A 72,089-nucleotide genomic window follows, 5' to 3' on the forward strand; every position below is an offset into this window, starting at 1 on the left:
GACTAGGATGGAGTTGTTAGGAGGTCCCGTAAACCCCCCCCCCCCCCCCCCCACCGAAGTCAGAAATCTAGTCTGCTCACTAACTATGAAGCAGGCTAGAATGGAGTTGTTAGGAGGTGGTTCTCCTGTTCTTGATATTAAATTCTTTACATTCTCAAGGAAACTTTTTTAGAACAATGATTCCAAGAGGAGGAACTCTTTCTAAAAACGCTACAGCTTATACTACTGGCTTCTGACCTCTACAGCTTATATTACTGATAATAGAGGAGGACCTCCTAACACAGGCATCCTCCCACTGCGGCCCTCCAGCTGTTGCAAAACTACAACTCCCAGCATGCCCGAACAGCCTACAGGTATCAGCCTATAGCAGGGCATTATGGGAGGTGTAGTTTTACAACAGCTGGAGGGCCGCAGTTGGAGGATGCCTGTTCTAACACCTCTACAGCTTATATTACTGATAATAGAGGAGGACCTCCTTCTAACACCTCTGCAGCTTCTAGCAATGATAATAGAGGAGCACCTCCTTCTAACAACTCCATTCTAGCTGATTCTATAGTGAACAGGCTAGATTACTGACTCCAGGAGGAGGACCTCCTTCTAACACCTCTACAGCTTACACTCACCTAAAGAATTATTAGGAACACCATACTAATACGGTGTTGGACCCCCTTTTGCCTTCAGAACTGCCTTAATTCTACGTGGCATTGATTCAACTAGCTGCTGATAGCATTCTTTAGAAATGTTGGCCCATATTGATAGGATAGCATCTTGCAGTTGATGGAGATTTGAGGGATGCACATCCAGGGCACGAAGCTCCCGTTCCACCACATCCCAAAGTTGCTCTATTGGGTTGAGATCTGGTGACTGGTGGGGCCATTTTAGTACAGTGAACTCATTGTCATGTTCAAAAAACCAATTTGAAATGATTGTGAAAAGCTTTGTGACTTGGTGCATTATCCTGCTGGAAGTAGCCATCAGAGGATGGGTACATGTGGTCATGAAGGGATGGACATGGTCAGAAACAATGCTCAGGTAGCCCGTGGCATTTAAGCGATGGCCAATTGGCACTAAGGGGCCTAAAGTGTGCCCAGAAAACATCACCCACACCATTACACCACCACCACAAGCCTGCACAGTGGTAACAAGGCATGATGGATACATGTTCTCATTCTGTTTACGCCAAATTCGGATTCTACCATTTGAATGTCTCAACAGAAATCGAGACTCATCAGACCAGGCAACATTTTTCCAGTCTTCAACAGTCCAATTTTGGTGAGCTCGTGCAAATTGTAGCCTCTTTTTCCTATTTGTAGTGGAGATGAGTGGTACCCGGTGGGGTCTTCTGCTGTTGTAGCCCATCCGCCTCAAGGTTGTGCGTGTTGTGGCTTCACAAATACGTTGCTGCATACCTCGGTTGTAACGAGTGGTTATTTCAGTCAATGTTGCTCTTCTATCAGCTTGAATCAGTCGGCCCATTCTCCTCTGACCTCTAGCATCAACAAGGCATTTTCGCCCACAGGACTGCCGCATACTGGATGTTTTTCCCTTTTCACACCATTCTTTGTAAACCCTAGAAATGGTTGTGCGTGAAAATCCCAGTAACTGAGCAGATTGTGAAATACTCAGACCGGCCTGTCTGGCACCAACAACCATGCCACGCTCAAAATCGCATAAATCCCCTTTCTTTCCCATTCTGACATTCAGTTTGGAGTTCAGGAGATTGTCTTGACCAGGACCACAACCCTACATGCATTGAAGCAACTGCCATGTGATTGGCTGACTAGATAATCGCATTAATGAGAAATAGAACAGGTGTTCCTAATAATTCTTTAGGTGAGTGTATATTACTGATAATAGAGGAGGACCTCCTTCTAACAACTCCATTCTAGCTGATTCTATAGTCAACGGGCTAGATTACTGACTCCAGGAGGAGGACCTCCTTCTAACACCTCTCCAGCTTATATTACTGATAATAGAGGAGGACCTCCTTCTAACACCTCTCCAGCTTATATTAATGATAGTAGAGGAGGATCTCCTTCTAACACCTCTGCAGCTTCTAGCAATAATAATAGAGGAGGACCTCCTTCTAACAACTCCATTCTAGCTGATTCTATAGTGAACAGGCTAGATTACTGACTCCAGGAGGAGGACTTCCTAAATAACAACTCTACAGCTTATATTACTGATAATAGAGAAGGACCTCCTGCTAACAACTCCATTCTTATATATTACTGACTACAAAGTGTGGACCTCCTCCTAACAACTGCATGTTAGGGACCATGCACACAGACATGTGCCTTTTGAGACATAGCGTTCATGAGCAGGCCATATGTCCCAGAGCGGCATCAATCATGTCCCGTGATAATACGAGTCTGGGACGGTAGTCCCGTGGGTGGCCCGACGTGCACTGCATTATAGTAAACTATGAAGCTATGCGCTCTGGGACATATGCCCTGCTCACGGACTGTATATCTCAGATGGCATATGTTTATGTGCATGGAACCTTATTAGAATAGTGGGAGAAATAAGGTCCTCCTTCTGGAGCCAGTAATATGGTAGAATAGGAATGTTAGGAGGAGGTCCTCCTGGAGCCAGTAGGATATGCTTTAGAGGTGTTAGAAGGAGGTCCTCCTCCTGGAGTCAGTAATCTAGCCTGTTCACTATAGAATCAGCTAGAATGGAGTTGTTAGAAGGAGGTGCTCCTCTATTATCATTGCTAGAAGCTGCAGAGGTGTTAGAAGGAGGTCCTCCTCTATTATCAGTAATATAAGCTGCAGAGTTGTTAGAAGGAGGTCCTCCTCTATTATCAGTAATATAAGCTGTAGAGGTGTTAGAAGGAGGTCCTCCTCCTGGAGTCAGTAATCTAGCCCGTTCACTATAGAATCAACTAGAATGGAGTTGTTAGAAGGAGGTGCTCCTCTATTATCATTGCTAGAAGCTGCAGAGGTGTTAGAAGGAGGTCCTCCTCTATTATCAATAATATAAGCTGCAGAGTTGTTAGGAGGTCCTCCTCTATTATCAGTAATATAAGCTGTAGAGGTGTTAGAAGGAGGTCCTCCTCCTGGAGTCAGTAATCTAGCCCGTTCACTATAGAATCAGCTAGAATGGAGTTGTTAGAAGGAGGTGCTCCTCTATTATCATTGCTAGAAGCTGCAGAGGTGTTAGAAGGAGGTCCTCCTCTATTATCAATAATATAAGCTGCAGAGTTGTTAGGAGGTCCTCCTCTATTATCAGTAATATAAGCTGTAGAGGTGTTAGAAGGAGGTCCTCCTCCTGGAGTCAGTAATCTAGCCCGTTCACTATAGAATCAGCTAGAATGGAGTTGTTAGAAGGAGGTGCTCCTCTATTATCATTGCTAGAAGCTGCAGAGGTGTTAGAAGGAGGTCCTCCTCTATTATCAATAATATAAGCTTCAGAGTTGTTAGGAGGTCCTCCTCTATTATCAGTAATATAAGCTGTAGAGGTGTTAGAAGGAGGTCCTCCTCTATTATCAGTAATATAAGCTGTAGAGGTGTTAGAAGGAGGTCCTCCTCCTGGAGTCAGTAATCTAGCCCGTTCACTATAGAATCAACTAGAATGGAGTTGTTAGAAGGAGGTGCTCCTCTATTATCATTGCTAGAAGCTGCAGAGGTGTTAGAAGGAGGTCCTCCTCTATTATCAATAATATAAGCTGCAGAGTTGTTAGGAGGTCCTCCTCTATTATCAGTAATATAAGCTGTAGAGGTGTTAGAAGGAGGTCCTCCTCCTGGAGTCAGTAATCTAGCCCGTTCACTATAGAATCAGCTAGAATGGAGTTGTTAGAAGGAGGTCCTCCTCTATTATCATTGCTAGAAGCTGCAGAGGTGTTAGAAGGAGGTCCTCCTCTATTATCAATAATATAAGCTGCAGAGTTGTTAGGAGGTCCTCCTCTATTATCAGTAATATAAGCTGTAGAGATATTAGAAGAAGGTCCTCCTCCTGGAGTCAGTAACCTAGTCTTTTCTATACAGAGCAGGCTAGAATGGAGTGGGCTGAAGGAGGTCCTCCTGTATTTGCTGTGGCTTATTGAGTTAATATTGGTCCTCTCTGAGAAGTCCTTAATCTATTCGGCTGTGGCAGATAAAACTGTGAAATTAAAATACATGAAGGGTGTGCTCAAGCGGTCGGCGTGGTTTTAGAAGTGGCATTTTGATTGACACTTGTGTGTTTTATTGGCAAAACCACAGCCATTAATGAGAGTTTAAACAGAAAATGGCCGCGCTGTGTGAACACAACTGTAAAACTCTGAATTTGATCATGTCGGCTTAGAATTACATCATTGGTGTAGGAAATGATAAATGAGCCGGGCCACCCCTTCCCCGCCATTCCTCCTTATTTAGAACTGGTGTAAGTGACTTGGAAGGGGAAGAAGTCTTAGATTTTGCCGCAAATCACCTTTGCGAAAAAATCTGCACCAAAAAAACACCAAAAGGTCGTATATATTTGAAAATAAATGACCCCTTAGTTCTATTTTTATGTATTTGTGAAAACAAGCAGAATGGAATTTTTTCTATTGCATCGATAAAAATATATATGAAAAAATGATGTAGGAAATTCATAAATCTAGTAAAACAGTTTCCAGAATTAAGAATGCAAAGAATTTAATAAGTAACATGAAGAACAGGAGGACCTCCTCCTAACAACTCCATTCTAGCCTGCTCTACACTGAACAGGCTAGATTACTGACTCCAGGGGGGGGACCTCATTGTAACAACTCCATTCTAGTCTCAACCTTAATAGGACTCCTCATAGGCCGCTGAACGGTAACACAGGTACAAACGTCCTGAACCATCCCAGGCCACACACCAATAACACACTAACAAGCGTGCTTTACGTAACCCTCCTGTTATCGCGCCGTGCCCTTCACAGCAGAGCCTGACGCACGTCGAACAGACTTCTGGGACTTGAAGTTTTTCTTGTAGTCTCCTGTACGCTGATTGCAGCTGCAGCAAGACGTCAACTACTACATTTCCCGGCGTTCCCAGCGTGATGACTTCGGCTGCCAGGAAGCTTCGGGAAGGTTACCGAGCGCTTACATCAGAGTATCACTGCCTGCGCAGTGTGTTCAGAGTGCTGGAGTTTCTTGGAGCTGGTGGGTAAGTTTTGCGGTTATACCTGATTATATATTTTGTTAAATAAGTTCATTCCTATATTAATATATGTATATCTTTACACGTTCGTACGTGTGTGTGTATATAATATATATTTGTGTGCATAGTATATTGAGTGTATGTGTGAATATACCTTTGTCATATAGATGCTTATTTATATTTGTATCATTTCTGGTTATAAATACAAATGATTATAATGTATTTTCACTATATTAGAAGAAACCATACCCGCAGCACAGGCTATATTCTGTTATGTTGTGATGTACATTACATAGATTAGTTACGTGCTATGCGTTGGTTAGTATAACACTACTCCCTAGTCCTGTGCTGGCTGTAAAGCAGTCAGAAAACCAGTGACGGTGCATTATGTTGCGCTCAATCTGCGTGAGTTTCATGTGGATTTTGCTGCGTTATAAAGGGCGAAATGCGATACCTGTCAATTTGGGAATGACCACAGCTCAATCACGTTGGATCTGAAATTTATTAGTAGTGCATTGTTTTATCAGTGTTAATGGCCACAGTTTTATAGTTGCCATTTACATTAAAGAATGTGTCCGCACCTCGATGCGGAGTGCATACGGCCAGTGCTAGTGTTTTGCAGACCTATGGTCTGCAACAAGCTCACGGCGGCACCGCGGTCGTGTGAATGGGGCCTTATCCACACATTTTTTTTCAAACGTGAGTGTTATTACAGTGTGTCACCTCTCCTTCTTTCTATTTTATCTTTTTAGAAGTATTTAGTACTGCTAAAAACGTATGTTAGTAAGTAGTCTTAGTAAATTTGTTGTAAATATGTGTCGTTTTCAGGTTTATCTTCTAAGGCCTCTGCACATAAAGTGACACAAGATGTTTGCTGTAAGGCTAGCATGCCTCAAAAGCGTTCCCACGCTCATCCGCCCAACGCTGATTCAGCCGGCACCAACTTTAAGGAACACCACTCTGAAGACAAACCAATGGCTCTTGCAGCCGAACCAGGTAAAAGTCAATGCCTTGAAAAAGCTCTTCTCCGTGGCTGTTAATGGTGCCTGTATAGGCGCCAGATTCCAGTTTTTGAGAAGACTAGAAGATCTTTATATATTTAGGGGTTTTGCTTTGATTTCATCCTAATTTATTTTAATGTTTCAGTGAGGGGGGAAAAAAGCACTTTAATGGAAACCACAGTATAAACTGAATCCTGTGATCGACTATTTTTCATAGAAGCATCAACTTGCCAAATTGTTACTCACGTAAGCCAGGCAACGCAACCCTCAGTGTAGGCTATATGAGATCATTAAGAATTAGGAATTTTGATCAAATGCAAAACGGTGTTAAATCTAAAATAATTGAGTGGAGGGCACTCGGTTATCTGGTGTTGTACAGAATTATCCACTTGGATTAATATATAGATTGTTTATTACCTAAGGATTATAGCTGGATACATGTAGATTAAAAGTTCATAAAAATACATAATGTATGTAATTATGTATTTTTATGAACTTTTAATCTACATGTACCCAGCTATAATCGTTTGGTCATAAAAACAAAACAAAAAATTGCGTGATGTTAAAGGGCAGCAAGTGCTCAACCCCATATGCAGTTGTGCACCCTATACCCAGGGGGGCAGATCCCACACTTGTGGCCCGTTGCTAATGGCGATCCCCAGCAAAAATGCATACAGTGGAGGATGCCCGCAGCGGACCACAAGTACCACAAAAAGACATCCTACATAAGATAGAAAAATGTGTGGATGTAAATAGCTGTATGAAATAAACATTAGTAAGAAAGGTGCACTACTGTGGATGCAAACAACCAAATCTGACTAAACCCTCAAACTGGTGTTAGAATTGAGAGGTTAGACCAATATATCCTCATATAAGGACCTATTGAGCCTGAGCACCGCGCCAAGGTATCTCAAGTAGCTCGGGACTTAACGCTAACCTACCTGTGCCGTATGGGCAATACCAGGAGCCAGTGGGCAAATTACAGGAGTGTAAGGCTACGTTGACACTTGCGTTTGGTGCGGATCCATTATGGATCTGCACAGACGAATCCACACCGATAATACAACCGCATGCATTTAACATTGCCAAAATGGATCCGTCTTGAACACTATTAAAAATCAATGGGGGGCGGATCAGTTTTCCTTTGTGCAAAATTGTGTCAGCCGTCCCCATTGACTTACATTGTGTATCAGGATGGATCCGTTTGCCTCTGCATTGTCAGGCGGACACCAAAAAGCTGAAAGCAGTGTTTTGGTGTCCTCCTCCAGAGCGGAATGTAGACGGAACTGAGGCAAACATGCATTCTGAGCGGATCCTTATCCATTCAGAATGCATTAGGGCAAAACTGATCGGCTTTGGACCGCTTGTAAGAGCCCTGAACGGATCTCACAAACAGAATGCCAAAATGCCAGTGTGAAAGTAGCCTAAGGTCCAACTCACAGCAAACTCCCAATTAGCTCCAGCATGCAGCCATGCTTGCAATGGGAGGAGCCTGTGAGTCCCACCCAAGACTGATAAGACCCAGGCCTCAAAGCTGCACCTAAATGTGCCTTATTTTGGTAATAAACACACTTTTTATGTTGATCCAAGTGGATAATTCTGTACAACACCAGATAACCGAGTGCCCTCCACTCAATTATTTTCAATTCTACTGTTCAAATAGACAGTGGGTGTGTCGAGGAGTGAGCACTGATACCATAGTTCATAGTCAGTAGAGCCTCTATAAACTTATTGATTTTCAGGTGTTAACGCTATCAACGCTCCAGCGCCAATATACTGGCCCACCCTGCAGGGCTTTCTATACATAGCTGCAGTGGTAATGTGCCTATATACACCACATGACCTCTGCAGCCAGTTACTGGACTCGGAGGTCTTGTGAAGTATACTTTTGAGGCCAATGATGTGGGTCTTTGGGGAGAACCAGAGCAGCTGGGAATGAAACGTGTATAGCGTCTTCTGTTATCATATTACATCATAATTCTTTGCTTACAGGACATTCTTTATCTCAGGAAACTCCTTTTAAAGGAGTTGGACCAAGATTGAAACTTAGCAGCTATCCGTATCCAATCATTGGGGGTTTAATCTCTGACACCCCCACAATAAAGAGAACAAGGATCCCATGTGCCCTATCTGAATGGAGCAGCAGTTGAGCTTGTGCAATGCCGCTCCTTTCAAGGTCTCTGGGACTGTCAAAGATAGCAGAGTACAGCCCTGACATTTGCACAGAATTTAAAGGGGGTTGTCTCACTTCAGCAAATAGCATTTATCATGTAGAAAAGTTAATACAAGGCATTTACTAACGTATTGTGATTGTCCATATTGCCTCTTTTGCTGGCTGGATTCCTTTTTCCATCACATACACTGCTTGTTTCCGTGGCTACGACCACCGTGCAATCCAGCAGTGGTGGTTGTGCTTGCACACTATAGAAAAGCACCACTCTGTGAGCTCCCATGGTCCCGGCCACCAGAGAGGTTGTCACTTTTGCCTATAGTGTACAACCACGACCACCATGAATGAATCCAGCCAGCAAAGGAAGCAATATGGACGACCACAATACATTAGGAAGTGCCTTGTAATAACATTCTCTACATGGAAAAATGCTATTTCCTGCAGTGAGACAACCCCTTTATAATGTAGTGGCAGAGTGCATGCTGCAGTCCTCCGTTCAAAGCTGGGAACACAATGCAAGTGATTACCTATCATGTGATTATTTATACACATTGAAAAGAAGGTTACCCTGAGTTGTTCCGTCTCACCATTTCGGCAGTGATATTGGGACGAAGTGCAGACCTCAGGTGGCTGGCCTTACGGAAACTGCTTTGTGCAGATTTTGCATGAGCTGAATGTTGAGTAGAAACCTGTGACTTTTTGACATTTTCCACCACTCGCATCACTTTTTTATAATTGGGCTGGGTTTAGTAGAAGGGTCGCAGCTTCTTCGGCTAACACATTATAATTCACTGCCTTAAATTATAGCTTAATATAGTTTCTAGTGAACAGATAGCTGAAAATATGCCATCTAGGATTGTTGTGGGTATCGACATTTCGATACCCAATCGATACTTTTGTCCGGGTATCGATACTGGGCTGCTGTCGGCGCGCTCGTGTTCCCTCAGCAGCACAGAGGAGAAGGAAGCTGTCTCTCCCTCCCCCTGTTCCGCTGCTGCTGCCACCAATGGGGAGAGAGAGGCGGAGGAGGAGAGGGTGCCCTACGCCACCAATGATAGGACTTTTCATGACCCCGGAAGTAGCAGGCTACATAGAGCGGTGCCCAGAGATGTCCCAGCACTTAATATTATTCCTGAGCGCCGCTCCGTTCGCCCGCTGTGCCCCATTACTGTCTCCTGCTCCACATGCTAATTACTATCGGAGCGATGGGGAGGAGACATCAGCTTCTCTAGTGGGCGTTCCTTCTCCCTGGCTGTAGCGCTGTCCAATCGCAGTGCAGAATGTCACAGCCAGGGAGAAGGAAAGCCCAGGAGAGAAGTTGATGTCTCCTCCCCATTGCTCCGATAGTAGTTATTAGCATACGGAGCAGGAGAAGATAACGGGGGCACAGCGGCTAACGGAGCGGCGTCCAGGAATAATAGTAAGATGGTAAGTGCAGGGAGATCCCTGGGCGCCGCTCTATGTAGCCTGCTACTTGACAAAGTCCGAACCCATAGAAGGTCGTCTTAAAATTTTTAATACAGGAGGCGGGTGCTGGCAGCAGAATCGCATTGCCGACATCCTGCCTCTGACAGGGAGCTGTGATCAGCGGCAGTTAACGCACCTGAGGGGTTAACTGCCACTAATCTGCTGCCAATATCCGCCTCCTGTATTAAAGGTTAATTAGCATTGGTGGCAGTGCGCCCACCCCCCTCCCCCAGTATTATAATCATTGGTGGCAGTGGCCACAGGGTCCCCTCCCCTCCTCATTGATGCTGCAGTGGCAGCTTCTGATCGGAGCCCCAGCTATGTAATTCTGGGGCTCCGATCGGTTACCATGGCAGCCAGGACGCTACTGAAGCCCTGGCTGCCAGAACAGAAAAAAAAACTGCGCGATTTGCCATTTTTTAAAATGTGAAATGCACATGGCTTTTTTGTTTTTTTGCGTGGTATCTAGTATCGCAATACTTTTTTATGGTATGGAAATCTAATAAAAAATTTGGTATTGCTACAACTCTAATGCCATCAGGCTTTTGATTTAAGAATGGCCTATGAAACGGCAATCTTAATACATTTTTATAGTGAGTGTGTTCAATGTATGAGAACCATAAACCAGCTTCACCTACACTACAGGATGCCGGCAGCACGGACCCCACTCCAGTCCAGCCACATAAATCTAGTGCCAGGAGTAAAACGTACATGCTTTATTGATCCATGTTCACAAACGGTACATTTGCACTGCACTACATCTTGTGTTTCAGACGTGATAGGCATCCCTATTCATAGCTATGAGTAAGAATGTAAATTGCGTCCAAAACACGTGAGTGGTAGTGCAGTGCAACAGGTACTGTTTGTGAGCATTTTAACATGGATCAATAAAGCATGAAAGATTTATTTGGTATACACCAGGAAATTTTCTTAGCATGTAAACCCACGTAGTCATGTGTGATCTAGCCTTAAAGGGGTGCTCATCACATGAAAATGAGAAGTTACCAACCTTGATCATTTCCCCTCTACCATCTCCATATTTCCTTATAGAACATTTGGTCAGGCTCTCCCTAGAGCAGTTTTTTTAGAATTCACTTTTCAGTGACCACAACATTGACCTTTGCTGTGGTTGTACATATTTAATCTTCTAGATTCTTACTTATATTCATTTTCATACTACAATTGACCATATTGAATCATTTTATCTGGCTATGTAACCTGATTCTTAAAACTTCTCATGCAGTGTATTTTATTAAAACAGGGTTATTCCACTAAAGCTAAATTTGGTATGCGTCGTGCAAAGACCGCACGTGAAGAAGTCAAAGAAGCAGCATTGGAGTCATCAGTGGGAACAGCAGCACATTGTAAGTATGAGTTGACTAGGATTTCTACAGTTTCTAGATAATTTTGACCTCTGATGCATATATTTTGTAGTAACTAATACAAATACTAGACTTAAAGGGGTTGTCCAGGAATAATTACTTTTTATGTAATGCCCACAGCCCTTCTTCCCCTTGATACTGAAAATGGATACTTACCTGCTCCCTGCTGCTCCGGTCCTTTGCGTTGTCTCTGCTGTGTCCATGTTACGGTCCCCGGAATGCTTACAAATTCACATGCTCTGCTGCAGCCATTGACTAGATTCAATGGTGACGTGGCCACAAGTAGCACATCACCGGTAAAGCTAGTCATTAAATAAAAAGTAATTATTCCCAGTAAACCCCTTTAATGCCCTGACTCTCCAACTACCGTAACACAGTAGCTTGTGTGTGGACAGGAAGTAAGTTTCTCCATTCATTCCTATGGGAGCCTCAATGGCAGTCTCAGAGGAATGAATAGAGAAATGGATTTCCTGTCCACACAACTGTTGGAGAGTCATTTTCAGTCACATGACACAGCTGAGGACCAGAAGGGAGTGGATAACTCGCATCTACAGCCACCTGTAAAAATATAACCTTCACAACAGTTTACATCCTGAATATAAACTGTGTGCAGCAGGGCCCTCACGGTCATGTAGTAATCCGTGTTCACACCTGATTCGTTGATGTTGGTCTACTAAATTAAGGTTCTGATGTGGAACTAGGCATCCATAATGTTTGTTCTAAATAACAACTAAATCCAACATGCAGTCAAACTATTTTGTAGAGCCGGAGCGCTTCTCGTCACATTGGATGTTCTTGCTTGAACTCCCATTTGTTCAGAAATCAACCTCATCTCTGAGACATTGGGGTCAGGACTTGTTCCCGCTGCAGTGTCCTCATTCTCCTAGTGGCACCACTTGCACTCTGATCAACTCAGACTCCGTCTGCACTGAAGTTCCCTATGCAAAGAGACCATGAGATTCCAAAAGACAACAGGATCCCTCTGCTTCAAGTCAACGCAGTTAGGGATGTAGTTTGAGTAGCTCGGAGTGCAAGCTGTGCCGCTAGGAGAATGACACTGCAGCTGGCAACAAGTTTCGAACTCCAGATGTTGGTTTCTGAACAAGTGGGAGTTCAACCAAGAACATCTGATGTGCTGGGGAGCGCTCTTGCTTCTCCCATTTGAACATAAACATTTACTTTGTGCTTTTATAAATGCATATAAATATTAATGATTTTTCTTTGCTCCAGTTGATGCAACAGGGAGACTGATTGTTGCTGGAAGTGCTGTGATTGGTCTTGGGGCGCTTTGTTATTATGGATTGGGAATGTCTAATGAAATTGGTGCCATTGAGAAGGCTGTGTAAGTTCCTTTCAATTATTTATTCTTCTCAGAAATGTGCACATGGATACCTGTTCAGTTTTGACCACCCCTTCCCAAAGCAGAGTCCAGGAGTGTATAGTATGTTTTCCTAAAAGGAGCTGTGTGCTTCAGGATGAGTCGGTCAGCAGCTCTCCTCCAGTCAGATCAGAAACGAGTGCTCGGTAACACTGAAGGAGAGCGAATATCGAGGGCTTTCCTGAGGCATACCTGCACAGTCTTTGTGGAAAGGATGTTCAGCACTAGCAAATTACTGCTGGAGACCACCCATTCTTATGACGTTACTATAAGGCCCCTTTCACACGGGTGAGTATTCCGCGCGGATGCGATGCGTGAGTTGAACGCATTGCACCTGCACTGAATCCCGACCCATTCATTACTATGGGGCTGTTCACATGAGCAGTGATTTTCACGCATCACTTATGCGTTGCGTGAAAATCGCAGCATGCTCTATTTTGTGCGTTTTTCACGTAACGCAGGCCCCATTGAAATGAATGGGGTTGCGTGAAAATCGCAAGCAAGTGCGGATGCGGTGCGATTTTTCACGCACTGTTGCTAGGAGACAATCGGGATGTAGATTGTATTATTTTCCCTTATAACATGGTTAGAAGGGAAAATAATAGCATTCTGAATACAGAATGCATAGTAAAATAGCACTGGAGGGGTTAAAAAAATAAAACATTTTTAACTCATCTTAGTCCACTGGATCGCAAAGCCGGCATCTCCTTCTGTCTTCATCTTAGCTGTGTGGAGGAACAGGACCTGTGGTGACGTCACTCCGGTCATCACATGATCCATCACCATGGTAAAAGATCATGTGATGACCGGAGTGACGTCACCACAGGTCCTGTTCCTTACACAGCTAAGATGAAGACAGGAGATGCCGGGGTTAATTATTTTTTTTTTTAACCCCTTCAGGGCTATTGCACTATGCACTCAGTATTCAGAATGCTATTATTTTCCCTTCTAACCATGTTATAAGGGAAAATAATACAATCTACAGAACACTGATCCCAAGCCCGAACGGGTTTGGGTACCAAACATGCGCGATTTTTCTCACGCGAGTGCAAAACGCATTACAATGTTTTGCACTGGCGTGGAAAATCGTGCGTGTTCCCGCAACGCACCCGCACATTTTCCCGCAACGCCCGTCTGAAAGAGGCCTAAGTGTCACTGTCTCACGAGAGTGGTGCTTTGCAGAGGTTTCCAGTGAAGCAAAATGATGCTTACTTAGGCTTAAAGGGAACCTGTCACCGGGATTTTGTGTATAGAGCTGAGGACATGGGTTGCTTTTATTGTTTAATAACCCAGTCCCCATAGCTCTGTGTGCTTTTATTGTTTAAAAAAACTGATTTGATACATATGCAAATTAACCTGACATGAGTCCTGTCACTGACTCGTCTCAGGGACAGGACTCCTCTCAGGTTAATTTGCATATGTATCAAATCGTTATGTGCTAGCGGCCATTTAGCAACTCATGTCCTCAGCTCTATACACAAAATCCTGGTGACAGGTTCCCTTTAACCACTTCAGCCCCGCTAGGTGAAACCCCCTTCATGACCAGGCCACTTTTTACACTTCGGCACTACACTCCTTTCACCGTTTATCGCTCGGTCATGCAACTTACCACCCAAATGAATTTTACCTCCTTTTCTTCTCACTAATGGAGCTTTCATTTGGTGGTATTTTATTGCTGCTGACATTTTTACTTTTTTTGTTATTAATCAAAATGTAACGATTTTTTTGCAAAAAAATGACATTTTTCACTTTCAGCTGTGAAATTTTGCAAAAAAAACGACATCCATATATAAATTTTTCGCTAAATTTATAGTTCTACATGTCTTTGATAAAAAAAAAATGTTTGGGCAAAAAAAAAAAATGGTTTGGGTAAAAGTTATAGCATTTACAAACTATGGTACAAAAATGTGAATTTCCGCTTTTTGAAACGGCTCTGATTTTCTGAGCACCTGTCATGTTTCCTGAGGTTCTACAATGCCCAAACAGTAGAAAAACCCCACAAATGACCCCATTTCGGAAAGTAGACACCCTAAGGTATTCGCTGATGGGCATAGTGAGTTCATAGAACTTTTTATTTTTTGTCACAAGTTAGCGGAAAATGATGATGATTTTTATTTTTTTATTTTTTTCTTACAAAGTCTCATATTCCACTAACTTGCGACAAAAAATAAAAAATTCTAGGAACTCACCATGCCCCTCACAGAATACCTTGGGGTGTCTTCTTTCCAAAATGGGGTCACTTGTGGGGTAGTTATACTGCCCTGGCAATTTAGGGGCCCAAATGTGTGAGAAGAACTTTGCAATCAAAATGTGTAAGAAATGACCGGTGAAATCCGAAAGGTGCACTTTGGAATATGTGCCCCTTTGCCCACCTTGGCAGCAAAAAAGTGTCACACATGTGGTATCGCCGTACTCAGGAGAAGTTGGGGAATGTGTTTTGGGGTGTCATTTTACATATAACCATGCTGGGTGAGAGAAATATCTTGGCAAAAGACAACTTTTCCCATTTTTTTATACAAAGTTGGCATTTGACCAAGATATTTTTCTCACCCAGCATGGGTATATGTAAAATGACACCCCAAAACACATTCCCCAACTTCTCCTGAGTACGGCGATACCAGATGTGTCACACTTTTTTGCTGCCAAGGTGGGCAAAGGGGCACATATTCCAAAGTGCACCTTTCGGATTTTGCAGGGCATTTTTTACACATTTTGATTGCAAGGTACTTCTCACACATTTGGGCCCCTAAATTGCCAGGGCAGTATAACTACGCCACAAGTGACCCCATTTTGGAAAGAAGACACCCTAAGGTATTCCGTGAGGGGCACTGCGAGTTCCTAGAATTTTTTATTTTTTGTCACAAGTTAGCGGAAAATGATGATTTATTTTTTTTTTCTCTTTTTTCCTTACAAAGTCTCATATTCCACTAACTTGCGACAAAAAAAAAAAATTCTAGGAACTCGCCATGCCCCTCACGGAATACCTTGGGGTGTCTTCTTTCCAAAATGGGGTCACTTGTGGCGTAGTTATACTGCCCTGGCAATTTAGGGGCCCAAATGTGTGAGAAGTACTTTGCAATCAAAATCTGTAAAAAATGACCGGTGAAATCCGAAAGGTGCACTTTGGAATATGTGCCCCTTTGCCCACCTTGGCATCAAAAAAGTGTCACACATGTGGTATCGCCGTACTCAGGAGAAGTTGGGGAATGTGTTTTGGGGTGTCATTTTACATATAACCATGCTGGGTGAGAGAAATATCTTGGCAAAAGACAACTTTTCCCATTTTTTTATACAAAGTTGGCATTTGACCAAGATATTTTTCTCACCCAGCATGGGTATATGTAAAATGACACCCCAAAACACATTGCCCAACTTCTCCTGAGTACGGCGATACCAGATGTGTCACACTTTTTTGCTGCCAAGGTGGGCAAAGGGGCACATATTCCAAAGTGCACCTTTCGGATTTTGCAGGGCATTTTTTACACATTTTGATTGCAAAGTTCTTCTCACACATTTGGGCCCCTAAATTGCCAGGGCAGTATAACTACGCCACAAGTGACCCCATTTTGGAAAGAAGACACCCCAAGGTATTCCGTGAGGGGCATGGCGAGTTCCTAGAATTTTTTATTTTTTGTCGCAAGTTAGTGGAATATGAGACTTTGTAAGGAAAAAAGAAAAAAAAAGAAAAATCATCATTTTCCGCTAAATTGTGACAAAAAATAAAAAATTCTAGGAACTCGCCGTGCCCCCCACGGAATACCTTGGGGTGTCTTCTTTCCAAAATGGGGTCACTTGTGGCGTAGTTATACTGCCCTGGCAATTTAGGGGCCCAAATGTGTAAGAAGTACCTTGAAATCAAAATGTGTAAAAAATGGCCTGCGAAATCCGAAAGGTGCCCCTTTGCCCACCTTGGCTGCAAAAAAGTGTGACACATCTGGTATCGCCGTACTCAGGAGAAGTTGGGCAATGTGTTTTGGGGGGTCATTTTACATATACCCATGCTGGGTGAGAGAAATATCTTGGCAAAAGACAACTTTTCCCATTTTTTTATACAAAGTTGGCATTTGACCAAGATATTTTTCTCACCCAGCATGGGTATATGTAAAATGACACCCCAAAACACATTCCCCAACTTCTCCTGAGTACGGCGATACCAGATGTGTGACACTTTTTTGCAGCCTAGATGCGCAAAGGGGCCCAAATTCCTTTTAGGAGGGCATTTTTAGACATTTGGATCCCAGACTTCTTCTCACACTTTCGGGCCCCTAAAAAGCCAGGGCAGTATAAATACCCCACATGTGACCCCACTTTGGAAAGAAGACACCCCAAGGTATTCAATGAGGGGCATGGCGAGTTCCTAGAATTTTTTTTTTTTTGCATAAGTTAGCGGATATTGATTTTTTTTTTTGTTTTTTTTCTCACAAAGTCTCACTTTCCGCTAACTTAGGACAAAAATTTCAATCTTTCATGGACTCAATATGCCCCTCACGGAATACCTTGGGGTGTCTTCTTTCCGAAATGGGGTCACATGTGGGGTATTTATACTGCCCTGGCTTTTTAGGGGCCCTAAAGCGTGAGAAGAAGTCTGGAATATAAATGTCTAAAAATGTTTACGCATTTGGATTCCGTGAGGGGTATGGTGCGTCCATGTGAGATTTTATTTTTTGGCACAAGTTAGTGGAATATGAGACTTAGTAAGAAAAAACAAAAACAAACAAAAAATGTCCGCTAACTTGTGCCCAAAAAAATGGCTGAATGGAGCCTTACCAGGGGGGGAGTGATCAATGACAGGGGGGTGATCAATGACAGGGGGGTGATCACCCATATAGACTCCCTGATCACCCCCCTGTCATTGATCACCCCCCCTGTAAGGCTCCATTCAGACATCCGCATGATTTTTTACGGATCCATGGATACATGGATCGGATCCACAGAACGCATGCGGACGTCTGAATGGAGCCTTACAGGGGGGTTATCAATGACCGGGGGTGATCAGGGTAATCAGGGTGATCACCCCCCTGTCACTGATCACCCCCCCTGTAAGGCTCCATTCAGACATCCGCATGATTTTTTACGGATCCATGGATCCATGGATCGGATCCACAGAACGCATGCGGACGTCTGAATGGAGCCTTACAGGTTGGTTATCAATGACAGGGGGTGATCAGGGTAATCAGGGTGATCACCCCCCTGTCACTGATCACCCCCCCTGTAAGGCTCCATTCAGACATCCGCATGATTTTTTACGGATCCATGGATCGGATCCACAGAACGCATGCGGACGTCTGAATGGAGCCTTACAGGGGGGTTATCAATGACAGGGGGTGATCAGGGTAATCAGGGTGATCACCCCCCCTGTCACTGATCACCCCCCTGTAAGGCTCCATTCAGACATCCGCATGATTTTTTACGGATCCATGGATACATGGATCGGATCCACAGAACGCATGCGGACGTCTGAATGGAGCCTTACAGGGGGGTTATCAATGACAGGGGGTGATCAGGGTAATCAGGGTGATCACCCCCCTGTCACTGATCACCCCCCCTGTAAGGCTCCATTCAGACGTCCGCATGATTTTTACGGATCCATGGATACATGGATCGGATCCGTAAAAATCATGCGGACGTCTGAATGGAGCCTGACAGGGGGGTGATCAATGACAGGGGGGTGATCAATGACAGGGGGGTGATCAATGACAGGGGGTGATCAGGGAGTGTATATGGGTGATCACCCGCCTGTCATTGATCACCCCCCTGTAAGGCTCCATTCAGACGTCCGCATGATTTTTACGGATCCATGGATACATGGATCGGATCCGTAAAAATCATGCGGACGTCTGAACGGAGCCTGACAGGGGGGTGATCAATGACAGGGGGGTGATCAATGACAGGGGGGTGATCAATGACAGGGGGGTGATCAATGACAGGGGGGTGATCAATGACAGGGGGGTGATCAATGACAGGGGGGTGATCAATGACAGGGGGGTGATCAATGACAGGGGGGTGATCAGGGAGTTTATATGGGGTGATCAGGGGTTTATAAGGGGTTAATAAGTGACGGGGGAGGGGGGGGGGTGTAGTGTAGTGTAGTGTGGTGTTTGGTGGGACTGTACTGACCTACCTGAGTCCTCTGGTGGTCGATCCTAACAAAAGGGACCACCAGAGGACCAGGTAGGAGGTATATTAGACGCTGTTATGAAAACAGCGTCTAATATACCTGTTAGGGGTTAAAAAATTCGGATCTCCAGCCTGCCAGCGAGCGATCGCCGCTGGCAGGCTGGAGATCCACTCGCTTACCTTCCGTTCCTGTGAGCGCGCGCGCCTGTGTGCGCGCGTTCACAGGAAATCTCGCGTCTCGCGAGATGACGCGCCGATGCGTCCAGGAGGAGAAAAGCAACCACCTTCCGGACGCATCGGCGCGTTAGGCGGTCCGGAGGTGGTTAAAGAGGACCTTTCACTAGTATACAAACTAAAAACTAACTATACCTGTGGGCAGAGCGGCGCCCAGGGGTCCCCCTGCACTTACTAGTATGCCTGGGCACCGCTCCGTTCGCCCGCTATAGGCTCCGGTGTCTCAGCTCCATCTGTTGTACTGGACTGTTTTTTTTTTTTTTTTTTTTTTTTTTTTTTTATATAGGAGGCGTGTCCCTTGCTGCAGCACTGGCCAATCGCAGCGCACAGCTCATAGCGCACAGCTCATAGCCTGGCTGCGATTGGCCAGCACTGCAGCAAGGGACACGCCTCCTACAAAAAAATCAGTCCAGTACAACAGACGGAGCTGAGACACCGGAGCCTATACCGGGCGAACGGAGCGGTGCCCAGGCATACTAGTAAGTGCAGGGGGACCCCTGGGCACCGCTCTGCCCACAGGTATAGTTCGTTTTTAGTTTGTATACTAGTGAAAGGTCCACTTTAAGTATACTCCAATGTTCCACTGCCACTTCTGCTCTGAGCCTGACTGGCACTCTGTCATTTGCGCTCCAGATCAGCTCTGTATGGGAGTGGCATAAAAAAAGACACAATCACTTTTTTTTTTTTTTTGTCACCTTGCCTCCTAAAAATAATTGAATTAACCCCTTCCCAACATTTGCCATACATGTCTTTAAAGATGGCACCCATTCCGGATCAAGCACCTTGGCCGCCGGGTACAGTTAACCCCTCAGATGCGACCACGCTTCTGAGAGGGCTAAAACCCAGAAGCGTGTGCTTTCTAGGCAAGAAAGATTTGCCCCGGCGGAGATCAGAGAAGGCGTTCTCATTACATGTATATTACGGTTTAGGCCAGCAGGTGGCAGCACTAAACTGTAATATACCTATTTCTATATATAATAATGGAGCAAATTCCATTATATTATACAAATTGCTATCTGATTATTGCAAGATGGAGTCCACTTGGGGACATAAAAGAAAAAAAGATTTTGAAAAATAGAAACCTATAAAAATAAAATAAACATTTAAAAAAATAACATAATGGGCATCGCCGCATGTGAATATGCCTGTACTATTAAAATATAAATCAACTTATCCCATACGGGGAATGGCATAATGTGGCAAAAAATAAAATGTAGTTTTCTCGCCCATTTTCCTTGGGGGACACAGACCTTGGGTATAGCTCAGCTCCCTAGGAGGCGTGACACTAAGTAAAACTGTTAAGCCCCTCCTCCATCAGCTATACCCTCAGCCGGGAGATAGAGGCTACCAGTTTTAGCTTAGTGTCCAAGGAGGCAAGACACTCCCTGCTACTGCAGGGCTGTTTTCTCCTTGTTATTTTTACTTTTTCTTCTAATTTTGTTATTTTATTTTTTCCTAGGGATACCAGAGACGCATTTGACCTCTCTGCTCTCCCGGGGTTGAGCTGCGCCAGTGCCAACTTATCTGCACTGCTGCCTCCCCCACAGAAGCAATAGGAGGATCTGGGCAGCAATGGCTCCCCTACATCCCGCCAGCTAGGGGGTCGCCCGCACGCCAAGCCCCTCTTCCAGCTTCCTGCCACTGCGGTGCCAGTGGCTGAAGGGGCGACCCTGCTGGAAAGGACTGAGGGTGAAGACGTCGCACGGTGAGATGGCTATTCCAGCCCATACCCCGTCCCTATCTGCAGCATCTACCCCTCTGGGTAAGGGGGGCACCCGTGGTCGCTCATTCTGAGCGCTCATCTGCAGGACAATGCAGCACAGCAGCATCCTCAGCACCCCCACGCTTTTCCCCCCCACGCTGCTATCTTTCTCCCCCCCCCTCCCCCTCATCGGGGCTGACTCCATTTTTCTCTTCTCTCTCTCCCCCTTCCCGCCGAGAACGGGGGGCGGGGCTTAGCGGTCCCGGTAGGGGGCGGGGCTTCCGCGCGTCATTTTGGGGGCGGAGCTACGTTCTCCTTCACAGGAGACATTTCAAGCGCTGGAGGGGGCGGAGCTTGTTCCCCGCGCTTTCTGCTGAGGTTTCCCGCGCTTCCTCACTCCTGACAGGAAGCTGGGACACGGTGGGGGACTCTAACCTCCTGTGTACATCGCTCGGCTTCTGTGGGCGCTCTCTGCTGCTCACTGCTGTTCACTGCTTCTCTGCTGCTGCTGATCTGGGCCATCTCCTGACGTTCTTCTGAGGCACTGGTAGGACAGTTAACCCTCTCCTAACCCTCCTGGTCATAGCTGCTATAACCCTTTGTGGTCTCTATATTAGAGTACAACCACACTTCAGCATGTCAGATCCCACAGGTGCCCCCAAACCCTGGTACCATGCCTGTACCGCCTGTAAGGAACTTTTTCCGCGTGGGCAATCTGAGCCGCATTGCCTTGCATGTCAGGCCCCGGTGCAGGGCCCGCTTCCCGCTGCGCCCCCCCGGTGCCTCTGAACCCCCTGCCTGGGCTAGGTCTCTGTCTCAGGCGGTGGAAAGCCTTACACACGTAGTGGGCCATCTCGTGGATAGACCGCCTCTCCCGCAGGCTGCCACAATCCCTGTCGCACCCGCTGGGACTACCGTTTCTGCCGCCCCCACTGGTTCCCTGCCTCCCAGCGAATCTTCCAGGGCCCGGCATACTCAGAAACGTTCAAGGGTTGAGCGCACATCTTCTCCAGATGCTTCGCTCTCTCCGCCATGCGTGCAAGCTCAGTCAAGTCTATCCTCTCAAAGGGATACGCTTTCTGAGGGAGAACTGGCGGATTCGGACGTGGACATGGACTCAGAGCTTCCGTCCAAATTGGCGTCCGCGGTGGGGCATCTTGTCACTAGCATCCGTGATACCTTTCAGCTACACGATGACCCCCCCAGCTCTGAACAGGCCGGCGTGTCCTTTCTCCGCCCCAAACAGGCCTCCAAGGTTTTTCCCATACACGCTGATTTTTCTTCTGTGGTATCCAAGGCTTGGACTCGGCCTAACGTCCGCTTTATTACACCCAAAAAGCTGGACATTTGTTATCCCTTTCCAGCGGATTCTGTGACCACGTGGACATCCCCGCCTAAGGTTGATCCTCCCGTGGCTCGCCTGTCCAAAAGCACTACTATTCCTGTACAGGACGGATCTTCCCTCCAGTCTGTTGAGGACCGTCGTACGGAATCCCTCTCCAAGGCCATATTTACTGCCTCTGGTTCGGCCCTTAGACCGGTCTTTGCCTCCGCCTGGGTTGGCAAAGCGGTCTCTGAATGGGGTTTGCAACTGGAACGGGAGTTAGGGTCGGACGTCCCTGTTCAGGACCTCCGTTCCTTAGCCCAACTAATTGTTCAGGCCGGAAAATTCGTCTGTGAGGCCTCCCTTGATGCGGGTGCCCTCATTGCCCGTTCCTCTGCCCTGGCAGTTTCTGTCAGGAGGGAACTCTGGCTGAAGGTTTGGGCGGCGGACGCCGCTTCCAAACGCTCTTTGGCCGGCCTACCATTCACGGGTTCCCGCCTGTTCGGAACCCGTCTGGATGAACTTATATCAGAGGCCACGGGTGGGAAGAGTACTCACCTCCCCCAGTCCAGGCCAATGGGCGCCCCCCGTGGTCGCGCTGGTTCGTCCCATTTTCGGTCCTTTCGCAAGCCCACCGGGTCTAGACCCGCGGCCAGTTCTTCTTCCTCTGGCCCAGCCCAGGATAGACGCAAGAAGCCGTTTTTTCGGACGCAACCTACCTGGCGCAAGTCCCAGCCTGCACGGGCTCCCACAGGCCAGCAGCCCTCTGCCTGAAGGTGCGCCCCCACCCACCCGGGTGGGGGGCCGCCTTCTCCTATTCAGGAACGTATGGCGGGCCCACATCTCAGACGCATGGGCGCTCGAGATTGTATCTTGCGGATACAAAATCGAATTTGCGTCCATTCCGCCAGACCGTTTCTTCCGATCCCGTCCTCCGCGAGATCCCGTACGAGTGGCCGCCTTCTTCGCGGCCATTCACTCTCTAATGGACAAGGGTGTCGTCGCCCCCGTGCCTCCGACGGAAAGGTTCAGGGGGTTCTACTCGAACCTCTTTGTGGTTCCCAAGAAGGAAGGCTCAGTGCGTCCGATCTTGGACCTAAAACGCCTGAACCGTTTTCTCCGACTGCAGAGATTCCGGATGGAGTCTCTCAGGTCCGCAGTGGCCTCCCTGGAAAGAGGGGATTTCATGGCCTCAATCGACATTCAGGATGCATACCTCCACGTTCCGGTTGCTCCATGTCATCACCGCTTCCTGCGCTTTGCGGTGGGGGACGATCACTTCCAATTCGTCGCCCTTCCCTTTGGTCTGGCGACTGCTCCTCGAGTGTTCACCAAGGTCCTGGCCCCTGTCTTGGCCCTTCTACGTTCAAGAAGTGTTTTTCTTCTCCCATACTTGGACGACATCCTGGTCAAGGCACCCTCCTTCTCTCAGACATCCCGCAGTGTGGAACTCACTCTGGAGACCCTGACGCGGTTCGGTTGGATTATCAACCACCCCAAATCTTCCCTTACCCCCTCCAGACGGCTGATCTTCCTGGGGATGCTCCTGGATACAGAGTTGGCGGAGGTCCGCCTTCCGTCGGACAAGCGTCTGGCCCTTCGCGGGTCGGTTCGCAGTCTCCTCCGTCATCACCGCCCTTCCCTCAGATCCAGCATGCGGTTGTTGGGAAAGATGGTTGCCTGTTTCGAAGCGGTGCCGTTCGCACAATTCCGATCCCGCTCCTTTCAGAGGGCAATTCTGTCGGCCTGGGACAAATCACTGAGGAGTCTGGACAGGACCTTTCTTCTGCCTCCCCTGGCTCGAGCTTCCCTCGGCTGGTGGTTGCATATCCCTCTAAGGGGGAAGTCCTTCCTTCCACTGAACTGGCTGGTGATTACCACAGATGCCAGCTTACGGGGGTGGGGGGGGGGTTTTCCCTCCCCGGTCCGTCCAGGGCGTTTGGTCTCTATCGGAGTCCAGACTTCCAATCAATATTCTGGAACTGAGGGCGATTCTTCTGTCCCTCAGACACTGGACCCATCTGCTGAGGGCCACCCTGTTCGGATCCAATCGGACAATGCCACGGCTGTGGCATACATAAACCATCAGGGAGGCACTCGCAGCGATGCAAGAGGTGACCCTCATTCTCCTCTGGGCGGAGACGCACGTGCCGGCCTTATCTGCGATTTACATCCCGGGGGTGGACAACTGGGCGGCGGATTTCCTCAGCCGGTCCACCATCGACCCGGGAGAATGGTCCCTGCACCCAGAGGTGTTCGAAGCCCTTTGTCTTCGCTGGGGTCGCCCCGACGTGGACCTCATGGCCTCCAAATTCAACCACAAGGTCCCCCTATACCTTGCCAGGGCACGGGACCCGAAGGCATACGGCGCCGACGCGCTCGTCCTTCCGTGGCGCGAATTCTCCCTTCTGTACGTCTTTCCTCCTTTTCCCCTCCTGCCACGGGTTCTTCGGAGGATCGCGGCAGAGGGCGTCCCCGCGATTCTAATCGCCCCGGATTGGCCCCGCCGGTCTTGGTACGCCGACCTAATGTTGCTGTTGGCAGACGCACCGTGGCCACTGCCCTCCAGGGAAGACCTTCTCTCTCAGGGACCGATCTTCCACGAGCATTTAGGCTCGCTACGTTTGACGGCGTGGCTATTGAGACCGCCGTCTTAACGCGACGGGGTTTCTCCGCGGACGTAGTCCGCACCATGATCCGGGCTCGTAAGCCCGTATCCTCTAGGATCTACTATCGGGTTTGGAGGTCCTATCTGGGGTTCTGTGAGTCCCGGAGCATCCCACCTCTCCGGTTTTCTCTTCCCACAATCCTGTCCTTCCTCCAGTCGGGTCTGGACCTGGGGCTGTGCCTCAGTTCTCTGAAGGGTCAGATTTCGGCGCTGTCTATTCTTCTCCAGCGTCCCCTGGCCCCTCTAGGGCCAATTAAGACCTTTTTACAAGGGGTGGCTCACTCTGTTCCGCCGTACCGCCCTCCAGTTCCTTCCTGGGACCTGAATGTGGTGCTCTCGGCGCTCCAATCAGCCCCCTTCGAGCCTTTACGGGAGGTCTCCCTTCGCCTTCTGTCCTGCAAGGTCATCTTTCTTGTGGCCGTCACGTCTCTCCGACGGGTGTCGGAGTTAGCGGCTCTTTCTTGCTCCGAACCTTTCCTGATCTTCCACCAGGATAAGGTTGTGCTTCGGCCTGTCCCGACTTTCCTGCCAAAGGTGGTCTCCGCCTTTCACATCAATGAGGACATCGTCCTTCCGTCGCTCTGTCCCTCTCCTTCCCACCCCAGAGAACGGGAACTGCACCGTCTGGATGTGGTCAGGGCGTTGAGGATTTACTTGGAGGTCACCGGGTCCTTTCGGCGCACGGACTCCCTGTTTGTGGTTCCGGAGGGTTCGCGCAAAGGGTTGGCGGTCACCAAGGTGGCTATTGCCCGTTTCATTAAACTGGCGGTGTCTGAGGCTTATCGAGCCAAGGGCAGACCTCCGCCTTTTGGCGTCACTGCTCATTCCACCAGAGCAGTCGGAGCTTCCTGGGCGCAGAGGCATCGGGCCTCGGCTGAACAGTTGTGCAAAGCAGCCACTTGGTCCTCTCTGCACACTTTCACAAAGTTCTATAGGGTGCATACGCATGCATCAGCGGATGCTGCGTTGGGCCGCCTGGTTTTGCAGGCAGCGGTTTCCTGATGCTCTGGTGGTGTTCCGCCTTGGGTTTGTGGTCCCTCCCTTCTTGGACTGCTCTTGAACGTCCCAAGGTCTGTGTCCCCCAAGGAAAATGGGCGAGAAAAGGAGATTTTTGTATAACTTACCAGTTAAATCTCTTTCTCGCTCTTCCTTGGGGGACACAGCACCCACCCTTCTGTGTTTGGTTACAGGGTTATGGTCTGGCGCCCCGTTGGGTTGCTGGCTGGTTGTTTCCGTTATTGGTTGTTATCCTTTCACTACTTGGACACGCAACTGGTAGCCTCTATCTCCAGGCTGAGGGTATAGCTGATGGAGGAGGGGCTTAACAGTTTTACTTAGTGTCACGCCTCCTAGGGAGCTGAGCTATACCCAAGGTCTGTGTCCCCCAAGGAAGAGCGAGAAAGAGATTTAACTGGTAAGTTATACAAAAATCTCCTTTTTTCATTACTTTACTTCCCCAAAGAATTATAAAACTATAGATCGTCCCAAAAAATAAGCACTCATACAGCTATGTGAACAGAAGATCGCTGTGTCATGAAGGGGTTTAGCAAATGGCATTTATCATGTAGAGAAAGTTTATTCAAGGAACTTACTAATATATTGTGATTGTCCATTTTGCCTCCTTTGCTGGCTCGTATCCATAAGTTAAGACCATTGCTGCAGTGCAGATACGAGGTGGCTGGAATGGGAGCTGCTGTGCATGCGGGCTATGCGAGCGCTCATTATCCCGACCACCAGAGAGGCAGGTGCCTTTTCCTATAGCGTGCAAGCATGACCACCACTGCTGGATTATAGGGTGGTCATAACCCCTGGGAATAAGCAGTGTTTAATTAGATGGAAAAATAAATTAGGCCAGCAAAGGAGGCAATATGGACAATCGTAATACATTAGTAAGTGCCTTGAGTTAAGTTTGTCTACATGATAAATGCCATTTCCTGATGTGAGACAACCCCTTTAACATGTAATTTAAACAGCACAGTGAACACAGTTGAAACAAAACCCTAAAAACAGTGGTGGAGTTATGTTCACACTGTCACACTAAAAGCATTTATAAAAAACATTTTTAACTCCACCATTTTTGTAAATACAACTCAAACCGCATAAAACAGGTCCTCATATGGTCTTGTCAACAGAAAAATAGTTGCAGCTTTTGAATTGCAGAGGTGACAAACTAAAAAAAAGTGCCCAAGCTGGTCTACTCTGGATAGATGATCTACAGTACCGTACACAGTATAGCGGGCGTGCTTGGTATCGCAGCTCAGCCCCATTCAATTCAATGGGGCTGAGCTGCGCCTAGGCCACGTGATCCTTGAACTTGTCGTCACTCGGCCTAGGGAAAGCTGCAAGAAGACCGCGGCGCTACGGCAAGTGACACTGCCTTCTGAAACAGCTGATTGATGGTGGTCCCAGGTGTCAGTCCCCCACCAGTCAGATACTGATGACCTATGCAGAGGATAGGTCATCCGTATTTAAGTCTCGGAACTGCATTGAAGCGAAAACTTTAGAGAAAAACCTAGTGAAACAAAGACCAATTGCAAAAATTATTTGTAGCCTGAAATAATTAGAATTCATTGATAAAAATAATGCCCTCCAAAGGTGACCACAGTTTTTAAGCTGTTGAATTGTGTTTAGAAGTAAACCATCTCTGAGTAAAGAATATGTATTGTGTAATTTGTGTGTGATTTGTCTTGCAGTGTTTGGCCTCAGTATGTGAAGGACAGAATAAGATCCACATATATGTACTTTGCTGGCAGCATTGGCTTTACAGCCCTCTCTGCTGTTGCTGTCAGTAGGTCTCCTGCTCTTATGAGTCTTATGATGAGAGGATCCTGGCTGGTGAGTGCATACATATGAGTCAACAGAGATCAATAGTAAAATTCCTGCCCTTTAAGTGTGTGTGTGTGTGTGTGTATGTATGTGTATATATATATATATATATATATATATATATATATATATATATATATATATATATATATATATATATATATATATATATATATTGCAGAATTATTAGGCAAGTTGTATTTTTGAGGATTAATTTTATTATTGAACAACCATGTTCTCAATGAACCCAAAAAACTCAATATCAAAGCTGAATATTTTTGGAAGTAGTTTTTAGTTTGTTTTTAGTTTTAGCTATTTTAGGGGGATATCTGTGTGTGCAGGTGACTATTACTGTACATAATTATTAGGCAACTTAACAAAAAACAAAAATATACCCATTTCAATTATTTATTTTTACCAGTGAAACCAATATAACATCTCAACATTCACAAATATACATTTCTGACATTCAAAAACAAAACAAATCAGTGACCAATATAGCCACCTTTCTTTGCAAGGACACTCAAAAGTCTGCCATCCATGGATTCTGTCAGTGTTTTGATCTGTTCACCATCAACATTGCGTGCAGCAGCAACCACAGCCTCCCAGACATTGTTCAGAGAGGTGTACTGTTTTCCCTCCTTGTAAATCTCACATTTGATGATGGACCACAGGTTCTCAATGGGGTTCAGATCAGGTGAACAAGGAGGCCATGTCATTAGATTTTCTTCTTTTATACCCTTTCTTGCCAGCCACGCTGTGGAGTACTTGGGCGCGTGTGATGGAGCATTGTCCTGCATGAAAATCATGTTTTTCTTGAAGGATGCAGACTTCTTCCTGTACCACTGCTTGAAGAAGGTGTCTTCCAGAAACTGGCAGTAGGACTGGGAGTTGAGCTTGACTCCATCCTCAACCTGAAAAGGCCCCACAAGCTCATCTTTGATACCAGCCCAAACCAGTACTCCACCTCCACCTTGCTGGCGTCTGAGTCGGACTGGAGCTCTCTGCCCTTTACCAATCCAGCCACGGGCCCATCCATCTGGCCCATCAAGACTCACTCTCATTTCATCAGTCCATAAAACCTTAGAAAAATCAGTCTTGAGAAATTTCTTGGCCCAGTCTTGACGTTTCAGCTTGTGTGTCTTGTTCAGTGGTGGTCGTCTTTCAGCCTTTCTTACCTTGGCCATGTCTCTGAGTATTGCACACCTCGTGCTTTTGGGCACTCCAGTGATGTTGCAGCTCTGAAATATGGCCAAACTGGTGGCAAGTGGCATCTTGGCAGCTGCACGCTTGACTTTTCTCAGTTCATGGGCAGTTATTTTGCGCCTTGGTTTTTCCACACGCTTCTTGCGACCCTGTTGACTATTTTGAATGAAACGCTTGATTGTTCGATGATCACGCTTCAGAAGCTTTGCAATTTTAAGAGTGCTGCATCCCTCTGCAAGATATCTCACTATTTTTGACTTTTCTGAGCCTGTCAAGTCCTTCTTTTGACCCATTTTGCCAAAGGAAAGGAAGTTGCCTAATAATTATGCATACCTGATATAGGGTGTTGATGTCATTAGACCACACCCCTTCTCATTACAGAGATGCACATCACCTAATATGCTTAATTGGTAGTAGGCTTTCGAGCCTATACAGCTTGGAGTAAGACAACATGCATAAAGAGGATGATGTGGTCAAAATACTCATTTGCCTAATAATTCTGCACGTAGTGTATACGCACACAATAATAGCAGGTGCAAAATACTATCAGGGGCCTGCGACCAAGGTCCCAAATGCATATACAGGTCCTTCTAAAAAAAATTAGCATATTGTGATAAAGTTCATTATTTTCTGTAATGTACTGATAAACATTAGACTTTCATATATTTTAGATTCATTACACACCAACTGAAGTAGTTCAAGCCTTTTATTGTTTTAATATTGATGATTTTGACATACAGCTCATGAAAACCCAAATTTCCTATCTAAAAAAAATTAGCATATTTCATCCGACCAATAAAAGAAAATTGTTTTTAATACAAAAAAAGTCAACCTTCAAATAATTATGTTCAGTTATGCACTCAATACTTGGTCGGGAATCCTTTTGCAGAAATGACTGCTTCAATGCGGCGTGGCTTGGAGGCAATTGGCCTGTGGCACTGCTGAGGTGTTATGGAGGCCCAGGATGCTTCGATAGCGGCCTTAAGCTCATCCAGAGTGTTGGGTCTTGCGTCTTTTCTCTTCCCAATATCCCACAGATTCTCTATGGGGTTCAGGTCAGGAGAGTTGGCAGGCCAATTGAGCACAGTAATACCATGGTCAGTAAACCATTTACCAGTGGTTTTGGCACTGTGAGCAGGTGCCAGGTCGTGCTGAAAAATGAAATCTTCATCTCCATAAAGCTTTTCAGCAGATGGAAGCATGAAGTGCTCCAAAATCTCCTGATAGCTAGCTGCATTGACCCTGCCCTTGATAAAAGTGGACCAACAGTGGACCAACACCAGCAGCTGACATGGCACCCCAGACCATCACTGACTGTGGATACTTGATGCTGGACTTCAGGCATTTTGGGATTTCCCTCTCCCCAGTCTTCCTCCAAACTCTGGCACCTTGATTTCCAAATGACATGCAAAATTTGCTTTCATCCGAAAAAAGTACTTTGGACCACTGAGCAGTCCAGTGCTGCTTCTCTGTAGCCCAGGTCAGGTGCTTCTGCCGCTGTTTCTGGTTCAAAAGTGGCTTGACCTGGGGAATGTTGCTCTGGATGTTTCTACTCCAGACTCAGTCCACTGCTTCCGCAGGTCCCCCAAGGTCTGGAATCGGTCCTTCTCCACAATCTTCCTCAGGGTCCGGTCACCTCTTCTCGTTGTGCAACGTTTTCTGCCACACCTTTTCCTTCCCACAGACTTCCCACTGAGGTGCCTTGATACAGCACTCTGGGAACAGCCTATTCGTTCAGAAATTTATTTCTGTCTCTTACCCTCTTGCTTGAGGGTGTCAATGATGGCCTTCTGGACAGCAGTCAGGTTGGCAGTCTTACTCATGATTGCGGTTTTGAGTAATGAACCAGGCTGGGAGTTTTTAAAAGCCTCAGGAATCTTTTTCAGGTGTTAAGCGTTAATTAGTTGATTCAGATGATTAGGTTAATAGCTCGTTTAGAGAACAGTTTCATAATATGCTAATTTTTTTAGATAGGAATTTTGGGTTTTCATGAGCTGTATGCCAAAATCATCAATATTAAAACAATAAAAGGCTTGAACTACTTCAGTTGGTGTGTAATGAATCTAAAATATATGAAAGTCTAATGTTTATCAGTACATTACAGAAAATAACGAACGTTATCACAATATGCTAATTGTTTTAGAAGGACCTGTATAGAAGAAAAATGGCAGCACTCCAGAAATAGTGATGAAAAACGTGGATGGTTTATTAACCCATATAGCAGCAACGTTTCAGCTCTCTCTATGGAGCCTTTGTCCTGCGTAGGACCGTGCTGCTTCACTCTCCATCAAGGGGTATCCTCTCACAATGGGATTCTTCCACACTTTCTGAATGCACTTCAATCTGAAGAACCTAAATCACCTGTTCATTTACAAAAAATTCTAAATGGAATCAATCAAATTGGCAGTAAATCTTCTCTTTCAGGATTATTACATGGTAACAGTCGATCTGGCGCATGCCTATTATCATGTTCCCATTCACAGCAAGAGTCAAATATCTCAGTTTTGCTGTCTACATAACTGGAGAGCTCTGTTATTTTCGATACCGGGCTTTACCTTTCGACCTCTACAGTGCACCACGTCTGTTCATGAAGATTATGGCAGATGTAGTGGACTAAATTCATCTAAAACTAATAATGTTGGTCCCCTATCTGGACAACCTTCCAATCACTGCAGATTCCTATTCTCGTCTTCTGGACCATCTCAGAATTGTGAAAGAAACCCTGGCTTCCTTAGGGTGGGTTATCAACCAGGAGAAGTCAAGACTAATTCCAAGTCAACAGAGATTATTTCTAGGTGTACTTCTGAACACCCACCATCTTCTTCTCTTGTGGTAAAAAGAAAGATAGATCAACCTTGTAGCTCGGGTAAGACTCTTCTGTTCCAGAAAGACAGCTTCGATAGGAGACATCATGCGCTTGCTGGGACTTTAACATCGACAATATCCTCTGTGAATTGGGCTCAGGTCTACAGGATCCAGGATCCTGCAGTCTTTCTTCCTGTCATCTTGGGACAAGACACAGAGTACCCTAGAAAAAAAAATTCCATACTAAGTAAAAAAAATAAAATCCCTGAGATGGTGGAGAAACATCTACAAACGGGTCCAGTGGCGGCGAAAGAATCAGATTACAGTAACAACCGATGCAAGCAGCAAAGGTTGGGGAGCACATGCTCTGTAGGAAATAGTGCAAGGAACATGGAGTCTTTAGCGTCTTCAAATCTAAGAGAATTTACAGCTGTCTTCCAAGCTTTCCTAAGTTTGAGACCAACTATCCAACACCACCACGTCAAGGTATTCTCGGACAATGCAACGACTGTGGCATACCTAAACCGTCAAGGAGGGACGAGAAGCAAATCCTTGATGGCTGTCTCAAGAAGAATATTCAGGTGGGGAGAGGAGAATCTAAAGTCCATTTCAGCGGTTCGCTTAAAAGGAAAAAAATATTTTTGTGGATTTTCTCAGCAGACAGTCGCTCAGAGAAGGAGAATGGTGGTTAAATCAGAAGATCTTCAGTCAGATCAGACAGGTGGGGGCTTCCGGTGTTGGATCTGTTCGCAACAAGACAGAACAGAAAGGTAGAACGTTTTTATTCCAGCAGCCCCAAGGAAAATCTAAATCAGATAGATGCTCTTTCCCTGCCATGGCCCAGTGGTCTTCTCTACGCATTTCCACCATTCTCTTTGATTGCAAGGACTTTGATGAAGATGAGGCACAAGTTATAATGAATGCCCCCTATTGCCCAAAAAAGTCTTGGTTTCCCCCTGCTTCAAAACCTCCCGAAAAGGGAACCCTGATTTCTGCCTCAGATTCCGGACCTCCTTCATCAGGGTCTGGCCCTTTATCCCAACATACAACATCTACACTTAGTGGCTTGGAGACTGAACGGTTCATGTTAAAAGGAAAGGGGTTTTCTGAGGCCATCATATCGACCTTGCTACATAATAGAAAGCAGGTCACTTCCAAAATGTATCTGCGAACTTGGAAAGCCTTTCTATTTGCGGGTGACCGTTGGGACCTTCAGAGTAGTTTGAATGTGTACCTGATTTTAGAGTTCTTGCAAGCAGGATTTGATAAGGGGCTCAGAACCAGTACCTCTAAAAGTGTCGGCCCTTAGTGCTTTTTTGGCCATCAGGGTGGCAGAAATCCCCCTAGTTGGGAGATTCCTTAACCACCTCAGCTCCCCTAGCTTAAACACCCTTAATGACCAGACCACTTTTTACAATTCTTCACTACACTACTTTCACCGTTTATTGCTCGGTCATGCAACTTACCACCCAAATGAATTTTACCTCCTTTTCTTCTCGCTATTAGAGCTTTCATTTAGTGGTATTTCATTGCTACTGACATTTTTACTTTTTTTAAGTTATAGCGTTTACAAACTACGGTACAAAAATGTGAATTTCCGCCTTTTGAAGCAGCTCTGACTTTCTGAGCACCTGTCATGTTTCCTGAGGTTCTACAATGCCCAGACAGTAGAAAAACCCCACAAATGACCCCATTTCGGAAAGTAGACACCCTAAGGTATTCGCTGATGGGGCATAGTGAGTTCATAGAACTTTTTATTTTTTGTTAGTTAGCGGGGCAAATGATTTTTTTTTTTTTTCCTTACAAAGTCTCAAATTCCACTAACTTCTGACAAAAAATAAAAACTTCCATGAACTAACTATGCCCATCACGAAATATCTTGGGGTGTCTTCTTTCCAAAATGGGGTCACTTGTGGGGTAGTTATACTGCCCTGGCATTTTAGGGGCCCTAATGCGTGAGAAGTAGTTTGAAATCAAAATGTGTAAAAAATGCTGTGAAATCCTAAAGGTGCTCTTTAGAATTTGGGCCCCTTTGCTCACCTAGGCTGCAAAAAAGTGTCACACGTGTGGTATCGCTGTACTCAGGAGAAGTTGGGCAATGTGTGTTGGTGTGTCTTTTTACACATGCCCATGCTGGGTGAGATAAAAATCTCTGTCAAATGACAACTTTGTATAAAATTATTTAGAAAAGTTGTCTTTTAGAGATTTCTCTCACCCAGAATTGTGTATATGTAAAAAGACACCCCAAAACACATTGGCCTACTTCTGAGTACGGCGATACCACATGTGTGACACTTTTTTGCAGCGTAGATGCGCAAAGGGGCCCAAATTCCTTTTAGGAGGGCATTTTTAGACATTTTGATCCCAGCAAAAACACTGTAAAATCGCTGTGGCGCTATAAAGATCACTTTTGAGGGGCATGGCGAGTTCATAGAAGATTATATATATTTATTTATTTTTATTTTTTCCTTACAAAGTCTCATATTCCACTAACTTGTGACGAAAAATAAAATCTTACATGAACTCGCCATACCCCTCACGGAATCCAAATGCAGAACATTTTTTAGACATTTATTTTCCAGATTTCTTCTCATTCTTTAGGGCCCCTAAAATGCCAGGGCAGTATAAATACCCCACATGTGACCCCATTTTGGAAAGAAGACACCCCAAGGTATTCAATGAGGGGCATGGCAAGTTCATAGAAGATATTTTTTCTTTTTTTTTGGGCACAAGTTAGTGGAAATTTTTATTCTTTTTGTTTTTTCTCACAAAGTCTCCCTTTCCGCTAACTTGGGACAAAAAGTTCAATCTTTCATGGACTCAATATGCCCCTCAGCGAATACCTTGGGGTGTCTTCTTTCCGAAATGGGGTCACATGTGGGGTATTTATACTGCCCTGTCATTTTAGGGGCCCTAAAGCGCGAGAAGAAGTCTGGAATATAAATGTCAAAAAAAAATTACGCATTTGGATTCCGTGAGGGGTATGATGAGTTCATGTGAGATTTTATTTTTTGACACAAGTTAGTGGAATGAGACTTTGTAAGAAAAAACAAGAAAAAAAAAAATTCCGCTAACTTGTGCCAAAAAAATTTCTAAATGGAGCCTTACAGGGGGGTGATCAGGGAGTCTATATGGGGTGATCACCACCCTGTCATTGATCACCCCCCTGTAAGGGTCCATTCAGACATCCGTATGTGTTTTGCGGATCCGTGGTGTCTGTGTTTTGCGGATCCACGGATCCGCGAAACACATACGGACGTCTGAATGGAGCCTTACATGGGGGTGGTCACCCCATATAGACTCCCTGATCACCCCACCTGTAAGGCTCCATTCAGAGGTCCGTATGTGTTTTGCGGATCCGATCCGTGGATCCGCAAAACACATACGGACGTCTGAATGGAGCCTTACAGGGCGGTGATCAGGGAGTCTATATGAGGTGATCAGGGGTTAATAAGTGACGGGGGGGGGGGTTGTAGTGTTGTACTTGGTGCTACTTATTACAGAGCTGCCTGTGTCCTCTGGTGGTCGATCCAAGCAAAAGGGACCACCATAGGACCAGGTAGCAGGTATATTAGACGCTGGCAGGCTGTAGATCCACTCGCTTACCTGCAGTTCCTGTGTGCGCACGTTCACAGGAAATCTTGCGTCTCGCGAGATGACGCGTAGATGCGTAACTCTGCCGGACGCGGTTAAAGACTCAAGCAGGCTGCATCCTTCCTTTTTTTGTTAAAGTTTCTTCCTGGGATTTAAACCTGGTCTTCTCTGCCCTAATGTTCATGCCCTTTGAGCCCTTTTCAGAGATATCCCTAAGATTATTAACGCTAAAAAACACCTCTCATTGCTATAACCACAGCTAGGAGGGTGGGGGAGAGCCAGGCTCTTTCCTATAAGCAGCCTTACCTCACTCTTTTGGATGAGGGGGTAATTCTTAGACTCTTCCCTGCTTTCCTACCGAAGGTCTTCTCAAGGTTTCATTGCCAGCAGGAAATAGTTTTACCATCCTTTTGCGCTTCTCCGGCTTCAGATCAAGAAAGAATGTTTCATCATTTAGACGTCAGACATTCTCTTCTACAGTACCTTGAGGCTACAGATTTGTTTATAAAGTCTGATCTCCTTGTCCAGTTTCAAGGAAAAAATAGGGGTCTTGGATCCTCTAAGGCAGCGGTCCCCAACCGCCGGGCCGCGGCCCAGGACCGGGCCCTGGGAGATATGTTGCCGGGCCGCAGAGGAGAGAGGAGCGCAGGCGCATGCGCGGCCGACGCGTACATGTTGCCAACATCAGTGGAGACGGAGGGAGGGACGGAGAGAGGGAATCCCTCCCTCCCATGACGCGGCCGCTGCAGAGCCCAATACAATGAGCGGGCTCTGAGGCGCCGCACCACTGCCACCAATGAATATGTCTCTAATATTAAAGTAGGAGGAGGGACAGGGGAGGGTTTACCGCTGCACCGTCTCAGCTAGTGTGCTCGGCGAACAGCAGCAGCGGCACCCTCCTCCTCCTCCTGAGTCTTGTGTTCTCAGATCAGTCCCCAGCCATTAGTGATCTGGAAAGCGCAGGTAACCACACACTGTCCCACAGATGGGGTCACCTATTATTAATCTGAGGTACATGGTGCTATTACATTAGTACCCCCATGTACCTCAGATTAAAAGTATGTGGCCCCCAAGCACATCATCAAATAATGGGCAACATTGGGTTAACCATTAATATGAGGCACATGCAGGTCCAAATTGATAAAACAATGTGCCTCATATGAACAGCATGTACCTGATGCCATTAACCCCATGTTGTCCATTATGTTAAGCGGGGTACTTGACGAGGTTGCTATTAATATGTGGCACATGGTTTCATCAATTTAGACTCCATGTGCCTCACATTAATAGCCAGTAACCTTATCATACTGTAGTTCCTAACACCAGCCTACACATTAACCCCATGCTGCTCAATGTCCATTATGTCAGGAAGTACTTGCTAGTGTTACTATTAATATGAGGCACAAGGCTTTATCAATTTAGACTTCTATTTGCTTCACATTAATAGCAAGTGACCCCATCAAGTACCTCCTCACATAATGGGCAATTGATACTTTGCAAAAAGTAAAAATTAAAAAATACTCACACGTTAACCCCATGCAACATCTTAATATCTTAATATGCACCTTGTGTTTTGTCGTGCGCGTGGATCAGTCAGCGCCGACCAGCACCCCCATAAACCCAGACCCCCGCCACCCGGTCCCTGGAAAAATTGTCTTACATGAAACTGGTCCTTGGTGCAAAAAAGGTTGGGGACCACTGCTCTAAGGCTTCAATAGCCAGATGGATAAAACAAACCATCGTCCTGTGTTATAAAGCGATAGTTTTTTTTTTTTTTTTCCCCTTTACGGTTGAAGGCCCATTCCACTAGGTCCCTGTCCACCTCTTGGGCGGAAAGGCGATCTGCTTCTGTGGATCAGATATGTAGGGCTGCCACATGGTCCAACCCCATGATCTTCTTCAGGCATTATAAACTTGATGTTATAGCTAACCAGGATTTGGCTTTTTGGATGTACAGTCCTTTCAGCTGTAGTCCCTCCCTAAAAATCTATTTTCTGAAAATCTCCCATCAATGCCGGTGTGCAGTCATTAGGCAAAGATGACCATTATTCTTACCGGTAATTTGATTTCCTGTAGCCTCCGCAACGGCACTGAGGTTTTCCCCTGCCCCACGCGCAGTTTATTTATAACAAAAGAATATCATATAAATAATCTTTGGTTCTTTGTTATGAAATGGAGGAGGTGTCTTTTTTTATTTCGGCTTCCGCTGTTTCATGTCCCTGGGAAGCAGGATCAAGCTCCTATCAGTGCCATTGTGGAGGCTATGGGAAATCAAATTACCGGTAAGAGTAATTGTTATCTTTTTGACTTCAGCAAAACGCATTTATTATGTAGAGGTGGTTAATACAAGGCACTTACTAATGTATTGTGATTCTCCATGTTGCTTCCTTTGCTGGCTGGATTCATTTTTCCATCACATTATAGACTGCTAGTTTCCATGGTTACAACCACCCTGCAATCCATAGGAAAAAGCACTAGCCTATTTGCGCTCCCACTGTCCAGGCAATCGGAGGGGCCAGTGTGCAAGCATGACCACCACTGATGAATTGCAGGATGGTCGTAACCATGGAAATGAGCAGTGTATAATGTGATGGAAAAATGAATCTAGACAGCAAAGGAAGCAATATGGACAATCGCAATACATTAGTAAGTGGTTTGTATTAACTTTCTCTACACGATAAATGCCATTTGCTGAAGTGAGTCAACCCCTTTAAGCGGAAGAAACTGTAGGAAATTATTCTGTGTGCGTTCCGTTCCATATGTCAGTTCTGCAAAAAAGGTAGAACACGTCCTGTTCTTGTCCATTTTATTGACAAGGATAGGCATTGTAACATCGGATCTGCAAAAATAATTTACTGATGTAATACGGATGTCACAGGGAGGTCATCTGTATTTATGCTGATCGTTTTTTTGCATACCGCAAAATACATATGGTCGTTTTTCAACTGTCAGGAAAATCGGATTGCATTTACACCTCATCAATAAAGCTCCCCATACAACGCTGCCACTTCCTTCAGTGTGTTATAAAACTGTGTGTCATGGGTAAAAGGGGTCATTTAGCAGAGTTGCAAACAGGGATGATTATTGGCTTTCGGTGCTAGGGCAGCAGTATTTCAGAAACTGTTTGTGAACTGTTCACATTCTGCTGTGGTGAAAGTGCATTGTGAGTGGACAAATGGCACCATTGCGAATAAGTGACATGAAAACTGCAGAGCACCACATGCCACTGATGTGAGAGGTGAAACTTGGCTGTGAAGATACGTGGAGAATATCACCACCAGAATGAACCAGGGGGCTACCAGCCATGTGTCGTCGCAGTTTAGCAAACCCAGCTGTGTATGGGAGTCCGAAGCATAGAGATGGTCGCTTCGCCTCTGCTAACGTAATTGCATAGGTAGAAAAGGCCTCCGTTTTTGCGGCAGTATTTGAAATTGGAACAGATGGATGTTGGCGTGTTGGGCGAGAAACATTGGATAACTCTGCAATCAATGCTGGAAGAACACAAGCTGATGGTGGCAGCGTTATGTCTCTTCTGTCTAGCTGATGTCTGTGCTGCACACAGCGGTTACTCTGGGTTTTAGCTGGTGGTCATAATAGTGTGTAATTTGTGCTACATATGGCTTGTAATGCTGGACTGTAGCATTACGTTACACATGATTCTAAAATGTGTATTTGATTAATAATCTTCTAATATGGAAGCTTCTTGCAGGCGTTTTCTGCACGAAGACGCCTCCTTTAAGTAAGGTTGTAAGCTTTTAAAGTGTTATAAATGTATGCACCACTTATGTGTACTTTATTTTATTTTTTTCCTAGGCTATTGGTGCAACCTTTGCTGCTATGATAGGCGCCGGCATGCTGGTTAGATCGATATCATATGATCAAAGTCCTGGAGCTAAGCATTTGGCTTGGATGTTGCATGCTGGTAAGGTCCATCCCAAAGCCACAGGTCCTGTTAGCACGTCATCACTACTGATCTCGGTGTATATTTTCTAATGCTGCACCCATAGGGTCTGTTGGCCCTGTGAGGAAGTTTTTGTCCAGCAAATAGAACAGTTGGTTAAATGGGAATGGCCCAATTCTTTCTTTTTTTTTTTTTTTTTTTTTTTTTACGTTACCCTATTGATTTTTCCCTTACTGAAATAAGCCCCGAAATGTATGCAACACAGTTTTTAGTAGTTTACACTTCTTCATCACACATTTTGAACTAATTTTTGCTTTGACTTGTCTTGTGCAGGTGTGATGGGAGCAGTGATTGCCCCACTAACCTTACTTGGTGGTCCCCTGCTTATCAAAGCTGCATGGTACACCGCTGGAATTGTAGGTGGACTCTCAACAGTAGCAATGTGCGCACCCAGTGAAAAGTTTCTGAACATGGGGGCTCCGCTTGGTATCGGTTTGGGCTTGGTTCTTGTTTCCTCTATTGGTATGTACTTGTATGATATATAAATAAAAAACTCCAAACCTTCATACATATGTCTGAGCCATCCAAGGAATGAAATATGCAGAAGTGGACTGAAAATACTCCTTGAGCTCATGCTCACTGCTTCGCAGGGACACAGTGGATCACTGTGCTGAGCTCCCTAAGTCTAATGCAAAAGGTGAATTGTTTACATTAGGTCTCATCCCATATAAAGAAAAAGATGCTCAGATTTAATGAGGTATGTCGGTTTGTGTCGCAGTGAATGCGGCTTAATGATGTAAAGATTGGGTCCTTTTGAACTTTGAATCTGTGTGCTGCTCTGCTAATAGAGACCTGTGAGGAGCTGGTCAGAATAGGGTTGGACGATATCAAAAATATTCAGACGATAACGATATTAAAAAAGTTATCGCGATAACGATATATATCGCGATAAATGCCCATTTAAAAGAAAAAAAAACACAAGGCGTTATACTGTATGGGGACAGCCACAGGGAGACGTTACACTGTATGGGGGCAGCCACAAGGAGACGTTACACTGTATGGGGGCAGCCACAAGGAGACGTTACACTGTATGGGGGCAGCCACAAGGAGACGTTACACTGTATGAGGGCAGCCACAGGGAGACGTTACACTGTATGGGGCAGCCACAGGGAGACGTTACACTGTATGGGGCAGCCACAGGGAGACGTTACACTGTATGGGGGCAGCCACAGGGAGACGTTGTTACACTGTATGGGGGCAGCCACAGGGAGACGTTGTTACACTGTATGGGGGCAGCCACAGGGAGACGTTGTTACACTGTATGGGGGCAGCCACAGGGAGACGTCGTTACACTGTATGGGGGCAGCCACAGGGAGACGTTGTTACACTGTATGGGGGCAGCCACAGGGAGACGTTGTTACACTGTATGGGGGGCCACAAGGAGGCGTTACACTGTATGGGGGGCCACAAGGAGGCGTTACACTGTATGGGGGGCCACAAGGAGGCGTTACACTGTATGGGGGGCCACAAGGAGGCGTTACACTGTATGGGGGGCCACAAGGAGGCGCTACACTGTATGGGGGGCCACAAGGAGGCGTTACACTGTATGGGGGGCCACAAGGAGGCGTTACACTGTATGGGGGGCCACAAGGAGGCGTTACACTGTATGGGGGGCCACAAGGAGCGTTATAATAAGGTCTTATGGGAGCGAGGAGGAGGGAGAGTCAGGGCGGCCGCTGCAGGAAGTAGTAGGTTTATAATTTCGTCATCAGACAGAGCACACACTAGTGAGACAGCCGCAGAAAAAGTCTCTCCAGAGACACCAGTACTCACTCAGGGGATCGCCAGTTCGCCACACACAGAGCCGGCACTGGTGGATGACGACGTCAGATGGTGGGTGGAGACTTGACTAAGGGAGGCGGAGCAAGAAGGAGGCAGGCCAGGAGCGAGAGGAAGTAATTACCCAGCGCTATGCAAGGTGCAGGGGCGGGCGGACGCACGTTTAGAAGAGGTCAGCGCACAATGTGCGCTGACCGCTTTGATGATGTCAGAAAATACCGCGGTATTTAGGAAACGGCGATATCGCCATATCGCAGTTTTTTTAATACCGCGGTATATCGTGATACCGGTATATCGCCCAACCCTAGGTCAGAAGGCCGTGCGCCTTCCCTTAACTGCACACAAGTTAAGGGCTCATGCGCACCAACGTTTTGTGGTCTGCAAATTGCACATCCGCAAAATATGGATGCTGCCCGTGTGCATTCCGCAATTTACGGAACAGGCTGCCAACTATAGAAATGGCTATTCTTCGCAAAACGGACAAAAATAGGATGTGTTCTATATTTATTTTTTTAACTTTTATTTTTTTGCGGGGCCACGGAACGTAGCAACGGATGCAGACACTGAGTGCTGTCCGCATCTTTTGCATCCCTATTGAAGTGAATGAGTCCGCACCCGAGCAGCAAAAAAAGCCCTAAGGTTCGGGTGGACTGAAAGATCACATTGAGCTGCATTCACTGTGAAACACGCCAATATACCTCATAAAATTTGAGAATACTTTTCTTTGCATGGGATATCACCTAATGTCATTGTCACAATAAACCTATTCATGTTTTGCACTAGACTTGTAGAGCACTGTATTTTTTTTTTTTCACACTGGACATGGAAATTCTTTGTTTAGGAAGCACCACCCTATTCCCTTGAGTGCAACCCATCTCTATTAGAACTTATTCACACAACGTATATTTCTGTCTGCATCATTTCGATGGGGTCACAAAAGATCTGTACTTTCATTCTGTGGACTCACAAAAAAGATAGGACGGGTCCTATTCTTGTCCACATTTGCAGACAAGAAAAAGCATTTCTATCGTAGAGCTGGCTGTTCCGTTCTGCAAAATCCGGAATGCACACAGCCGGTATCCGTGGTTTAGTTACACTGTACTGAGCTACAGCATGTGCCATGTCGGAGAGAAGTTTTGCTTCTCTGAGTCAATACCTGTATATTATGGTCTGCAATGGAGCATACTACATTATATATATTTTTTTTTTTTCTGCTGCAGTCTTACAGAATCCAACACGGGTACAGTTGTGCTCCAAGCACCACTAAGGATTTGCTATTAGTGCAACACAAACTTTCATACAGTCTGTGCATAACAGTACTGCCCTTCCATCCTCAGGTGGATGTCCTCTGTTGCTTATAATGGAACATTATTACTTCATAGTGTGGCCATTACATTTTATTGTGTGTGTGTGTATAATCATATTATATTTGTAAAATTCTTGAAACTTGCTTTTTATTTCCTTTTTAAGGCAGCGCATTCCTTCCTGCTACATCTGTACTTGGCGCCGGACTTTATTCAGTAGCGGTGTATGGAGGTTTAGTTCTTTTTGGCATGTTTCTTTTGTATGACACACAGAAAGTCATAAAACGTGCAGAGACCACTCCCATGTATGGGATGGTGAAATATGACCCTATAAATGCGTAAGTATATCGAAGATTTAGCTTTGTTGTATTTTATTTTTTGTTTTTATTTTTTGTTTTTAAGCCCCTTTTCAGAATGCTTTAAAGGGGTTATCCTATTTCTCAAACCCGGCGCCTGGCCCCTCACCGATGATATACTTACCCCGCGCCGTCCCGCGATGCTAGGGAGGCTTGTCCCCATCCCTCCCTGCCTGCCATTAGCTGCACACCCCCGACACCAGATGTTTTCATCCATGTGCAGGGTGAAGCGGTATCAGCATTGTGGGGAGCAGGGGTAAGTATATTCTAGATTTCTCTTTTTTAGTTGTACTGGTGTATTGCATACATCAGCACTACCCACTAGGACATAGTCAGCATACTATTTATTCCCTGCCTAACTGTGCTCCTACTGCGTTCTCTAAAAACCAACTAAACGCTGCCCCACCACATGTTTTTCCGGAAATCCGATGTCCTCCGGTGAACCGGGCAGTATTTGACGCGGGGCCAGCGAAAACAGCCCTTTATAAATACTCTCTTGAGGACGTCCCCTTTTAGTATCGCCAATGGTGTTTCTCGTCTTTGATGTATAATCTATATGGAAGTTAATACACTGTCGTTGATAGGGTGGCATAGCGGCAACCCTCCTTACCTCTCCTCCCCCTGGAGGGTTGCTGCTATGCCACCCTATCAACGACAGTGTATTAACTTCCATATAGATTATACATCAAAGACGAGAAACACCATTGGCGATACTAAAAGGGGACGCCCTCAAGAGTGTTTCTAAAGGGCTGTTTTCGCCAGCCAAATACTGGCCAGTTTTCCCGAGGACGCTGGTTTTCCAGAAAAACATGTCGGGGGGGGGGGGGGGGGTTAGGCAGGGAATAAATAGCATGCTGACTATATCCTAGTGCAGGGATGGGCAAACTGCGGTTCTCCAGCTGTTGTAGAACTACAACTCCCAGTCTACCAACAGCTGGAGAGCCGCAGTTTGCCCATCACTGTCCTAGTGGGTAGTGCTGATGTATGTGTGCAATACACCAGTACAACTAATAAAGAGAAATCTAGAATGTCACTGCCTAAGATCATAGGCAGCAGACATATACTATCCCAATACACATGCTGATAATACTGTGAGCCCTACTGCAGTATAGTAAATATTACTTCCATACTTCATGTAAAATATTATAATATAAAATTAGTTAGGGAGTGAAAAATATCAAGCAAAGTGGAATTCAATACAAATTTCTGGATAAATTCGATTTGCCGCAAATTTCAGCTGGAATAGTGTAAAATTAAAAATTAAATCATACTTGCCGCCTCCTTTTGCTCACGATGAGCCGGCAGCCGCCATCTTAATTGAAGATCTCGGCCGAAATCCTGTGCGTGAAGTCATCTCTGGGCCACGCAAGATCGTCAAGCAAGATGGTGGCAGCTGGCATGTCGCAAGCAAATGGAGGCAGTAAGTATAATTTAATTTTTTATGTTTAATTTTATACTGTATTATTACACTCAGATGCCGCGATCATGTATGAACGCAGCATCTGAGGGGTACAATGACGGGGGGTGGCGCTATCGCAGCTCCTTGTCATTGCACCTGCTACTTACCAAAAATATGCTCTTTGTGACAAAGTAATTTGTCACAAAGCAAATTTTTGGAGGAAAATTTGGTGAAGCTGCTGAATCGAATTTTCCAAAACTTCCCTAGTCTATTGTTGAAAAGCCTTCCCCCAGTGTATACCTCCACTTTCTTCTTCCACATTCAGTACCTAGGTTGTCTATAGCTGGCATGGGCCATACGATCCTAAGATTTTGTTTCTTCTAGGAGGCTTCTATTGGTTTGTCAGCTTTCAAGTGACAGAAATTAAAGTCTCTGGGCAAAAGAGCACATCAACAGGGGTGTTAAGCTGCATCTCATCAGACATATGAGCATGTCAAAAGAAACCATTAGGCTTGTTTTACACAGGCGTTGCAGGAACATGAAGGATTTTTCTGCATGACTGCAAAACATTGTAATGCATTTTGCACGCATGTGAGAAAAATCGGCATGTTTGGTAACCGAACCCGAACTTCTTCACAGAAGTTCGGGCTTGGGATCGGTGTTCTGTAGATTGTATTATTTTCCCTTATAACATGGTTATAAGGGAAAATAATACAATTCTGAATACTGAATGCATAGTGCAATAGCCCTGGAGGGGTTAAAAAAAATTAAATAAATAATTTAACTCGCCTTAATCCACTTTCTCGCGTAGCCGGCATCTCTTCTGTCTTTCTTTGCTGATTGCAGTCAAAGGACCTGTGGTGACGTCACTCCGGTCATCTCATGATCCATCACCATGGTAAGAGATCATGTGATGGATCATGTGATGACCGGAGTGACGTCACCACAGGTCCTTTGACTGCAATCAGCAAAGAAAGAGACAGAAAAGATGCCGGCTACGCGAGCAAGTGGATTAAGGCGAGTTAAATTATTTACTTTTTTGCACTTGCTTGCGGATGCTTGCGATTTTTGCGCAGCCCCATTCACTTCTATGGGGCCTGCGTTGCGTGGAAAACGCACAAAATAGAGCATGCTGCAATTTTCACGCAACGCACAAGTAATCACCGCTCATGTGAACAGCCCCATAGAAATGAGTGGGTCAGGATTCAGTGCGGGTGCAATGCGTTCAACTAACGCATTGCACCCGCGTTGAATACTCGCCCGTGTGAAAGGGGCCTTAGGCTTTCAGCTGGCATATTTCATTTGTGTTCAAACTATTCAGCTGGGTATTACAACTGGGAGCGGTGGATGCGGGGCATTGTACATATCATGATGGTGTTGCCTAGGAGCAGGTGGGAACACCTACAGTATACTAAGGACATATTTCAAATTTCTCTGTTTAATGTTCTTCCTTTATGGCAGTTACCCTTAAAGTTAATTTTATCTGACATAATGGTTTGGAGGGGATAGTATTGATCTCTATGGAAGAGATTTCTAGGCATGCTCTGTGTCCTGTGCAGAGGTCATTATACAAGGAAAGAATAGATAAACCTATTGTGAATGGTGGGTACTGTCTTATCTACACACAGATGATATAATTACAGGCAGGATTAGAATGACAGATAAGCAGGTAACTGCAATAAAGTGATGCATACAAATAAGAAGTGGCACCTATTAGGCTTGACAATCGCAGCACTAACTGGATAGAGTGAGATGAAGCTAATTTTAATTTTATTCTTTGTAAAATTCGACGAAGCAGCCGAATCAAGTTTTCCAAAACTTCTCTAACATCTCTATCCCTGACCAAATCACTGAAGTGTGAACTAGTCCTAAGATAATATTTCCACTCTAGTTTGACATATGACTCCTGTGCATATGAATGTGTTTCTGCAGCATACACATGGGTTTCTATATGTCCCAATCAATAAATGAATGGGACACTTCAGATGTTTCTGAAGCATTACTGCCATCTGTGAATAAACTCTGTGAAAACCTCACCACATCTAGGTGCCATTTGCCTTATTTTTTTTTTAAGCAGTATATCTTTTTATAATACAAATATACTATGAATGTATTATTTTTTTGTATGTATTTGAAATAGTTTAGAAATAGAGGTTTTTCACTTTGTTCTGCAGGTGCATGGGAATTTACACTGACACTCTGAACATCTTTATCCGTGTGGCCATGATGCTGGCTGGTGGAGGCGGAAGCAGGAAGAAATAAATTGGTGCAGCTCTCATTATCTTGTATTGATTGCCGGAGCACTTTACTTATCTGTTGGACTATAAATATATGCTAATGTATACATCATCAACAAGACTACGTTTATCTGTGCAATAGAGCCAGAATCAAGTTGATTGAATCTGTTCTAAAAAGCATTTACTCTGAATAAACACACAATTCATAAGAATAATTTAGGATAGGAACAAAGAATGCTATAGAACCATTCATCTCTCCAGCGGTAACAGCGCAGGATGCAAGGAAAATGATTTCATATTCTGAAATTAAATTGCATGGTAAAACAGTACATCTTCAAGAAAGCCTTCCATAAATGCAGAGGGTGTAGAGGTGAGAAGATTTGTTTGCAATTACCTATGTGCAACAGAATTCAATGAAGTCATGTCATATATTTTGAAGCATATTTACTCAAGCAAAAAGATAGCATTTATGCCAACCTCAGAAAGTAACATTTTATTTTATCCCTTTCAGTCCTGAGTTGTTAGAAAAAGCAGGTAAAAATCTCACCATCGCCTTCATGCAAACACAACGCGTGAAATAATTTAGAATTCCTTGTTTGTTTTTGTCTTACTTAAAAATATTTAAAATCGTCCTTGGTCTGTTTCTTTTCTTTGCTTGAATAGTGTGTGACATGGTAACTATATATTGCGCTTTTGGTGAAGTGTGACGCACGTTTCACATGGAACAATTACTCCATTTGGTTGTAATTTTTATTTTTTTTCTAAAGAATGTGTTAAATATTCATTAAATCTTTTACATTGATACTTCTTGGCTTATGAGTGTTTGTTTTAATTCTGTCATCTGTAGAAAGATGGCCATATAAGTAACCATTGTCATAAATAAACAACAATTATTTTGGTCAATGACAATTCGTTCTGGCTGCAATTTTTTTATTTTTAAGTTATTTCATATTTGGATGTAACTGTCCATCAAAGGTGCAGGATGGATATGAAGCGGGCTCACGAGCTGATCCAACTCCATAGGTGATATGCGTAATACATATGACTCCTCCTGGCTCCAATGAACCTGTATCGGAGAGAACTCAAATTCCGGTTATTTAACCCCTTCAGAGTGGCAGTGACAACTGCCTCATCTGAGGGGTTAGACAGAGGGAGAAGGAAAAGATTGGTTGCTATGGCAGTCTGCAGCCATCTCAAGGCTCCCAACATAAACTGCCTTAATAGGGAGTCAGGTAAAATCCCATAGACTGTGCAATAGTATACTGGTATAAGTGTTTGAACAACTGCAGACTCAAGTTCTAAAATTAAAGTTTAAAAACAAAATGTGTATGTGTGTGTGTGTGTGTGTACGTATATATAATATACAGTACAGACCAAAAGTTTGGACACACCTTCTCATTCAAAGAGTTTTCTTTATTTTCATGACTATGAAAATTGTAGATTCACATTGAAGGCATCAAAACTATGAATTAACACATGTGGAATTATATACATAACAAAAAAGTGTGAAACAACTGAAAATATGTCATATTCTAGGTTCTTCAAAGTAGCCACCTTTTGCTTTGATTACTGCTTTGCACACTCTTGGCATTCTCTTGATGAGCTTCAAGAGGTAGTCACCTGAAATGGTTTTCACTTCACAGGTGTGCCCTGTCAGGTTTAATAAGTGGGATTTCTTGCCTTATAAATGGGGTTGGGACCATCAGTTGCGTTGTGGAGAAGTCAGGTGGATACACAGCTGATAGTCCTACTGAATAGACTGTTAGCTGTTTTTTTTCTTGCCATAATAACAATTCTAAGTAAAGAAAAATGAGTGGTCATCATTACTTTAAGAAATGAAGATCAGTCAGTCCGAAAAATTGGGAAAACTTTGAAAGTGTCCCCAAGTGCAGTCACAAAAACCAAGCGCTACAAAGAAACTGGCTCACATGCAGACCGCCCCAGGAAAGAAAGACCAAGAGTCACCTCTGCTGCGGAGGATAAGTTCATCCGAGTCACCAGCCTCAGAAATCGCAGGTTAACAGCAGCTCAGATTAGAGACCAGGTCAATGCCACACAGGGTTCTAGCAGCAGACACATCTCTAGAACAACTGTTAAGAAGAGACTGTGAATCAGGCCTTCATGGTAGAACATCTGCTAGGAAACCACTGCTAAGGACAGGCAACAAGCAGAAGAGACTTGTTTTGGCTAAAGAACACAAGGAATGGACATTAGACCAGTGGAAATCTGTGCTTTGATCGGAGTCCAAATTTGAGATCTTTGGTTCCAACCACTGCGTCTTTGTGTGACGCAGAAAAGGTGAACGGATGGACTCTACATGCCTGGTTTCCACCGTGAAGCATGGAGGAGGAGGTGTGATGGTGTGGGGGTGCTTTGCTGGTGACACTGTTGGGGATTTATTCAAAATTTGAAGGCATACTGAACCAGCAAGGCTCCCACAGCATCTTGCAGCGGCATGCTATTCTATCCGGTTTGCCTTTAGTTGGACCATCATTTATTTTTCAACAGGACAATGACCCCAAACACACCTCCAGGCTGTGTAAGGGCTATTTGACCATGAAGGAGAGTGATGGGGTGCTGCGCCAGATGACCTGGCCTCCACAGTCACCGGACCTGAACCCAATCAAGATGGTTTGTGGTGAGCTGGACCGCAGAGTGACGGCAAAAGGGCCAACAAGTGCTAAGCATCTCTGGGAACTCCTTCAAGACTGTTGGAAGACCATTTCAGGTGACTACCTCTTGAAGCTCATCAAGAGAATGCCAAGAGTGTGCAAAGCAGTAATCAAAGCAAAAGGTGGCTACTTTGAAGAACCTAGAATATGACATATTTTCAGTTGTTTCACACTTTTTTGTTATGTATATAATTCCACATGTGTTAATTCATAGTTTTGATGCCTTCAGTGTGAATCTACAATTTTCATAGTCATGAAAAGAAAGAAAACTTTTTGAATGAGGTGTGTCCAAACTTTTGGTCTGTACTGTATATATGGTACCCAATATGTAAATTATAGTAAATTGAGTGATGGGAAACCTTAAAACATACTTTTATTAGTAAAGTTTAAAATAATAGGCCCAAAAAGTTTTTTGTATAACATTCACCTCACTAGGAGGTAGCACTCAACTGCCAACCAAAGTGAACTGGTAGGGAGTTATATAAGCAGCCAGGAGGTGTGTTCACTGGCTCACTCAGAGGGTCAGTTAGGAATAAAAGGGATAGAATATAAGAGGGAGACAGATTCTGGGTCTCTTCCCCTAGAAATGTCCCTGTGTCCTAACTGTTACAATAGAACCCCTCTCTGGCTGTCCTTAGATGGCCCTCAGGACTGTACAGTGACTGCCCAGCTTTGTCAGAAACAACATAGACCAGTCACATACTAGGGCTGGCGTCCTTTTTAAGCCTCGCGCCTCCAGTTGCCTCCACCCCCAACAAGCACATGATCAAACACATGACTCATGACGTATATGGTCACGTTACCATCCGGGATCACATGATCGGGAGCGGCACAGAACAGTGCCGCCCCTATGTTGCGTCCGAATCTCCTCTGTATATGATTGGTCCAACAATGAAAGGGGGGAGTATGCCATGGTGCGCTTGTAGCGAGATGGAGGTGGGCTATTTCCACTACCCACAAATCACCAGTTATTCCGGCTACAATAGCCAAGTGAGGTGCGTCACTCCATACAATCACAGGAGGCGCTACCTAGGGTATTTAAATAGCAAATTTTATCAGTTATAGACCGGATAGGTACGTATCAATGGTTAAGAAGTTGTATATGTCAGTGGTTCAGTTTCTTCTCAGCATATATAAATATTACATGTAAGGACAATCTGGAGTCAAATTCCCGTCCAGTAATAGATTTCAATATAAAAGGGAAAAGATCCTATATGGACCCATAGGGAAGTTGGTATATAGTTCGGGTTCGTACCGAGTTTTGGGGTGTCCGTGACATGGACCCGAACCCGAACATTTTCGTAAAAGTCCGGGTTCGTTGTTCGTCGCTTTCTTGGCGCTTTTTGAAAGGCTGCAAAGCAGCCAATCAACAAGCGTCATACTACTTAACCCAAGAGGCTGTCACAGCCATGCCTACTATTGGCATGGCTGTGATTGGCCAGTGCAGCATGTGACCCAGCCTCTATTTAAGCTGGAGTCACGTAGCGCCGCACGTCACTCTGCTCTGATCAGTGTAGGGAGAGGTTGCAGCTGCGACGTTAGGGCGAGATTAGGCAGTGATTAACTCCTCCAAAAGACTTCATTCAGTGATCGATCTGCAGCTGTGGATCATTGAACTGCAGCTATTCAATTGCTCACTGTTTTTAGGCTGCCCAGAGCGTTTTTCATTCACTTTTTTCTGGGGTGATCAGCGGCCATTTTGTGTCTTGTGGTGCGCCAGCACAAGCTGCCACCAAGTACATTTAACCCTCAATAGTGTGGTTATTTTTTTGGCTATATCCTACATCAGGGTCAAGCTGTCACACCAAGTGCATTTAACCATCAATAGTGTGGTTATTTTTTGGCCATATCCCAGTCTAATTCTGTCTGTAAACGTAAATCTGTCACCTAGCGCCTAAATAATAGGCCTCAAATTTATAGTTAGCTAAATCTGTGGTTATTGCTGTGGCTGGGCAAGTTATTTAGTGTCCGTCAAAGCACAGTTTTTGTTCTGGGTTGAAATACAATTCCCAATTTAGCAATTCTCTAAATTAGTGGTTTCTGCTGCATCAGGCCTACTTTAAATCTATCCCTAAAAGGGTATATTAGATTCAAGGTGCTGATAGGGTCATTCTCAATAACTTCACACACACGCTACTGTGCATTTCCAAGTCTAATTCTGTCTGTAAACGTATACCTTTCACCCAGCACCTAAATACTAGGCCTCAAATTTACATCCATCTAAATCTGTGGTTATTGCTGTGGCTGGTCAAGTTCTTTAGTGTCCGTCAAAGCACAGTTTTTTTAAGGTGCTGATAGGGTCATCCACAATAACATAACACGCTACTGTGCATTTCCAAATCTAATTCTGTCCGTAAACGTATACCTGTCATCCAGCGCCTAAATACTAGGCCTCAAATTTATATTCAGCTAAATCTGTTGTTACTGCTGTGCCTTTATTAGTGTAATACAGTACCTAAATAGATAGCCAGATAGTGTTAGGTGTCTGTAAAAAAAAAAGCCTGAATTTGAATTCAATACATTGGGCCAAATAATATTTTTCTTATTGTGGTGAACGGTAACAATGAGGAAAACATCTAGTAAGGGACGCGGACGCGAACATGGTCGTGGTGGTGTTAGTGGACCCTCTGGTGCTGGGAGAGGACGTGGCCGTTCTGCCACAGCCACACGTCCTAGTGTACCAACTACCTCAGGTCCCAATAGCCGCCAGAATTTACAGCGATATTTGGTGGGGCCCAATGCCGTTCTAAGGATGGTAAGGCCTGAGCAGGTACAGGCATTAGTCAATTGGGTGGCCGACAGTGGATCCAGCACGTTCACATTATCTCCTACCCAGTCTTCTGCAGAAAGCGCACAGATGGCGCCTGAAAACCAAGCCCATCAGTCTGTCACATCACCCCCATGCATACCAGGGAAACTGTATGAGCCTCAAGGTATGCAGCAGTCTCTTATGCTGTTTGAAGACTCCGCTGGCAGGGTTTCCCAAGGGTATCCACCTAGCCCTTCCCCAGCGGTGGAAGACATAGAATGCACTGACCCACAACCACTTATGTTTCCTGATGATGAGGACATGGGAATACCACCTCAGAACGACTCTGATGGTGACGAAACACAGGTGCCAACTGCTGCGTCTTTCTGCAGTGTGCAGACTGAACAGGAGGTCAGGGATCAAGACTGGGTGGAAGACGATGCAGGGGACGATGAGGTCCTAGACCCCACATGGAATGAAGGTCGTGCCACTGACTTTCACAGTTCGGAGGAAGAGGCAGTGGTGAGACCGAGCCAACAGCGTAGCAAAAGAGGGAGCAGTGGGCAAAAGCAGAACACCCGCCGCCAAGAGACTCCGCCTGCTACTGACCGCCGCCATCTGGGACCGGGCACCCCAAAGGCAGCTTCAAGGAGTTCCCTGGCATGGCACTTCTTCAAACAATGTGCTGATGACAAGACCCGAGTGGTTTGCACGCTGTGCCATCAGAGCCTGAAGCGAGGCATTAACGTTCTGAACCTTAGCACAACCTGCATGACCAGGCACCTGCATGCAAAGCATGAACTGCAGTGGAGTAAACACCTTAAAAACAAGGAAGTCACCTCGGCCTCTTCTGCTGCTGCTGCCTCGGCCTCTTCCTTCGCCTCTGGAGGAACGTTGGCACCTGACGCCCAGCAAACAGGGGATGTACCACCTACACCACCACCTCCGTCACTAAGCATCTCAACTATGTCACACGGCAGCGTTCAGCTCTCCATCTCACAAACATTTGAGAGAAAGCGTAAATTCCCACCTAGCCACCCTCGATCCCTGGCCCTGAATGCCAGCATTTCTAAACTACTGGCCTATGAAATGCTGTCATTAAGGCTGGTGGACACAGACAGCTTCAAACAGCTCATGTCGCTTGCTGTCCCACAGTATGTTGTTCCCAGCCGGCACTACTTCTCCAAGAGAGCCGTGCCCTCCCTGCACAACCAAGTATTCGATAAAATCAAGTGTGCACTGCGCAACGCCATCTGTGGCAAGGTCCACCTGACCACTGATACGTGGACCAGTAAGCACGGCCAGGGACGCTATATCTCCCTAACTGCACACTGGGTAAATGTAGTGGCGGCTGGGCCCCAGGCGAAGAGCTGTTTGGCGCACGTCCTTCCGCCGCCAAGGATCGCAGGGCAACATTCTTTGCCTCCTGTTGCCACCTCCTCCTACTCAGCTTCCTCCTCCTCTTCTTCCACCTGCTCATCCAGTCAGCCACACACCTTCACCACCAACTTCAGCACAGCCCGGGGTAAACGTCAGCAGGCCATTCTGAAACTCATATGTTTGCGGGACAGGCCCCACACCGCACAGTAGTTGTGGCGGGGTATAGAACAACAGACCGACCAGTGGTTGCTGCCGGTGAGCCTCAAGCCCGGCCGGGTGGTGTGCAATAATGGGCAAAATCTCGTTGCAGCTCTGGGACTAGCCGGTTTGACGCACATCCCTTGCCTGGCGCATGTGCTGAATTTGGTGGTGCAGAAGTTCATTCACATCTACCCCGACATGTCAGAGCTGCTGCATAAAGTGTGGGCCGTCTGTTCGCGCTTCTGGCGTTCACATCCTGCCGCTGCTCGCCTGTCTGCGCTACAGCGTAACTTCGGCCTTCCCGCTCACCGCCTCATATGCGACGTGCCCACCAGGTGGAACTCCACCTTGCACATGCTGGAAGGACTGTGCGAGCAGCAGCAGGCCATAGTGGAGTTTCAGCTGCAGCACGCACGGGTCAGACGCACTGCGGAACGGCACCACTTCACCACCAATGACTGGGCCTCCATGCGCGACCTGTGTGCCCTGTTGCGCTGTTTCGAGTACTCCACCAACATGGCCAGTGGCAATGACGCCGTTATCAGCGTTACAATACCACTTCTATGTCTCCTTGAGAAAACACTTAGGGCGATGATGGAAGAGGAGGTGGCCCAGAAGGAGGAGGAGGAAGAGGGGTCATTTTTAGCACTTTCAGGCCAGTCTCTTAGAAGTGAGTCAGAGGAAGTTTTTTTGCAACAGCAGAGGCCAGGTTCAAATGTGGCCAGCCAGGGCCCACTACTGGAGGACGAGGAGGACGAGGATGAGGAGGAGGTGGAGGAGAATGAGGATGAAGCATGGTCACAGCGGGGTGGCACCCAACGCAGCTCGGGCCCATCACTGGTGCGTGGCTGGGGGGAAACGCAGGACGATGACGATACGCCTCCCACAGAGGACAGCTTGTCCTTACCTCTGGGCAGCCTGGCACACATGAGAAACTACATGCTGCAGTGCCTGCGCAACGACAGCAGAGTTGCCCACATTTTAACGTGTGCGGACTACTGGGTTGCCACCCTGCTGGATCCACGGTACAAAGACAATGTGCCCACCTTACTTCCTGCACTAGAGCGTGATAGGAAGATGCGCGAGTACAAGCGCACGTTGGTAGACGCGCTACTGAGAGCATTCCCTCTTTCCTCTGCCTGGGTGCCTGGGCCTAAATATCTGACAATGGACTGTTCCAGTGTTGGGTGACGTGAAGCCTGATTCTCTGCTATGACATGCAGACTGATTCTCTGCTGACATCAAGCCAGATTCTCTGTTATGGGACCTCTCTCCTCTGCCTGGGTGCCTGGGCCTAAATATCTGACAATGGACTGTTCCAGTGTTGGGTGACGTGAAGCATGATTCTTTGCTATGATATGAAGACTGATTCTCTGCTGACATGAAGCCAGATTCTCTGTTACGGGACCTCTCTCCTCTGCCTGGGTGCCTGGGCCTAAATATCTGACAATGGACTGTTCCAGTGTTGGGTGACATGAAGCACGATTCTCTGCTATGATGTGAAGACTGATTCTCTGCTGACATGAAGCCAGATTCTCTGTTACGGGACCTCTTTCCTCTGCCTGGGTGCCTGGGCCTAAATATCTGACAATGGACTGTTCCAGTGTTGGGTGACGTGAAGCCTGATTCTCTGCTATGACATGCAGACTGATTCTCTGCTGACATCAAGCCAGATTCTCTGTTACGGGACCTCTCTCCTCTGCCTGGGTGCCTGGGCCTAAATATCTGACAATTGACTGTTCCAGTGTTGGGTGACGTGAAGCATGATTCTCTGCTATGATATGAAGACTGATTCTCTGCTGACATGAAGCCAGATTCTCTGTTACGAGACCTCTCTCCTCTGCCTGGGTGCCTGGGCCTAAATATCTGACAATGGACTGTTCCAGTGTTGGGTGACATGAAGCATGATGCTCTGCTATGATGTGAAGACTGATTCTCTGCTGACATGAAGCCAGATTCTCTGTTACGGGACCTCTCTCCTCTGCCTGGGTGCCTGGGCCTAAATATCTGACAATGGACTGTTCCAGTGTTGGGTGACGTGAAGCATGATTCTTTGCTATGATATGAAGACTGATTCTCTGCTGACATGAAGCCAGATTCTCTGTTACGGGACCTCTCTCCTCTGCCTGGGTGCCTGGGCCTAAATATCTGACAATGGACTGTTCCAGTGTTGGGTGACGTGAAGCCAGATTCTCTGCTATGATGTGAAGACTGATTCTCTGCTGACATGAAGCCAGATTCTCTGTTACGGGACCTCTCTCCTCTGCCTGGGTGCCTGGGCCTAAATATCTGACAATGGACTGTTCCAGTGTTGGGTGACGTGAAGCCAGATTCTCTGCTATGGGACCTCTCTCCAATTGATATTGGTTAATTTTTATTTATTTTATTTTAATTTTAATTCATTTCCCTATCCACATTTGTTTGCAGGGGATTTACCTACATGTTGCTTCCTTTTGCAGCCCTCTAGCCCTTTCCTGGGCTGTTTTATAGCCTTTTTAGTGCCGAAAAGTTCGGGTCCCCATTGACTTCAATGGAGTTCGGGTTCGGGACGAAGTTCGGGTCTGGTTCGGATTCCGAACCCGAACATTTCCGGGAAGTTCGGCCGAACTTCTCGAACCCGAACATCCAGGTGTTCGCTCAACTCTAATCCTGACCACATGCCATGCAGAACAAAAAATATATTTTTTCCATAATTTATCCACACTTTGCCTATAAACGGTGTCTGCAGTAAATTGTCACATCTGCACTGCAATAGCCTGTGTGTGTCTGTCAGGGCCAGATATTGTGAAAAATATTAGCAAAAACAATCATATTTTTTCTATAATTTACCAACCTTTGATTATAAACGATATCTGCAGTGAATTGTCACATCTGCGCTGCAATAGCGTGTGTGTGTCAGTGCCAAATATTGGGAAAAATATTACTGACAAATATATTTTTTCCATAATTTGTCCACACTTTGCCTATAAACTGTGTCTGCAGTGAATTGTCACATCTGCGCTGCAATAGCGTGTATGTTTATCAGGGCCAGATATTGGGAAAAATATTACTGACAACAATTATATTTTTTCAAAATGTATCCACACTTTGTCTATAAACGGTGGCTGCAGTGAATTGTCACATCTGCACTGCAATAGCATGTGTGTGTCAGGATCAGATGTTGGGAAAAATATTAGCAAAAACAATTGTTTTTTTCCCATAAATTGTCCACACGTTACCTATAAACAGTGTCTGCGGTTAATTGTCACATCTGCGCTGCAATAACGTTTGTGTCATTGCCAGATATTGTGAAAAATATTACTGACAACAAATATATTTTTTCCATAATTTATCCACACTTTGCCTATAAATGGTGTCTGCAGTGAATTGTCACATCTGCTCTACAATCACATGCGTATGTGTCAGGGCCAAATATTAGCGAAAACAATTATATTTTTTCCATAATTTATCCACATTTTTCCTATAAACGGTCCCTTATAAACTATAACATTTAATATGAAGATGGCGAGCATTATGGGACGGGGAAGTGGTCGTAAAGCTGATGGTGCACGCAGAGGCCGTGGATCTGGGCGCATTGAAACAGAGCACAAGAAAAACAATCATCCAAGATACCTAGCTTCATGTCCCAGTTTGCAGGGTGGCACAGGAGATTACACTTGAAGTCAGCCCAGTGCGAGCAGGTGGTCGGTTGGATTGCAGAAGATAGTGCTTCCAGTCGGTTAAGCACCACCCTGTCTTCCACCAAGTCCAGTTTCAGTAGCCAGGAGTCTGGTCGACACAATCCTCACCCTGATCCTCCTTCCTCCCACCATTTACAGTGTGACCAAACAAGTTATCCCACACTCAGATATTCCGAGAAGCTCTTTTCAGCACCATTACTTGATTTGGCCCTCTCGCCAAGCACGCTTGAAAAGGGACATGAGATCTTGTGCCCTGATTCCCAACCTCTTGAGCATCCACAGTCACGTTGGTGAACAGCAATTAGAGTTTAATGAGGTAAATGATGATGAGACACAGTTGCCAATGAGTCAACAGTAATTACTCTCAAGAGGTTGATGAAGAGGATGAGACACAGTTGGCAATCACTGAGGTTGTGATTAGGTCAACAAATCAGGAGGATGATCAGAGTGAGGAAGTGGAAGAGGAGGTGGTGGACGATGAGGTCACTGACCCAACCTGGGAAGGTGGCAAGTCGAGCGAGGACAGCAGTACAGAGGGGGAGGTATCTGCAGCACCGCAACAGGAAGGGAAGAGGCAGTGGGGTGGCAAAAGGGCGAAGGCGGGCCACACCAAACAGGCCCGCAACTGTTCAATGGAGCACCCCCTTTCATAAATATCCCTTGCCAAGGGGTAAATGTTCAGCAGTATGGTGCTTTTTTTGAGGAAAGTGCGAACAACAAAAAAATATTAGTTTGCAACCTGTGCCATACCAAAATGAGCCAGGGTGTAAACACTAGCAACCTCACCACCACCAGCATGATCTGCCACATGGCATGAAAGCACCCTAACAGGTGGGCCGAACACCTGGTTACACAATCTGTGTCGGCGGGTCACACCACTGCCTCCTATTCCCCTGTGTTACATGCTGGCCAATCCCCTGTCCAAGACGCAGGCCCAGATGCCTCCCGCCCTCCACCTGGACCTTCGCAAGCACCATCACATCCACTTCTCTGTCCAAGAGCAGCGTCCAAATTGCCCCAGGCATTTGAACGCAAGCGCAAATACCCAGCCACCCACCCACAGGCCATAGCACTAAACGCGCAGCTTTCTAAATTACTGGCCCTGGAAATGTTGCCATTTAGGCTTCTGGACACTGAGGCCTTCCGCAGCCTGATGTCGGCGGCCGTCTCTCCGTTACGCAGTCCCCAGCCGCCACTATTTTTCAAGGTGTGCCATGCCAGCCTTACATCAACATGTGTCCCTTAACATAACATGTGACCTGACCAACGCAGTTACTGGGAAGGTCCACTTGACCACGGACACATGGACAAGTGGTTTCAGCCAGGGATGTTACAGTTCCCTGACGGCACACTGGGTGAATGTTGTGGAGGCCAGGAGCAACTTGTATCCTGGGATGGCACAGATGCAATCGACGCCAAGAATTGTGGGCTCCAATTCCATCAGGGTTTCCGCCACCACCTACATTAGTGACTTCAACCCCCACTTCTCCTCCTCCGCCTCCTCCTCCACTTCCACCTCTGAATTATCCGCGTGCAGCACCAGTCAGCCAGCAGTCGGTAGCTAGAAGCAGTATAGCACTGCAGTGGGGAAGTGGCAACAGGCAGTGCTGAAGCTGATCTGCCTAGGTGACAAACAGCACACCGCCGCAGAGCTGTGGCAGGGGATAAGAGACCAGACTGAGCTGTGGCTCCTGCCACTCAACCTAGAACCGGGCATGGTTGTGTCTGATAATGGCCGTAACTTGGTGTCAGGTTTGGAGCTGGGCAACCTTAGACACATCCAATGCCTTGCCCACGTATTCAACCTCTAAAAAATACCCCAATTTACCTGAGCTACTGGTGAAGTTGGCCGCGTGTGCACATTTCCGCAAGTCAAAGACAGCTGTAGCCGGTCTGTCAACGCTGCAGCAGCGCTTGAAATTGCCAGCTCACCGGCTGTTGTGCCACGTGAGCACGCGCTGGAACCCCACGTTCCACATGTTGGCCAGGCTTTGTGAGCAGCAGAGGGCAGTTGTGGAATACCAGCTGCAACATGGTAATCGCCTTTCCATTCAGCTTCCGCTCTTCACAAGCGAGGAGTGGGCATGGATGTCTGACCTCTGTGAGGTTTTACGCAACTTTGAGGAATCAACACAGATGGTGATCTGCGATAACGCTATTATCAGCATCACCATCCCACTTCTGTGTCTTCTCAAGCGCTCTCTGCTCACAATTAGGGACAATGCTTTGCATGTGGAAGAGGTGGAAATGGGGGAAGACATTACACAGGTTGATGATAGCCAGACCACCCTCAGTTCGTCTTTTCAGCGCAGATTGGAGGCTGAAGAGGAGGAGGAGGAGCAGGAGACGGTTGCCTCCGCTACAAAGGGTAGTACCCATGGAAGTTTAATTCCATCTGTTCAGTGTGGGTGGGCAGAAGAGGAAGAAGAGGATGATGAGATTGAGAGTGATCTTCCTGATGACCACAGCGAAGACTTGTCTGTTGGTGCTCTGGCACACATAACTTCATGTTAGGCTGCCTTTCCCGTGCCCGCTCATTATATGCATTTTAAACAACATGGATTACTAGTAGTTCACCCTTCTCGACCCCCACTACAAAGAGAATTTCTCATCTTTCATTCCTCTGGTGGAGAGGATGAGCCAAATGGTGCAATACCAGAAGATCCTTGTTGAAAAATTGCTCCAAACGCTGACAACGCTGGCGGCAGCGTCCATACTTCCTTGGCCAACCGAGGAGGGGAGACAAGGAGAACACACAGTAGTTCCAACAGAGGCAGGGCAACACTCTCCAAAGCCTGGGACAGTTTCATGACACCCCGCCAGCACCCTCACCCTGATGTGAGACTCACTGCCACAAGGAGAGAGACATTTAGAAAGATGGTGAAGGAGTACATAGCAGACCGTGTCAGCGTCCTCAATGATCCCTCATTGCTTTACAACTACTGGGTGTCCAAGCTGGACACATGGCATGAACTGGCGCTCTACACTCACATATATGGCCTTCGAATATAACTTTTTAGAGGGTCCTCTCAACAGTAGCCCCTCATCTAATATTTCACAGGGTCTGCTCACCAGCAGGCCCTCACATCGAATTTTTTTATAGGGTCTACTCACCAGCAGGCCCTCATATCTAATTTTTTTACAGGGTCTGCTCACCAGCAGGCCCTCACAACAATTTTTTTTATAGGGTCTGCTCACCAGCAGGGCCTCACATCTAATTTTTTTACAGGGTCTACTCAGCTGCAGGCCTGCAAATCAGATCTTTTACAGGGTCAGCTCACCTGCAGGTCCGCAACCTAATGTGAATGAGGCCCTCCTTTATGTGATATACAGGTTGTATCAGAGTGCCTCTTCCTTGTAATTTTTGGCAGCACTTGCACTTTATATACAAGTAAATATACAGGAAAGAATGTTTTCAATCAATTTTTCCTATAAAATTTATTTTTTACTTTGCTTTTGTTTGTAAAACCTTAATTAGATTGTGGGCCTGGTGATTATTTTAAGGACTTTTAAGCAGCATCAGCAGCAGCATAGTGAAAAAAATGAGTGGCAACGTGACATACTGTGGAGATGGCAGCATGAGGAAGCCACATAGTGGCACAATGACTGAGTCTGCATAAAAGAATAAGGCCACAGATTGTTTTGAAAGATCTGTAGAGCTATATGAAGGTCATCTGCAGATTAATGCAAACCAGGGCCGTAGCTATAGGGGAAGCAGGGGAAGCTGCAGCTTTGGGGCCATGACTGAGAAGGGGCCCATCCAGAATGAGGATGACTAAAGGATTTGGTCAGGGCCTCCTCAACAGTATTATACAATGAAATGATATACAGTGACAGTATAGACAGTGTATAAAACGGATGGAACAGCTGCCGGCCCTGGTCTGAGAGAGCGATCTTTACTAGCCACAGGAATGAGGCTGGCATGAAAGGAAGGGGTCGCTAAAAAATTACTGTGGGATGGAGCCCCATTAAAAAAATTGCTGTGGGGCCCAGTCATTTCTAGCTATGCCACTGATGCAGCCCACAAAAGCAAGCTGGGTTTATCGATTCCAAAACCTTAATTAAATTATGGGCCTGGTGATCAGTTTAAGGCCTTTTAAGCAGCATCAGCAGCAGCATGGTGATAAAAATGAGTGGCAAGGTGACATGGTGTGGAGATGGCAGCATGAGGAGGCCACATAGTGACACAATAACTGAGTCTGGATAAAAGACTAAGGCCACAGATTGTTTAAAAAGATGCAGATGGAAAGAAATATATGGAGCTGTATAAAGGTCACCTGCAGATTAATGCAGCCATCAAAATCAAGTTGGGTTTTTCGGTTCCACCTCAGCTCCCCAGCAGGCCTGCACCTAAAATCTTTTACTGGGTCAGGCTCACCTGCAGGCTCGCAACTCAAATCTTTTACTGTGTCAGCTCACATGCAGGCCCGCAAATAAAATCTTTTACAGGGCCAGCTCACATGCAGGTCCTCGCATAGAATTTTGTATAGGGTCAGCTCAGCTGCAGGTCCTTGCATATAATGTTTTATAGGGTCAGCTCACCCGCAGGCACTCCCATATAATGTTTTACAGGGTCAGCTCCCCAGCAGGCCTGCACCTAAAATCTTTTACTGGGTCAGGCTCACCTGCAGGCTCGCAACTCAAATCTTTTACTGTGTCAGCTCACATGCAGGCCCACAACTAAAATCTTTTACAGGGCCAGCTCACATGCAGGCTCTCACATAGAATTTTTTTAGAGGCTCAGCTCAGCTGCAAGCCATCGCATATAATGTTTTATAGGGTCAGCTCACCTACAGGCACTCGCATAAAATGTTTTGCAGGATCAGCAAACCAGCAGGCCTGCAACTCAAATCTTTGACAGGGTCTGCTCACCTGCAGGCCCGCAACTCAAATCTTTGACAGGGTCAGCTCACCTGCAGGCCCACAAGTCATACTGCCTTGCTTTGAGGTAGTAGCCATAGTCGTTTATCTGGCTCCCTCTCCGAAATCGAACAATGATTCCCCATTACTGGTGGTCACCATGTTAGGCGCATAAAAGAACATTGAAAATTGATAGGGAAGATATCAAAATGGATCGTGGACGTCACGGAGACGTGCGATCAGGCAGAAGTTATCTAGAGTCAGCAAAGCGGCAGCAGGGCCTCTCCTGTATAACATTTCCTCATCCAAAATACTGCAGTGACATTCCCTGTAATTTTTTATTACTCATTCCAATAACATGGCATCTTAAGAGTCCTGTATTGTTATTTATTTTTACTACCTCCATGAGTCGGGAGTGTGTGATTTGCGCGCCCCCCGCTTGCCTTCCTTGGTTTTGGTAGCCGTTTCTTAGGCTCCCTCTCCGGAATCAAACACTGATTCCCCGTTACCCATAGTTTACATTAGTTTTGAGCTGACAATGACGTTGAAAGTTGATAGGCCAGACAATCGAATGGATCATCGCAGTCACAGGGACGTGCCATCGGCCTCAGGTTAACTAGAGTCACCAAAGTGGCACCAGGCCACGGTCCATAATGAATCTATATAATATACAAGTTTCACTTTTTGAATTGAATTACTAAAATAAATTAACTTTTTGATTATATTCTAATACATTGAAATGCACTTGTATGATTATAAACAAATCAGTAATTATGTATTAGCTTTCTAAGCATAGACAAAACATTTTTCTCTATGTGGTAAGACTATTGCTAAATAGTCAGTCTTGGGTATAGGGATCATAAGTTCAAGTCCCAGGTGAGACTTAAATACGTTTTCTTCTTCTGCCATTTGATCAGGGCCTTAATGACCACTTTTTTTGTGATTTAGTGTACATGGTGAATTAACGTTGATGGGCTACTAAAATAATTTTATGGTTAAATGAGAGATAAAAAAAAAATAACAGACAAAGCCTATATAAGTATCTCCCAGGACTTGAACTTTATCTATACATGCAATATTTAGCACTAAGTTATAGCCTTTCCACACAGAGATGTTTTTTTTTCTATACTTAGAAACTAACACATATTACTGGTTTCATTATTATCATATAGTGTGCCTAAGAATAAAACTGTAATATGTATATTAGTTTTCTAAGCATCAAAATCCACTCCTCAACATGGTAAGGCTACAGTAAGTAGTGCATATGATATGTACACAGCTCTGCCCTGAGCATGCTGTCCAGCCCTTTCAATCAAGGAAGAAGGGAGTATGCAGAGTGCAGGGGGTGTTGCAAGAGCACCAGGTGCTCCAACTTGCTAATTTGCATATGAATAAAAACATTGATACTCTGCAGCTGTTTAGTGTACAGACAAAAGAAAGGTATCGTTTTAATCATCATGATGAGCCCTACCAGGCAGTATGCCTGATTAATAAGGTTGATAATGCCTCTTTAAAATTGGACATTTTCCACAAATATGATGTCATTGCCAAATATGTTGTGCCCAGCTTGTTCCTTCTGGGATGCACCAAGCCCCTTAAATTGTTAGTTGGTTTCTACTGGGCATGGGAATGCGGTAAATGTGAATGTAAACTGTTATGCTGCAGGGTTTAGAATGGAAAGACCACCTTTTGGCTTTTGCAACACAGATTTTGATGGATTAGTTTATGGGCAATTTGCTCTCGATCAGCCTCTGGGTAGCAATGCAGATATTTTCTGAGAACAATACTTTTTTTTTTATTTGGGGGCTAATTTTTTGTGGATGAGTTGCCATTATCATTAGTGCTATTTTGGGGTACATACAGCTTTTTAATAACTTTTTATTTCACTTTTCAGGAAGCAATTCGGCCATTGCTTTTTTAGTTTTGTTATTGCGGTATGCACAGTGCATGAAAATGACATAAAAAAAAAAAAAAGTTAATTTAACACTGTTTTTACACTCAGATATGCCGCAATCATGCATGAACACGGCATCTGACTGAGGGGTACAATGATGGGGGGGCAGTGCTAGCACAGCTCCCTGTCATTGCACCCACTGCTTACCAAAAAAATGCGCTTCACGGCGAGGTCATTCGTCACAAAGCTAATTTTTATTTTTTTATTCAGCGATTTAACTCATCTCTAATAATAACATTATTGTGCTGGTCAGTACTATAATGTTTTTCTCAAGCCTGTGACTGTGTTGTCATGTAATTCATACAGGAACCAGACTGTGTGGCATCAACTGTATTTACTTGAACAAGAGACTAGAATAACTAACAAAACAAGTCAAAAGTAATCAAGAACAGCTGAGGGTACTTTCACACTTGCGGCAGGACGGATCCGACAGGCTGTTCACCATGTCGGATCCGTCCTGCGGCTATTTCGCCGTGCCCGCGGACCGCCGCTCCGTCCCCATTGACTACAATGGGGACGGGGGCGGAGCTCCGGCGCAGCACGGCGCTGCACGGAGAAAGGCCGCCGGACTAAAATTACTGCATGTCAGGCTTTTTAGTCCGGCGGCTTTCTCCGTGCACCGCCGTGCTGCGCCGGAGCTCCGCCCCCGTCCCCATTGTAGTCAATGGGGACGGAGCGGCGGTCCGCGGGCACGGCGAAATAGCCGCAGGACGGATCCGACATGGTGAACAGCCTGTCGGATCCGTCCTGCCGCTAGTGTGAAACTAGCCTGAGTGAATCTAGGATACTAAATCAATTCCTGCACTAATTACAGTGTCAGTACATTTTTCTGATACATATTTAATACATAACAATCCTCATCACTCCAATAAAAGTCCACATTAACCTCATAAGGACCTCCGCCGTACATGTACGATGCTGATGGACGTGACTTAAGGACCAGCGCCGTACATGTACGGCAGGCTGACCAGGCGGGTGCAGGAGCTGTGCCCGCCCTATCAGCGGCAGGGGTACGGCAGTCATTGATAGTCGGACCCCTGCTGTATGCATGTATGGTGCTGGGTACTGGGTGGCCATCGGTTCCCCGCGTTGCTGTGACGGGTACCCGATGGCAGGGAAGGCAGCCCTGGATCTCACAGGCAAGCAGGCTGTAGGTGTATTACAGTGTGTAATACACTTACAGCCAATGCATCACAATTCAGAAGTATTGTGATGCATTGTAAAAGGGATCAGACCCCCAAAGTTGAAGTCCCAGAGTGGGACAAAAATAAAGTGAAGAGAAAAAGTAAAAAAAAAAAGTTTTACAAAAAATAAAAGTAAGAAAAAATTTCAAGTAAGAAAAAAAAGCATCTTTTTCCCAAAATAAAATGAAATAAAATTGTATAAAATAGGGAAAAAAAGAAAAGTAGACATATTATGTATCTCTGCGTCCGTATCGACCGGAACGAATCCCTCAGATGAACACTGTCAAAAAAATAAAATAAAAACTGTGTTAAAGAAAAAACTTTTTTTGTCACCCTACATCACTAAAAGTGCAACACCAAGCGATCAAAAAGGCGTATGCCCCCCAAAATAGTATCAATCTAGCCGTCACCTCATCCCGCAAAAAATGACAATACAATCGCTCAAAAAAATAAAAAAAAATATGGCTCTCAGATTATGGAGATACTAAAACATGATTTTTTTGTTTCAAAAATGATATTATTGTGTAAAACTTAAATACATTTAAATTATAGTATATATAAAGTATACATATTAGGTATTTCCACGTCCGTAAGAACCTGCTCTATAAAAAATCACATGGCCTAACCCCTCAGATGAACACCATAAAAAAAAAACTAAATAAAAGAAATAAAACTGTGTAAAAAAAACATTTTTTGTCACCTTACATCACAAAAAATGTAATAGCTAGCGATCAAAAAGTCATATGCACCCCAAAATAGTGCCAATCAAACCGTAATCTCATCCTGCAAAAATGGTACTCTACCTAAGACAATCTCTCAAAAAATAAAAACATCTATGGCTTTCAGTCTATGGAGACACTAAAACATTATTTATTTTTGTTTCAAAAATGATATTATTTTGTGTGAAACTTAAATAAAATAAAAAAAGTATACATATTAGGTATTGCCACATCCGTAACCGCCTGCTCTATAAAAATATCACATGACCAAAAAGTGTAATACCAAGCGATGAAAAAGTCATACGCACCCTAAAATCATATCAATCAAATCTTCATCTCATCCATCAAAACAATGAGACCATATCTAGGACAATCACCCTAAACATTTTAAAAATATGGCTCTTACAAAACCTATATTTTTTGTTTCAAAAGTGCTGTTATTGTGTAAAACTTTTATATATTTTAAAAAAGTATATATATATATATATATATATATATATATATATATATATATTAGGTATTGACGCGTCCGTAAGAAAAAATTAAAATAAAAAGTGTGTCAAAAAAGCAATTTTTTGTCAACTTACATCACAAGAAGTGTAATACCAAGCGATTAAAAAGTCATATGCACCCCAAAATAGTACCACCTATTAAATCATCCAAAGGATGAGATTAAGTGTGCCGAAGAGTTATAACACAACCAATTGAAACAAAAGGCACGCATGTACAATTATAACACAAATATTTTATTAAATAATAAATATAACAACAGACCATAGACCATGATAAAATGAGTAGCAGCAGTGCAGACAAGCGGTGCGATAAGCAGCTCAACCACCTGACTTTGGGTAAATGAATCCAAAAATCCAAAAGAGGAATAGGGAAACAGTGTATGCTGCACTGAGCAGGCAATATAAACCCTACCCCCAATACACGTACAAGCCTCCAACCCCCACAGATAAACATACAACAACTGCAAAATAAGAGCCAGAAAAAAGGGTGAAATAACAGCACCTATAGCTAGCCCATAAGCAGTATGGAGGGACAACAATAGTAGTAATAAACGTTGAATAAGAAAAAAGTATACTATAACATATTACCCCAAAATAGTACCAATAAAACTGTCATCTCATACTGAAAAAAAATGAGCCCCTACATAAGACAATCACCCCAAAAAATAAAAAATAAACGATGGATTTCAGAATATGGAGACACAAATTTATTTTTTTCAAAAACAACCAATTTTTTTTGTCATATTTGGTATTGTCGCATCCATAACAACCTGCTATTTAAAAATACCACATGATATAACCTGTCAGATGAACATTGTAAATAACAAAAAATAAAAACGGTGCCAAAACAGGAATTTTTTGTTACCTTGCCTCACAAAAAGTATAATATAGAGCAACCAAAAATCATATGTACCCTGAAATAGTACCCACAAAACTGCCACCTTATCCCTTAGTTTCCAAAATGGGGTCTTTTTTTTGAGTTTCTACTCTAGGGGTGCATCAGGGATTCTTCAAATGTGACATGGCAACTTAAAATTATCCCAGTGAAATCTGCCTTTCAAAAACCATATGGTATTCCTTACTTTCTGCACCCTGCCGTGTGCCCGTACAGCATTTTACTACCACATATGGGGTGTTTCTGTAAACTACAGAAACAGGCTCAATAAATATTGAGTTTTGTTTGGCTGTTAACCCTTGCTTTGTTACTGGGAAAACATGGATTAAAATGGAAAATCTGCCAAAAAAGTGAAATTCTGAAATTTAATCTACATTTTTCTTAAATTTTTGTTGGACACCTAAAGGATTACTAAAGTTTGTAAAAACAGTTTTGAATACATTGAGAGGTGTATTTTCCCAAATGGGGTCACTTTTCTGGAGTTTCTACTCTAGGGGTGCCTCAGTTTTTTTTTTGCTATGTTATGGTGGATCATTCGCATGGATATGGGGGTGCTGTTTCTGGCATGTTTTGTACCTGCTGACACCCAAGACAGCGTTGACCTAGTTCTTCAATTTGCTGGTTTATTCCAGGGTACTCCTCCCACCGGTTGCTGCTTTACATGGAGGTAACTAGGAGCAACACACTATATGTGCGGTCTGCGCTCCTGAACATAAATGCATGATGGCTAGTGTCGGTCAAATACTGCGGGTGCTCAAGTAAAATTTAATACAATGAAAGTCAATGGGAGACTCAAGTATCAAACCAACCATTAGTTTTGTCATAAGACTGTGAAATCAATAGATGGCTCTGTTCATCTTGTTGGGGCACACTGCTCAACAAAGTCCACACACCGTGTAGCACTCAGCCTATAATAGCCTGCGCGAACACTGAGGTGTATATCGGATTGCTGCTATCATTCACACATCTTCTAGGACTTTATCTGCGGTAATATAGGCTTGCTAAGGTGTATCTGAGGACTATTGCCCTGCTTGTAATGACTCATGAACAGCGCCATCTATTGGTTTCATAGTCTTATGACAAGACTATTAATCCAATAGATTACATTCACGGTTATTTTCTTATTTGCGAAAAATCGGCAATATAACATTCGCGGAATATGCGCGAAATACAGGTGTGGGTCACTTTTGCTGCATTTTCCAATCTGCTAGAAGTTTCCTGAGACTGGAGAAAATGGTTGGCACGGCAGAACACTAAAAATTTCTTTATATGCAGTTAGAGTGCTCCAATATATTCGCGATTGCGCTAATCAGCACTAAGGATACAAATATTTTAGCGCAATACGTGAAACTTCACATTTTAGCAGGTCTGCATGTATGTATGGACAGCAGAACCTATAACATTACCTAACACACTGCACTGCGACAGCTACACTATATCATGATATAACCTACACTGACTATCTCCCACTAACTATCTGTATTATATATATAAGCTATCTAACTATCTATCTAATGTAGTGTGGAAAGCACAGAGCACAGCAATGACACTGCTGTCTCTCTCAGAACTTTAAAAAACTGTAGAAAATGGCTGCTGGGGAGGTTCTTATATAGTAAGTGGTAGGCAACGTTCCTGTCACGGCCATGGTCATGGTCGTGACTCCTGAACCGCATGCAGTTGTCAGCGGTCTTTGGTTTGGTTGTCAATCACAATGCTGTGGTATTTGCCTCACCTGTGGTTGCTGCTGGCAACAGTATGTATGTGGCAGCATAGCAGTCTGAGCTGTGTCGTGGCAGCTTGTTGTGCATGCGGTTATGTGTGTATGTGTGCACTTGGTTTTATGTTATTGTGTGCATTTCACCTTTAAGTGGTGTTTTCCCTTCCATGGTGATGGAAGGGTTAACTCCCTTTCTGTGTGTGTGAGACACTGGGTGTGTCTGTGTGGGTGTGGCCACTTAGGCTTATAAAGCCTCTGTGTTTGGCATGTCTCAGTGGGTTGCTTCAGCCATGCTTAGCTGGAGCAGCCTCCTGTGCATTCCATCTGCCAGTGAGGGCCACCCTTGTGGTCATAAACTAACTGTGACTCTTAAGTTTATGTTGATGTCCATTTGATGTTTTCCTTTGTTATGTTATGCACCTATGGATCTGGCTTCCTGTGTGTTTGTGTGTGTGCTGTGTCCATCTGTGTTTGGGTGTGGACACTTGCTGTCTTGCACGGGATCCAGTCTGAGTGTCTGTGGCAGGTAGGTGTGGAAGTGCTTTTCAGCCTCCTGCCATATCCATAGGCTGTTTATGTTCCTTTCCCTGCAGCTTGGCCAGTGAGACTCCTGTTCATTCGTGTCCAGAAAGAACAGGTCGTCTTACCCTGCTCCTTGTTCCAGGGCAATCCTGAGGGCTAGTAGGGACCCCTAGGCATTCGGTGTATGAGTCCTCCCACCTTCAGGGTTGACTCATATGGATAGGAGTCAGGGTCAGTTTAGGGACGCGATAGGAGGTGACCTGCTCCCTAATACTGTTGTCCTGGTCAAGCAGCGCGTAACATCTTCTGGCATCGCACGGCTGAGGGTTTTTCCCATCCTCAGCCGTGACAGTTCCTATTGATTGATAGTAATGTTGCTAAGCTCAGACAAGACACTGCAGCCTTCTTATTGGTCCACAAGCAAGAAGGGAGGTTACTGATGAAAAAAAATCTAGAATATTCAAAATTATGAATATATATCACTATATTCTAAATATTCATGAATTCTTGAAGTGACGATATTCCCAATTAATATTCGCGATTGTAACATTCTGCCCAACACTAATCTTTACCACTTCAATATGGCCAACATGTAACTTTTGAAATACTTACACTCTCAAACTAGCTGTAAGAATTATTGTGATGCCCTACATTATACAACCATGGTCAAGGGTAATCTCTGTATAGCGGTGGTAAAATGGTGCTAACTGGAATATGTGCTTGAAATTCCATGGATCTGCAAAAACGCTTCCATTACAATAATATAACCACACGCATCCGTCATGAACGGATCCAGTTGTATTATGTCTTTTATAGCCATGACGGATCCGTCTTAAACACCACTAAAAGTCAATGGGGGACGGATCTGTTTTCTTGAGACCAGTGGTTGATGCTCAGTAGCAAGGATAAATTATTTTCCATGGAGATATTGGTTGAATTATTTTACTCCCCAGACAAGGCTTAGGGCTTTCCTATCAATCTGTGTGTAATTTTATTGGCAGACGTAATAGATCGAGGAAGCAAAAGCTACTTCCATCTTTTATTATATCTGACTCCAATGCCATAAGGTTAAACATCTAATTTCATGGGTAAGTTGAGGTCATAATGTGTCAGAACTGTATCAGCTGTCACTAGTCTCTTTGCCAAGTCACACAATTCACTTAATTTCCAGGGCCTTTTGTAGGAAAGCATTTAATACATGCAACACATAGGCTAGATTTGGTAGGAACTGATTGTAATAGTTCATGAATCCCCAAAAGTAGTTGTGACATATTCTGTGGCCGCTGGTCATTCACCACAGCTTGAACCTTCTCAGGGCACTTGTGTAAGCCTTGTGCATCAATAGTGTGCCCACAGTAACTAACGCTAATTGATTAGAAGAATTCACACTGTTCTTGATGAGCTCTGCGTCCATACTCTTCTAATCGTTTTAGGACAGTTTTGAGATTTTGCAGATGTATCAGTTTCTCCAGTGACAATGATGTCATCCAAAAAGAAGGTCCTTGGATAGCCTTGTAATACCTAATCCATGGCTCTTTGCCAGATTGTCGGAGCAAAGGCAACCCCAAACACCAGACTTTTATAACAATATAATCCTTTATGAGTATACTTTAGAGTCTTCCTCCATTTTCATTTGTAAGTAAGCTTCTGCTTAATTAATTTTGCTAAAATATTTTCCACCAGATAGGTTTTGCAAAAATATCCTCAGTTTCTCTTTGTTATTGGAACAACAGGAGTTGCGCCAGTCAACTTTGAACATAACACCTTTTGGCACCTTTCTTTCTAACTTTTTTCAACTTTGTGCGACAGTGAGAACCAGGTTTGGGTTGAAAAAAAACATCATGGCAAGGTCGCATTTATGATATAATACTATTGTGGAAATACTACCCTTGTGTATTCAGCATTTTATCCTTAAGCTGCAAGTCTTGAAATTAAAGAATTACCATCTTTAACCCCTTCAGCCACCGTGACATACCGGTACATCATGGTGGCGGAGGTAATGTATGGAGCGGGCTGATGCGGTGACCCCACTCTATATGCAGCGGGTGCCGGCTGTATAATACAGTAGACACCCAGCTGCAATGACGGAGAGCGGAAAACCCTGTCATTTAACCCCTCATATGCATTGATCAACACCAATTGCAGCATCTGTGAGGTAAAGCAGAGGAATGCGGCTCCTTCTGCCTTCAGCCGCGCAGTGAAATTGAGGGGCTCAGATTGGTTACCATGGAGGCCTGGACGCTTGTGAAGCTTTCCAGGCCTGCCATGGCAAACTCCCTGCTAAGCTGTACACGAGACACAGGTCAGGAAGGAATATGTCAAAATCCATTTCACCCTAATAGAATCTCTATTTGGGTAAATGGGGCAAGGGATCAAAAATCCCAGGTTCTAGCCCTCTAAGCTAAGGGGGTTAAAAGATATGAAAGTAATACAAATTTAAATATTAAAAGTTTAAGTAACCTCCATTTCCCAATTTTACATATAAAAATATTTAAACATTAAAAAAATTAATATATTAGGTATCGCCACGTAAATGTCTGATCTATTAAATTAAGATTTCCTGTGCGGTGAACACAGAAATGGAAAAAATATGGAAAACACACAATTCACCTTTTTTTAATAAAAATAAATATGTACCACAAAAATGGTACCAATAAAATCTAGTTTTAGCTGTCAGAAAATGGCGATACCAAAAAAAATTCTAATTTTTTTAAAGGTAGTAAAGCATTTAAATAAAACTATACAAGTTTGATATCCCGATATTCGTATTGAGCCACATAATAAGGATATCATGTCATTTTTACTGCACAATTAATGCTGTGATGATGAAACCTTGGCGGAATTTATATTTTTTTTTTTTTCAATTTAACCCCACAAAGATTTGTTTTCCCATTTTCCAATAATATACCTGGTAAATTAAATAATGACCTTAAAAAATTATCCCACAAAAAATAAATAGTTATGGCTATTGGAATGTGAGGAGGAAAAAATTAAAATGCAAAAATTGGCCCAGTACTTAAGGGGTT

At 44.9% G+C, this 72,089-nt stretch overlaps 1 protein-coding gene across 2 annotated transcripts; it reads left to right on the top strand.

The window, feature by feature from the left end:
• Positions 1-5,014: 5,014 nt before the first annotated feature.
• On the top strand, positions 5,015-46,822 carry GHITM (growth hormone inducible transmembrane protein). 2 transcript variants are annotated; one of them, XM_044297984.1, is made up of 9 exons: positions 5,015-5,114; positions 5,937-6,104; positions 11,008-11,110; positions 12,359-12,470; positions 27,245-27,386; positions 38,796-38,904; positions 39,217-39,405; positions 42,193-42,364; positions 45,956-46,822. In XM_044297984.1, the coding sequence occupies exons 2-9, from the start codon at positions 5,976-5,978 to the stop codon at positions 46,041-46,043; spliced, it is 1,044 nt and encodes a 347-aa protein (XP_044153919.1). In that variant the 5' UTR covers positions 5,015-5,114; positions 5,937-5,975; the 3' UTR covers positions 46,044-46,822. The 2 variants fall into 2 exon arrangements, with proteins under 2 accessions (XP_044153919.1, XP_044153920.1); XM_044297985.1 differs by having other exon boundaries at positions 5,023-5,110.
• The last annotated feature ends 25,267 nt before the right edge of the window (positions 46,823-72,089 follow it).

Source organism: Bufo gargarizans, chromosome 6 (assembly GCF_014858855.1).
Source record: "Bufo gargarizans isolate SCDJY-AF-19 chromosome 6, ASM1485885v1, whole genome shotgun sequence".
Taxonomy (NCBI): Eukaryota; Metazoa; Chordata; class Amphibia; order Anura; family Bufonidae; genus Bufo; species Bufo gargarizans.

Bases quoted from the DNA above. Each gene is read 5' to 3' on its own strand.
- GHITM (XM_044297984.1), top strand. From the start codon at position 5,976: ATGTTTGCTGTAAGGCTAGCATGCCTCAAAAGCGTTCCCACGCTCATC. The intron at 12,471-27,244 runs GTAAGTTCCTTT...TTTGTCTTGCAG, and splicing joins GGTGCCATTGAGAAGGCTGT to TGTTTGGCCTCAGTATGTGA. The intron at 27,387-38,795 runs GTGAGTGCATAC...TTTTTTTCCTAG, and splicing joins TGATGAGAGGATCCTGGCTG to GCTATTGGTGCAACCTTTGC.